Source organism: Argiope bruennichi, chromosome 2 (genome assembly GCF_947563725.1).
Source record: "Argiope bruennichi chromosome 2, qqArgBrue1.1, whole genome shotgun sequence".
In the NCBI taxonomy this organism is placed as follows: Eukaryota; Metazoa; Arthropoda; class Arachnida; order Araneae; family Araneidae; genus Argiope; species Argiope bruennichi.
Window position 1 is genome coordinate 74,449,852 of NC_079152.1, and position 60,948 is coordinate 74,510,799.

Consider the following 60,948-nt stretch of genomic DNA (forward strand, 5'->3'; position numbering starts at 1 on the left):
AAAAATAGTACAGTACAGTAAATTTAAGAACATGATATTTTTTTTAAAATTTCGAATCGAACAATATGCAAAATTTGTAATGTCATTTTGTAAATGATGCATTGCAACCATTAATTTGATATTTTTAAAAGGTCTTCAAAGCACTGAGCCGATAAATGGAGGAGTGAAAGTAATTTTGTAAAAAATGAAAGCAGAAATGAGATAGTTATTATTTCTAAAAGGTGAGATAAAAGTGATTTATTACATATATTTTAATATTGTGTATTTATTTACTTTAAAGTAGTATCAAAGTCTTTATCACAGGTTTACTTTCCTCAAAGTTATTGCAAGCAAATGTCTAATGATGACTTGGAAAAACAGTAAAAAAAAAAACTAGGAATTAATAAAAATGAAAATCTATTCTAAATCTTTCAAATAAAAACTGTTTAATTACATTTCCTCAGGCAAAAATTATTTTAACAATCACATCTTTAGGTGGAAGTCTGAGGTTGAACTTGAGCTGGTTAATTTTTTTTCTTTACTCCATGAACTCTTGAGTTTAATATTGTTGTGGACAACTCATTTCTCGTCCCCAATGCGCTTCAAAAATGGATCATTTTCTTGACGGTTGAGAAGCAAATCACAGGCGTCAACGTGGTGGCACACGTTTCTTTTAGTAAGAACACGAGGAGCCCATATTTCTCGATTTGAGTTTAAACCTAGTCGTTTCAAATGATTATGAACTGTTGAATAACAGTTTGCATTTGCATTAATTAATGCCTTTATTGAGTCTCCGTTAGCTTTAACTAGCCTTTCAAAACGTGGTGCATCTTCAACATCAAAATTGCCGGATAGTATTTTGCAAACCAGTTTTGGTAGTGGCGCTCCGTCAATACATCTTCTCCATACACATCGGATATTTTTTTTTTCAGACTTGAACTGCATTTTTACCGTTAAGATAGTAAAAAAGTAAAATATGACGAAAATGCTGTCTTATACTTTCCATAGTTGAAAGGGTGCTAACCAAAAACTACTGCATAGAACCAATCGAACTTTTTCCCAAGCAAGCCTTGTTATATCAGCTGTCGAAATATATAATATTTATGTGGCTTAAGTGTGAGGCTGGGTGTGAAAAAATACAATGAAGACCTCCGTTGAGGAAAAACGAAATTACTTTCCGAAAAACTGCTAAATACAACAACAAAAGAATATCTTGCAATGAAAACTTATTAAATACAACAATGAAAGCGTGCCTGGCACTAACAACGTACTAAATAAAACAAATTTTTAATAAAAGCTTTTCTTGCACTGATATCTACTCAACATAATATATTATTATATCATGTTTAACAGATATGAACCGAATCTTTATAGCTTGATAATCAACAATGGAAAAAAAATCCCGAAGATGAAATATTAGTGTCAACAAAAGAAATGATTAGAGCTCACTTCATGAATGAAATATATTTTATTAAAATATGCTGAAAATATTATTAAAATTAATTAAAAGCAAAAATACTAAATGTCAAAAATTGGGATCACTGAAAAGATAATTCCTTGAATTTCTAGATGAGATAAAAATTCTTTTTGTGTTGTAATATTTGCAGTAACTATGGTGAAAAAAACACGAAAATTTCGCCTAATTTTTAATTCATTTAAATTCTAATTAAAATTTCATAAAAAAATTGCACAGATGTGACATTGGTCTTTGCATCGCAGAAAGCTAAGTTAAATTTAGGTTATAGGTAAAAGCAATGAAATAAGAAAAATCTGTATACAAGGTGATTCAAATTAAAGTATCCCTGTTTGGAACGCCCCGATGAAGGAACCAATCAACGTAATGACTTCATATTTGGAGGATATATATTTCAAACAAGGGGAAATTGATGGGTGCAATAAAAAATTAGTTCTAAAAAAGGTCGCTAGATGAAATGTGGCGTCGCAATCAGTTTAAGGTAATGAATATGAAACATGACACCAGCAATAACGGATAGAATACGAAGTACCTGTAATAAACTCCATTATTGTATTACTAACGCACGAATTTCGCTAGATAGATGAAAATCAGAAATTGAGAGCTGCACTGGAGAACAAAATTTGCATAATTGTCGAAAAAAATGACGTTCGTAATAGATAACAAGCTGGGCCTACAGGTTCCGAACATTCTTAGGTTACGACGATGGTTCTCTCTTTGCCAGAGCATGTATTACTACTAAAGTTGTTTTACCAAATCAGCAGTAACGCTGCCAAAGCACTTCACTTATACTGAGGGCAGAAATCTTTGGGTACGGGTCCAATAACTCCTTGCGCATAACTGTCAAACGTTTCGAAAAAACAGGTAGCCTTGCTGTTAAAGCAGGCCGTGAATGTAAAATGTGAATACTGCAGGTGATTGAAGTTTTTGAGCAAGCCTCTGTTTTTGAGCAAGCCAATTCGAACACAGCAGGGACATCTAGAGCTGGCGCCATATCGAGTCAACTGAAGTTTCCATACATTACAGTTTGGATATACATGTGGATAGCATTCAAAGCCTATCCGAGTGCTATCCACATGCACCACAGTATGAGAACCATCGCTTGCAAGAATTTAAACTAGCTAATAGCAATGCGTGTGAAATGTTCGCCTAAACTTTCTTGACAGGCATGGAGGTGGAACAGAATTGGACTTGGAACCTCCCATAGACCGATTGAGCTCATTTTCATATGTGTGGAACAATGAATACCCAAAACTGCCCTATCTGGTCCATTGCTGATCCTCACCAGATTCAACAAATGCCCTTGCATTCACTGCATGTTAATGTTTGCTTTTGATTCGATCATTTTTCTTCAAGAAAATCACTCCGTGGGGAGCAACAACCTTTTTCGTAACCACAGCACGTTATAGGGATATGTTACAAACGTTTTTCATTTCAGAATTCATCCAGCGTAGATGCCTCACTACAATATATTCCAACTGCTCCACACATAGCACGTGGGGTTCAACAATTTCTGAGACATCATTTTACTGAGTATCGCATTATCAGTCTGCATTTCCTACAAGATGGCATCCACGCTCACCTGACTAAACCCCTTGAATTTTTTGACTTGGGGTTACCTCAAAGATATAGTTTATCGAAGAAACATAGGAAATCTGACATATTTGAAAAACCAGATCCTCTTTCATTTTTGCCACATCTGATCCGATCTATTACATACCGCTGTGAAACGTATTGTAGCGTGGCGTAACATGTTAGCCCTGAAATAAGTTGGGAACATTGACTACCATCTGTGAAATTTTTGTTTGCTGTGTTTGCTATATTTTCTTTGTTGCTATCATTGAAATTTCTATACTAACAAAAGTTTATAATGTGTAGTAGAATTTATTACATTTTTACCTCATATTCCGTCCTTTATTATTGGTGTTATGTTTCATATTCATCACTTTAAACCATCGCAGAGCCACATTTCACCTATCGGACTTTTTTGAACTATTTTTTATTGCACCAATCAGTTTCCCATTGCCTGAAATGTATATCCTCCAAATATGAAGGCGTTACATTGACTGGTTCTTTCTCCAGGGCATCCCAAACAAGGATACTTTATTTCAATCACCCTGTACTTAGTATCAACTCCAAATGTTTCATGTAAAAAACATTTTGTTGAGGTAATGGAAAGCTTTCAAGACGAAAAATGCGAATATTATATTTCTCTTCTTTGTGTAATTTCTCACATTTTTGGGTAACAAAGATTTATTCGCTTTGCAATAACAATAAGTTTTCGCATAAGCATGAAATAGACGCAACTACTCTAGAATTTTCTGAGAAATTTTTCATAACAGTCTTACAGACTTCGAGCTGTGCTTTTTTATGTCAGAATTTCGGGTTTTTTTCTGTAAATTTTACCTTTTCAAATATATTTTATATGATTTTCTTTATATCAAAATTTCTTAGAAATAACATCAAAGTGAAGCACTTTAAATTCATTTCATTATATTGAAGCAATCTAACTAACAAATTTAGTCCTAAATAATAATGTATTTTGTATACAATACTAGAAAAAATATTCTGTTCTGTTTCTCTGCAAAATAACCTCTGCTGTAAATATAATATAATTTTATTTAAAAGAAATACACTTTGTTAGCTAAATATTCTTGAATTCAAATTTAGCACGGATAATACATAAATGTGAACAAATTATGGCTCACTTTTTCTGTTTTTAGCTGAACACAAAATATTCATATTCTCACAGCATCTATTTTCTCAATTCTAGGTTACTGCCTTCATTTAACATCTCTCGCTAACGATTTTGAGAAATTTTAAAACGCCGTTTATTGCAGATTTGATTATTTAAATTTTATTTTTAATACTGGATTGAAAATGCGTAAATCAAATGATATTTCAAAATTATCGTAAAAGACTTAAGCTAATATTTATAAAGGAAAAAACCAAATAATTAAAAAAAACACTCTAAAATTTTTTAATTAAAAAATTTTATTGATAAACAACTAAATTAATTTATACAAAGGCTTTTATTAAACGTTTTTGTTTATATGAAATCCATTTTCAAAACACTGCATCTTTTTTTTTTCAAATGCCAGGGATTTAATTCAATTTTCTACAGTTAGCTAACTCAAAGAAGAAATGTAAAAAGACAACGAAAATTTTAAATTTCATGGCATCAAAACAAATGAAACTGGAAAAGTTTTCTGATACAAACGAAACTGTTTAGATATGTCAGAACGGAGAAAATTCCTGCTATGACTCGATGCTTCAACATAAAGCAAAGGAAATTGCAGAGGTTTTGGCCTCGAAATGCCAGTATTAAATAGCTTGATAGATTTCTGTTTCGAAACAATACTAAGTTTAAATCACTATGCGATGGAATGGCATATGTCGACTAAATTCCCGAAAATACGAAAAATTGATACTATTGCCCAAGAAAAGTGATTTTCGAAAGAAATTTATATATTCAGACAAACACAAATTGCATCACTTTAAAAAATATTTTAAATATACGCGTCACATGTATCGTATATTTACTTAGTGAACATTAAAAAAGTAATGGGGAGGGAAGGAAATTATAGAAGGTTGGATACTCTGTCTTTACTATGTGACAATTCTGGCAAATTTAATCCCAGGCAATCAATTTTGGAGTGAAATTACTGCATTGGCGTAGACTAATTGAATATCCGGTTTTTGTTGTAGGGAGTGACATTTTATTTGTTTAAAGTGCTATTAAATTCGAGATATTTAATTAAACATATCATGATAAAAAAGTACATGATAAAAACGATTGGAGGAAATAAATTGAGATATTGCATTTTTTTTTCAACAATACATCTTATGATTCAAACAATATATAATAAATTTTTTTCATCAATTAAAGTATTCTTTCAACTTGAAGTACATACCTGTTAAAATCGCGTAGAAATTAGCAATTAAATGGACATCCTATCAATGTATATCCAAAATCAATATTACATCGTAAAATAGGAATTGTATTAAATTTAATATTTTTCGTTTTATCTTTTATTTGAGTTCTCAAAGAAAATAAGATTTGACTAAAATTTTATTTCTTGTGTGAAGGCGATATATGTCTAATAACTCATTTTTCACGAAATATAAATTTTTATGACAAAAAAAGTTCATCTATCAAAAGAGCGGAAAATAATTAGTCCAATGTAGGATTAATTACTTTAATCTACTTATTAATTATACAATGTATACAGTTTCAACGCCTATAGGAATAAGGGAAAATTAAAGCGTTAAAAAGCACCCAGACGGTTTCTGTCACGCATATTAATTGCTACGATAGCTCTAATTACAGCTTTTAATACCAAAATTATATAACTGGATAAGGAAAAATAGGAAAGTAAGAGCCCCCAGATGTCTGGTATGCATAATATAAAAGTTCATGAAAAAATACGATGTAGTTAAAGAAGAGAAATTCAAATTTAACTATTCAGCAATTTTTTTTTCTTATCTAGTCTGCAATAAAGACGTATATAAAAATTATTTTGTGAATATTTTATATATATATATACTGACCATATAATGAATCAATGGAATGAATTCAATCATAATTTATTTTATTCATTTTGTCTTACAATGTAATATTCTTTTTCAGTCGTAGTTGAAAAATTGATTGTGAAATACGAAGAGAAGTAATTGAAAAATAAGCTTACACTATTCAAAAACCATACAAAATGATGAAAAATTTTAATAGCTAAACAAAGACTTCTTTATTAAAAACGTTTATATTTCCACTCAAATTATAAAATTATTCAAAATTTATTGAAAAGGATTAAAAAATCAATATGATACAAATATGCGTAAAGACTCAAAAATCAGTCAAGACAAAGCAAGTTTTTTTTTTTTTTTTTTTTGCAAGTTTTACATTAAGAAAGACATACAAAAATTTAATTTTAAAAAAAAATCGCTATCTACCTCAACAAAAATGATGGTAAATAAATAATCATACAATTTACTTAATGAAATTTTATGATTGGACGTATATAAGCAAGTACAATATTTAGGGAAATAAAAGTTTGTTCCACTTATTTGGCAACACCTTGCATGTGTGTGAGAGAGAGAGTGAGTTTGGAAATTTTAGCTTCCATTTATTTCATCACGGGTGCCATAACTTATACATAGAAAAAGTGATAAAAGACGCGCCAGTCTACATCGCGTCACAAGGGCAAAGATGAAAGAAATTTTTCCCTTCAGTGATTTTACTATGAGATTTTGATACGAATTTCTTTTGCACGTATCCACTTAGGAAAGAGAATCTTAGATAACTTTAAAAGAGTTTTGTAAGCATTAGACATTTTTATCCCTTCACTAGGAGCGTGAGAACCTACTGAATTCACAAGCTTTCTAGAGCTCGTGTTAAAAATAATTAAATAAAAAGTGAGAATTGGATTAGGAAATAAGAGAACATTTTAGAAGGAAGCTAACCATATTGGACAATGCCAATATGATATTCTTTCCTTTTTGTTTGTGTTTGTTAGAACAAGGCTCAATGTACGAGTAAATTAAAGTACTGACGACAAAAACATCTTAAATATAAGAGACTTCATGAAACATCATGTATCTGTAGTCTGTAATTGCCATAACTAAGTTATAAATCATCCTTATACAGAAATATCACAATCTAAAAATTTGAATCTTTGAGGTACATTATTATCATTCATTATAACATTAGTTGCGAAATGTTTCAAATTATTTAAACAAAATATTACTTTCAATTATGCTTCTTTTAAACCTAACATATTTTTCATCCCATGACTTACACAACTAATCGAAACGCAACTGTTAAATTTTGTCTCGTGGCGCCATCTTTTGATTAAAATAAATAAATAAAAATAAATTACTAAACAAGAAAACAATCAATCCTTGTCTTATTATATAAAATTATAGTAGGTATTATATTTTTGGTTAAAATAATTAACGAAACCAGTCTCCTTGTTCAACTTCACAGTATTATACCAACTTTGTCAATTTTTTTTTAATATGAAAGCTCAATACTTGGCCTAACTTAACTCTAAGCTTTAGAGACGCCATATCTCAGAGCCATATTTTGAACGCTTATGTCCCAATGAAAATATTTATCCAAAGATAAAATATCTGAAAGAAAAAAAAATCTGCTGTCTTGCAATACCTTATAATTTCTCAAAATGACACTTTTTTTTAATTGCCCGCTCAATTCCTCTAACTTTGTATAAATGATAAATTTTAATGACCTTAGTATAAAATGGAAATGTTCGTTCTTATTCTTATTATTTATCTGTTTAATACAAGAATAATCCCAATGTTTTAACTTATTTAGTAAACTATTATAGTGAAATTCTGTAGATAATTTTACATTTTATTTCATATTTAAAAAGTTATTTTTTAATTGATGTAAAATTGTGCAATTTATTTGTGTATAAGAAAAGCAAAATTCATGTAAACATACAAATATTTATAAAATATAAATTGATCTTGCTATACGTTTGGCAATTATTTATTTGATTTATATAAATATGTTTATTTATACATTTTACATTATTTATTTCTAGCAAATCAATCGATAATATTCGTTTGATCAATCTTTTCAAAAATGCTATATTCTGTAATAAAACGCATAAGTCATATTTTCGACCCACCAGAAGGCACACGGATAAAGAATACTGAATGACCGGACTTCCACAACAGCAACATTGGCGGGAACTGTGGTTGAGACCTAAGGGCCTTCACCGGCCACTGTATAACCGTTCCCGAAGGAAGTACGTCCGTCATCGATGGGAGGAGCCAGATCCCCAACCTATTTATGTACCCACCAGGGTGGCGAGATCCAACCTCCATACCGGAAGCATCTCATTCTCATTTCGAGGTGCACCCCGGGAGTTTAATAAAATGCATAAAGCATTCGACCTAGATTGTCCAAATATTGATTTTGAATGAATTGGTATCCTCGTTAATGTCGAAATCCTTGTTTTTGTCTAATTATAAACACTATTCAAATTTTTACTTTCAATAACATCATAATTAGAATTTTATGGACTTTTTAGCCGGCGTCCTGGCATAGGGGTAGCGCGTCTTCCCCGTGATCTGGGCGTCCCGGGTTCGAGTCCCGGTTTGGGCATGGTTGTTCTTCTGTTGTTCTATCTGTGAGATGTGTGAATGTGCCCTCCTGTAAAAAGGGGTTGTGCAAGCGAATGAGTGATGCGTGAGTAGCAAAGTCGTACTCTTGGCCCTAGTTGGCGCTGCTATAAAAAATAAGAGACGTCCCCCTCAGGCTTAAATCGCTGTCTTCATAACAGCGGGCTTGTCAGTGGCAAGTGCCATAAGAAACAAACAAACAATGGATTTTTTAAATTCAAAATTAAAATAAAGCAACAGAGTAAAGTCAGCGATGTCTATTGAATTAGAGATACTCCTGCACTACACCCAATTAAGACATCTCTATCAACCCAAGATACCTATGATCTTCACGATATTATACGACTTTCTGAATGTCAGACAACATCGTGAAGATATGTAACAATGCTGCTTCTAATAGAGATTAGACAAGACGACTTGTCCATGATCCTAAATATATTAACAATCATTCCGTGCTCTGTTTACGGAAGGAATATTTTAAAGAAAATTTTTTCTCTATGCATTTTCCATAGCGACAAACCTTCATAAAGTCTATCTATTTAACCACTGCATATTACATAAGAAAAGTAGTAATACCTAAACACGTTATCAAAGGACATCTAATCTTACAGTCCCGATTTCCTTGAGATATCGTAAAATAAAATTAGTAATGCTCTGAACCTCAATAATGGATCGAATTTACCAATTTACAAACATTGCTAAACTTTGTTTATTAAATTCTTTAAATTTACTTTGCAAGTACAATTTAAAATACAATTGTCTTTTATTTTATTAGATTATCTATTATTTAACTTTCATTGTTTACACAAGATATTTTATATCTTTACTCTGTTGTTCAATATTCTGAATGCCATACAATAACATGAAGATATTGTAACAGCAAAGCATGGCATTTTGTGCTGTTAGAGATATTTCCTCAAAACTGTTTGATGTGGGCAAGTTAATGCAATTAATATGGTCGGTGAATAGCCATTTTCAGAAGATGGCTTATTTTTAAATTCCTTTTGATAAAAAGACCTCGGTAAAAATCAATGACTAGGCAGCTAATACATTATTGTGAAAAATAACTCATTTATATATACTTTATCAATATCACGACAATGTATGATTGATTCACAATAATTATTAAAAATTTATCATGGTCATTGATAGTATGGCTAAGTTATTAAATATGTTATTCAAAATATTTTCATTTACCAGCTTACTTTTGTTACTTATGTCGTGTTGGCTTTTCTGTTATATTTCAGTAAAAATAACATCAAAACGGTATCATTATATCTCGTTTAATTATCTAGAAAAATTATCTGAAATGGAATCAAAAATTTAATTGAATCAAAAATTTTGAGAGAAGTTTCAAATTATTGACATATAAAGTGATCAAATCGAGTGATGATGATGATGATGTCGTGTCCGCGTTACCACGGAAAGGGGTTGCAGAAGCTTCTGAGGGTAAAGACCCCTGAGCACCCGAGGGCAAAAGTCTGACTTCTAGCTCATATGAAGATGAAACTCACACATTCGCTTGCACAACCCCTTTTTACAGGGGGCACATTCACACACCTCACAGATAGAACACAGATGAAGAGCAACCGTGCCCGAACCGGGGAGCCCATGCACGGGGAAGGATCAAATCGAATGTTTCAAAGAATTACTTTCTAGTAAAAAAAAAAACAAAAAAAAAAAAAACACTTAGAATTTTCTGAGAAAAAAACCCACTAAGAATATATATAATAAATGGTAATGGTAATAATAAATGGTAATGGATATTAAAAAAAAAAAAAAACTCAGTCGTGCAAAACAGAATTTTGAGTATCACTTCTAGGAAATTTTATATTTTATGTAATACCTATTCTTCAAACAGAACAAAATCCTATTTGGAACTCGAAACCTTCTTTGGCATTTTACAGCAAATATACAATTCATTTGTATTTTTATCATTGGAGAGACTTGAAGAAACATGTACTCAGTCTAATGATCAAATTTAGTGGAAAAACTGTATTGAAATTGCCATTGCAATTAGACATCAAATTGCCGAAGCACATGCCTTCTGCTGAATTTAAAGCATGATGAACAAATTGGTGCACAAATTAAGAATCATGCCTTGGGTGTGAAGAAGAAAATAAAAAGTAATTTTTGTTGAGAGAATTGCCATTTGGAGCCTATTTCTCATCAGAGTCAGCGAAAATAGCAAGATGTTACAGAGTGAAAAATATAAGTGTGTCAAGTGCATTAGAAATGAAGGGCAAAACAAAACATGTTACATGGTAGAAAGTTTCTATGAGATCGTGCAAGAAGTTTAAGAGATTTTGATTGATAAACGTTATCTCAAAGATTGTCTCACAGTTGAAGCCAAATTTTCTCAAAAATCAAACATCCAACCACGAACAATAGAAAACAGTTTGACTGGAAATCTCAAAATGAAGATCCGTTGAGTCCGGAAACTATTTTCAAGCAAGTCTTCTATTAAGTAGATTCCAATGGAAAACTACCTACTGTTTTTATATTCTAGTCGTAATTCATTGCAGAACCCTACGTACAATAAAATAGTGTAAATACAAATTTCAGTTTATATCTATCAAGAAAGTGAAATAGAAGGAAATATCAGATATGTACAAGGACTTGCATTTGACCTTGAATGACTGTAATCAAATGATATAGATGGATTCCAACATCACCATAGTTATGTTAACTTCTACGTTACTAAAAATTCAAATTCTAGTTACTTATTTCTTCATTACTGGGTACTTCATTATTTACGTACTCCACTGGGAATGCTAACTTACGTCAATTTGAATTACAGCTAAAGATTTTTACAATGCTGACATTTTACGAAACGTATCTGCCATCCACTATGTCTCAAGATTGATTATTTACCTTAGCAACTATAGCATTTAAAAGTTTACTAACCAGAACTATGAAACTGAAGAAATAATGAAAGATTTTGCAGATAAAAAAAATGAGAATGAATTTTTGTATTGTAATAATTTCACGACAAGAAGTATAACACTGTGTTATATTAATGTGCTATATCGTTTTAATAAATTTGTTAGATACATTATTTTGGTCTGAAAAAGAACATATGTATTCATAAATATATTTGGAATTTAGAAATTCTTACCATAATTCTCATTAAGCATAATTCTCATTACAGTCAATCCATGAGACTACAGTCTGTAGATTTAACAAGAATTTTTTTTTCTATTATGTAATTAATTTATCTGTTTCTACCTATGCAAGTAATCTAAAAATAAATCATCGTCTGAACATGTAGTAAAATGATAGTCATTTTGAAATTTTTTTTACTTGATAGGTTAAAGCATCATTGCTTGCCATTTCAATAAAAAATTATTGTATAAAAACGGGATGAATAAAAAATCGAAACAAAAAAATCCTCACTTTCAAAATTTGTGACACATTTCTTGAACAAAATCTTCACGAGATATTATTGTTTTTAAGGCCATGGAAAACATTCAAAAAGTCATTTCATTCTCCTCACGATCTTTCAACTAAATTTATTACTCCAAAAAGAAATTCTTCAAGGAAAGCAGCTACCTTGATTTGAAGCACTTCTTAAAACTGTTTTATCTGAACACTTTATTACACTGTAGGGAATCACTGCGTCCTATGCTTCATTTGACTCCCTACGTGACTCAGGTGTTCTTCGATGGCATTTCAATCAATGTACGTCTCCCGAGGATGTGTAGCCAAAAGTCTTGAATTCTTTCGTTCAAAAGTAATAAATGAGATAAGGATGTAACAAACTTTACAAGAAACTTCTTAAGTTGAAAGAAAAGTGTATAGATTTCATTGTTCCAAAAGCACTCAGAGGTAAACAAGAAAGTGGACCTTTCAGAGTCTTTTTGAAAGTTTAAACACGGAAATTTTTTAATATATGTATTGCACACACGTAAAAGGGCTTTTTTTTAAATAATAAGGTTTTTATGCTTGTCTATTATCTGTATATTGCAGTAGAAAATTCTTTTTGTTGATAGTGTGGTATAATCAGCTGGAGAGGTATCCAAGAACTTCCCGCATATTTCCAAATAAATGTATTCTTCTTCTTCCCCAACATAAAAATTGTAGACCATGAATGTCACAATTGCTTAGACTTTTATTTTCAGATTCCCGCATTAGAGCGCTTTATTGTTCGTCAGAATAAAGAAAAGCTAGAATCAATTTCGGATACATTTTTGTTGATCCATTTTGGCTAAAATTTGACGCTGAATTTCAATTTTCGAAACAAGATCATATATCAAATTTCATTCACCTAAATATTTGTATTTTTAAAAATACTTATATTTGTATTTATAAATTTTTTTCCGTTTATTATTTTTTTTTTCTATTTCAGATTAATATTTTAAAAAATAATTTAAGCTAATTTTATGACAATATATTTTATGTTGAAGTGAAACTCGGACCGTTTTCATTGTTGCTACTCGTATGCGAGATAATATATACGAGAAACCAAAATAAGTAACTTAAACAAACTTGTACCAGTAAAATGATAGTTTTTTTTTTTTTTTTTTTGTATTTTAAAATGCCGAAGATTTTAATATGCCATCATTAGAATTATCTTCAGGTGATTACGAAATACAATTTTTTTTTTCAAAACTATCACCGAAAAATATCAAATGAAATTAAAAAAAGGCAAGAGAGAAATGTCGAAGAAGTGTTCATAATGAAAAATTTGTTGGAATTGTTTTAAGAGATTTTTATTGTGATATATTTAGATATTTAGTTCACTTCTACTAACAATAAAGTGTGCATATGCAAGTCTAATTGTGACTGTATTGGTGCTATTCTGCCTGTATGATCTGCAACTATCAAATTAGGCATATATATATATGTATATATATATATATATATATATATATATATATATATATATATATATATATATATATATATATATATATATATATATATATATATATATATCTTGAAGGGTGAAAATGTGCATTTCGGAGCAAGTTTTTTGAAATTTCGATTAGAAGTTGAATTATTTAAAAATTAAGCTAAAGTTTGGCTTTTCTTCGAGATAATTTACGAAAATATTAATGCACAAAACTGCATTTTATACTGTTTCAAAAAATTTTAAAAATTATCTTTATAATTATACTAATTTAACAATCAGGTGAATTTTTCATTCATTCTGGCATTTTTAAAAAATATTTTTTGCCTAATTTCCAACAATAGATTACATTATTTATTTATTTATTTTTTTTTTTTTTTTTAAAATTCGTACCATTTTCAATGTTTCATGAAATATTTAATCGCGTGGTTTTATTTCTATTGTTGAAAGCTAAAAATGAGGAATTCTGTTTAATGTCTGAATAATTTGCATTGCGAATAAAAAAAAAATGAAGTTGTAGTATCCTCAAATTTTAAAGAGAAATGAACCGGATATTTTCGTTTTTAATAGAACTATGGTGTTTTGGGACTAGTTTCCATTAGAAGGCTCTTATATATATAAAAAAGAAGTTAAATGCGAAAAATAAAATTACATGGTTTTAACGGCAGACAACTTGGTGGACATGAAGTTATGTCTAAATCATTTATCTGAAAGTAAACATAATCATTACTCCTAGTGAAGCAGCTGGTCGCCCAAGGCGACTAGTAATTCATAGGTACAATTTATCGTTATTATAATGGCAAAATAAAAATAAATATAAATAAAAAAATGAGATCTAGGTTTGAATGACTACTATGCCAAAATGATGAAAGAAAATTCAGCTATCTGATAATTAGGGTAAAAGAATACAAAAAATATATATGCTGCTGAATTCAGATGAATCATTTTGTTTCCTTTAAAACAGGAATCTTTTATCTAAAGAGCATCCGTTTCATTTATCGAAAACCTTTGTACTTCATCCACCAAATTGATGCAACATCCTGACATGTATTTTCCTTCGCGAATTTCCTCATTATCCAGGAAAAAAGAAAAATGCATTTTTGCTTGAAATAAATGGTAAGTAACGACAGGTGTTACAACTGCGTTTGATGGAATGATTTGTTTTTGAAAAATATGTTCTGAAAGATTCAAGACATTATCATGAGAAATTCAATAACGTCTATCAAAAAAAATAGTCTTATATTTGGGAGAGATAACGATATTGCTTAAAGGAATTCTGAGGTTTTTAGAAACAAATTAAAATCAAAACCTATATCATAAAAAAATATTGGGAAAAATCAAGCATGGTATCATTACAAACAAACAAATCGTCCAGAATATAACCTAAAATATTTAAAAATAATTTATATTTTTTAATTTAACTTAGTTTTGAAGTTTATTTATCAATATTCTATGTAATGAAATCCTCAATTTTATATGAAAACAAATTTTGGATCGATAAAGTTTGATTATATTTTTTAAATTTAAGCAAATTTATAGTAAATTTATTGAAATACACAAATTTTAATAATAGTAATAAATTTTTATAGTTCTAAGAAGTTAAAAAGACATATTTTGTCATTCAATATTTATGCATTCAATTGTAGCTTTCTGCTCTTCATCGATATAAGTTTTCAGTGATCAAGTAAGTTATAAAAATGGTTTATGAAAAGAAAATTGTTTAATTCTCTTTTAAGTTATATATTTTATAGCATGAGACATTTAAAGATTAACCAAAACAGATCCTCGAAAAATTTAAAGCTTCTTATTTAATGATTTATTTAAACTGATTTAAGTTGCCTTTAAACCTTTTGGGCCCCACCGGGAGATATATGCCCCGCTGATATTTTTAAATCATCCAAAAGGATATGTTATTGTAATTTTTAATTACATCTTAGTAATAAAGAAACCTGAACGAAAACTGTATGTGCCACGAGTAAAGTTGCACTCGGAAAAAACTATTTTGTAATGTATCATACATAAAAATGCCATGAATAATGCTGTATATGTAAAGTTGGCAAGAGTTTTTATTCTAAAATTGTTTTAAAATATTGTAAAAACTAGAAACTCAACTTTTTACTATATTTTATATGGTCACTTCAATCCCAATGGGACACTTGTGTCCTATCTAAAACGACCACTCGGAAACATATGACCGACCTCGAAAATTGCTAATTCCTATGATTAATTTTTGTTTTTATTTTAGCAAAATATAGCTATTTATGCTTTATTTAAACTATTAGAGCCCTAAATTTTCTTAATTTTGGAAAAGAAAAAACTGGTATTGAAAGGGTTAAAAGAATCTTAAAACTATGGTTATGTTATACAAAATACTTAAATTTTATTATGAATTTTATTACGATGATAGAAAATATGCTTTAGATATTTAAATTATTTATCTTCATAAGATCTTCACTCCCTTAAAATAATTGTGAGAAACAGACGCTTTCTGAACACAACGGCATCAAACTTATAATCGATTCCTCGTTAAGAATCTTTCCATTTAATGAGACGTTCATCTTTGAACATTCTAACCTTTCAGATTCCTAATCTTTTTCCTGCTAGCAAGGTTTTCTAATTATATATCGGATAAAGGCAAAATCAATTTTTCAGCTGTTTCATGTAATTTTTCCCCCTTTTTAACATATATATATATATATATATATATATATATATATATATATATATATATATATATATATATATATATATATAAGCAGCAATGTATTTAATTTTTTAATATTAATATTAATATTAAAATATATAAGACCATCTAAAATTTCTGAAAAATAAAAATAGCTGTACAGAATAATACAGTATGAATTATAAAATATTTTATCAGTTTTGTACATACACGAAAACAGTTATGTTTTTTTTTATTTTGGTAGTAGAGCTGCAGCATTACTTTGCGATCTTTTTTATTTGATCATTATATGACATTTATCAACTTTCTTTCTAGCAATTTAAGAGATTGGACGAATGCATTTTAAACATGTTAATCGCGTTCTGTATTTGCAGTTATGATAAAAAGTGTTGGCTCCCTAAGCTTCGCGGCGTGTAATCTGTAAGAATACAACTGAGTTCTTTATCTATGTTCAATGTCACTAATCTGGAGAAAAACGTAGGGGAAACAGGATATCAAGAACTTCTGCTTGACCAGTTCTTCCCCATTCAAACGGTTAAGTCACAAACTGGTCATCTTAATTTCTCCTTTTCCTACTATTAAACGCCCGTTTTACAAAGAGTTGAATTAAAAGATTTTATTTTTCTTATTCTTCTTTAAATATTATAAAATTGTTTTAGTATAAACATAACTTGTATTGGAAGTGGGTAAGGGAGTGTTAATTAAGAATATTAATAGTAATTTACAAATACTGTCATTTGGTGCATTTGCTTAAAAACATTTTTTTTTCATTCAATTAGTTTAAAATACATTAAATATTGCACATTTAACTATATTAAAAGGCAAAAATTCAATATCTTGCACTGAATTGAAGATTTTTTTTTTTATTAAAAGTTAATAATATTTTTTTCTTATTTACAAAGAGAATATATTGTAATGGTTAAAAAAAATTCTAGAAAAACTACATCAAATATTTTATATTCCATTACAAATTTAACTTTCTCGATTTCGAAAAAAGAAAAATATCTTAGAAGAAGGAAAACAATTCATAAATCATCACTTTCACATAACCATCGCCAAGATTACTTAAATATTTCAGTTTTAATTAACTATCTTATAACAATTAATTTCTGGAAACTATAGCCCTTTTAACCTTCAAAAAGAAAAAGATATAAAATTCTTCAAAGTAAAAGTAAGATAAATGTCTGTTGTATTTTGCTGAAAAATCATGAATACATTATTACAAATTTATTTGTATGAATTAAGATTTCATGTTTGTTTTCAAAACTAATTTCCAAAAAATTTCTTTGCAGAATAGAGCATCTTAAACAAAAGTTTTCAGAATTCTACGAAAGTAAAGACAGAAAATTATCAAAATATTCATTTCAACTGACAAATAAAACAATTGAAAAAGAAATTTAAACAGTTTCATTCTTTTTAAATATCTAATGGAAAAGCATTACAAACATCATAATAAAATTAAATTGAAAAAATAATCATAGAAAATGACAAGCAAACATCGGAATAATCTCTGGAAATTTTTAGAATAAAACAAAATGGAATGTTAACTTTTTGCTTAATTTTATCAAGATTCTAATTGGGGTCAAATCATATTCATGCCACACAAAATCAAATAATACATATGTGTAAAAGCTAAATCATGATAGCAATAGAACGAAATGAAAAGAGATAAATTCCAATTTTGATGCGATGAATTATTGTATTCAAGTTATTAATTATCCTTTTAAAGATTCTAGCATTGCAGTCCAATTTAAATGAATATTATTGGATAATAAAATCTTTATCTTCGATTTTCTAAAACCTACTATTGCACAAATCATGAGAGTTTCCTAGAACAGGAATCATTACGTAGCTAAAAAATGCTCGATTAAACATAACTTCCGCGCACAGATCCGTTGCTTCTCAGTAGCCTTTAACGTAAGTGAGGTTGTACCATAGGAAGAAACAAAAGCTACTGGGAAAGTAAGTATGCAAAAGTCATATATATTTTTATCCTGAACGTATTAATATCAGAGGACAAGTTAAAAAAAAATTTAATCAGTGTATTGATAATAATAATATATAATTTCATTAATAATATCATCCATAATGGAAAAAGGTTTAGAATAAGCTTGCATTAATCAGTTATATTCTTTTAACTCGGGCATCGTGTGCAGTGGCGGATTTTCCACTAAGAAAATTAGGTATTGGCTTAAGGCTGCTAGACTGAGAAGAGGCCATAGAAGGTCAATTAGAAAATGTAATCTGCCAAGTTATAATTTGATAAAAAATGCTATGAATTATACAATATTGGAACTAAAATGCTTGATTTGAATAAGCAATTAATTATTAAATTGAAGATAATTGCATACTTATTTATAGTATATCGGGATATTAATTATTCCTTTAATTAGTTTTACATTTAAGTATGTAATTTTCCACTTGATGTTTTCTTTGTTTATTTTTTTCTTTCTAATTTATCATAATAATTAACATTTATCTGTGTGTAAGGCAATCATTAACTGATAGATGATTAATGATTTTTAAGACATTAATTCATAGAATAAATAATAATTGAAATAAATTTTTCAAAAATCCATTTAAAATAAATCCTTAACATAGCGATTAAATTAAAAAAATCTTTAAAGAAAAGTATAGAAAAAAGAACCTCATAAAGTGCTCTGTTTAAGGCTGCAAAATGCCTAAAGCCGCTATTAATCCAGAATAAGGCACACCAGTATCCTTGAAATTTTATGCACTGAATGCTTATTATTATATGCTATGTATGCTTTATTTGTAACAATATGTTAAACGCTGTATTGTATAATAAAATTATAATGCTGAGGATATATAAATAATACAAATAATATAAGAAATAAAATAATATTCGTTGTTAATTATTCTAACCGGCTTGATGGAAAAGTCTCGATTTGAGGTCTAAAGCTCCTAAATTCATGGCTTGATTTCATATAATATCCTCCATACATGCGAGCCTGGATTTTAAATCTTTAGAAGTCAAACATCTTTGATTTAATTTGGTGTTAAAATCTGGAGAGGGAGATGCACAATTAGATGTCTTCCCTTTAATTAAACATTGCGAAAACTTAGAAGACCGTCCCAAATTAACCTTCGGGCAGCTTTAGATAACAGCATTTAAACTTGAATAAGCTGCCCATTGATATAAATATGTTAAGGAGGAGGTTCCAAACCTTTCAATACTCGAAATCCAATTTTTATTAGAAGGGATTAAACTTGATTAATTTTAAGATTAGATATTGTTTGTTGCTTCTATGCATTGAATTATTTATGACTGCTTCTTATTTTAACAATCGAATGTACTTTTCCTTGTTTTGATTCCAATAATATGCTATTAAATTTCATTTTTGTCTTTAAAAAATTTTTACGTTTTTGTCTTCAAGCGATTTTTTTCTAACTTTTTTTTTTTATATCACCGCAAAAATCGATATTTAAAAGTCTCCCTCAATTTTTTTTAATACTTTTCCTTGAAAACTATTCATTTAATTTTAATTCTTCCCGGAAAAAAAATTCCTGAATATATTTATAGCACGTTTCTATAATTCATTCGATTTCTGAAAAATACTTTAATACAGATATCTGATTTGTAATAACTGAATAGAATCGGATAAAAAAAGCGAAAAAATGTTTCATAGCAATTATTCTAATTAAAGGTGTTTTTTTAAAAAATTCTTTTCTCCATAAATGAATCTTGAAATGGGGGGGGGGAATCTTTGAAAGAACTTCTTATTAAAAATATATAATGAGGACGGACACACAAAGTAGCTGAATAGGATTTCTTTCTTTATTATTACACCACGCAGGTGTTTTAATTGGAGTAGCATAGTCATATCTGGCTCTTGCGCCATTAAATCAAAATTCTTAACTCCACCAATTAATTAACCAGCGCAGGAATTTTAAAAATGTAGTGTTTAATGGCTGGCATATTATTTCTAAATTGCGATATGCATGATGAAATATCCAGCGGAAGCGACCTCCTTGGTTTTTATCTCTTATACTCCTTGCATAAGTTATTGATTCCCCTCCTCCTGCATAAAATTGTAAACTTTGTGTAATGTCGCGAATGCCTTTACACAAAGGGATTACAAACAAGTTACAAGGGATTGACAAACAATGGTTACAAAATATAGCTATTTGGTGTGAATCTAGCCTTCTGATTAAAATCTTTAATGAGAATATGTGCTTTGGAAACCTTTCTACCGACTTTTTGGAACCAGAATTTGACACAAAACTACAGTTTTAGTCACAAGTTAATATACAGAATTTCATTGTTTTAAGGCATTGCAATTATGAGTTTGTTGGGATTGGAATGTTCATGTTGGAATCCAATCACAATACTTTCTTATTAAAAAAATAAATTTATTATTTTAGCATTAAAATACAACATATTTACATTCTACGCGATAAGACTTTGGACGGATGCATCAGACTTTTCTATAGGTTGCAATAGGTCCATTTATCATTGGACATTGATGCAATTGTCCAATGATAAATGGGAACCAATTGCTCGTGTAGCGTAGCTGTTAACTGGCTTATGAGCTTTCACCACAGACTCCCCTGAAGTGAGACAGAGGTGAGACGAACGATATGGCTGTTGAGTGGTGATGTATTAGCTGTTGATACTGATGCATTCATTGTTACTTTTTAAAATGTCTGATTTTTACTAGAATCGTCTGCTTTTAAAATTTTAACCACATACTATTTAGGATGGAATTAAACCATACGTTTGGCGCAGTATGGCCAAGATTGGCTCTTGTGCCAATAAACCCAACAACAACATAATGCGCCTGTACCCATTTGAGTTGCGGCGAGCGTGTGTGGGTGAGTGGTTGCTGTTGTTGCGTCAAGTGAGTCTGACGACTTTGTTTTGCTGCGTCAAGTGAATCTGACAACTTTGGTTTGCTGTGGGTAGATGGCACCATAACAGCTGTACGAAGGTTGAAGGATCACGTCTGGGTCACCAAGTTGGGATTGGAATGTTCATGTTGGACTCCAGTCACAATACCTTCTTATTACAAAAATAAATTTATTATTTTAGCATTAAAATACAACATATTTACATCCTACGAGCTGAGCCTGACCGCTTGTCGACAATTAAAGTGTCGAGAGTATCGTACGAATCGTTTTCGATTAATATTACGATGCAAGTGATTAGTTTCCTGTTACGTCGCACTAGATCAGGATCGCTCATAGGTTACAATTATTTGTATTCACTACAAGTTACTGCATTTATAGTTTAGTCTGGCAGATGTTTTATACTTGGATATATTTCATTCAAATTTTGATATTTTAGATGCTAAATCTGTGTACTGAATCTTATCTGCCCAGCTCTTTGTGTTTTGTAATTATTGAGTTCACTTCTACCCAAGCAACCAAATTGACAGACATCCTATGACTGGATTTCCCTCTAATTTGATAGAAAGCAGAAATTTAGTGTTAAGTCCAAATACTAAATTTCATTCTTCTAGATCAAAGCGTTTTTGTGTTATCGTGTTCACAGATAGACAATCATAATGAGAAAATGTACTTTCCGAACTCAGGGAAGATTTGTTAAAATCTCAAGTTGAAATTCTTTGACGATTACAATACTTCGTATATGAAAAAGTAAAAAAAAAAAATAATTCAAAACACTCTACATGGTAGATAATCGGGCCAAGAATTTAACGCATTTACTTATTTCTTGGGTAATAGTGTTCATAAAGAAAAACTAAATTTTATAAAAATTTTAATTTTCTTAATAACTTTGAAGCGTAAAGGTGTGAAAACCATATTTACATCACTTTCAAATTTTAAAAAATAACTTTTCTGTGACACCAATTTTTATTTTCATATAATTTGCCTACAAATTTTTTGAATAAAATTGTATAACTAATTTTAAATATATTTTACAATAGCTTTAATTGTTTCAGTTACTGGGTACAGAACTGGATTCGATAACTGGGTATTCACTCACCCTGGGACGATATTTAATACAATTTTTGCGTGCACAAAATTGTTGATATACAATCAAGAGATGATTTGAAAACAGTATGAAGGTAGATGAATCAAGTTTAAAATATTATCATGACACGGAGCAACGGTTCAGTGTTCTTGTATTTTTTTAATCACAGCTCTCTCCTAAGATTTGTATTAAATTCTTGCCAATTTCCAGTGCATAAACAAATCTTTAATTGTTACTCTGTCATATTTTTCATATATATTTCTACTAATAGTAGCACTATAATGACAAATATTTCTTTATTTTATCATTAATAATTACTTTTCTAGTATAAAGTATCATTTTCTTCCTTTTTTTTTTTTATGGATCATCTACAGGATGTACTCATAGGTTCAGAATCGTTGTAGTAAGAAATGGTTTATTTCATTATTTTAAATTCCCCCGTGCCTATTTTAAGGTAGATAAATCTTTGGATTTGTCCTCTACTGATAAAAAGCTTTTCTTCTGAAATTTCACCGAAAAGTTCCTATGCAAAAAGCAATAATTCAAAGTATAAAATCAAAGCTAGAAATCAAACTTTCATCCGTATTATTGTACGTTTTTAAAGTATTTCTTTCATACTCATAATGAAAAAAATATATTGTAACTTATTTTTCACGCACTTCTTACTGTGCTGGAGCTCCTAAATTCAATGCAATTGTACATTTTTTAAACAGCATAACGCTGTAATATCGTCATAATTTAACTATCAATTAGACGATATATTTTAATTAAAATCGGATTTCATACGAGTGAGCGCCATATAATAGAGAATTTTACAAGAAAACGAATATTAGATTTTAAAACAGATATAAAATAGATGAAATATATCAAAGATTAAAAGTAAGTAATTAAAAATAAGTAATACCCATTATTAGTAAAATGTTTTTAAGAATGAACTTAAAGGGGGATGCATATCTTTTATCACAAATTTGAAAATGAGAAAAAAAAAAAAATCAAACTAGAGATGCGCTGAAAAAACAGCAATAAAAAACTGTAAATCAAAAGAAAAAAAATTCCTAATCCTTTATTAAATGGATTCCTCCAATGGATTCATGATGCCATTATAAACGTATAGGGTCATTTATCTCTTAATTGCACGTTGTCTTTCGAGTAACTGCAATTTTACTTTCTTATCTCTCATGTAATATGCTCAAATAATAAATTTAATCTTCAATTTTTCGGTTTCAGCGATGGAAGAAAAACCACGCAACTAAATATTTGATGAAAAAAATGAAAATGATTTGAATATTTTATTGTAACAACAAAAAATATTACTGAAATCCCAAAATTTATAACATAATATACTAACTAAACTGCTATTGATAATTAATGTCTTTATTATTAGAATTATTTAAAATTTTAGAACGGCTAAAAAAAAAATTGTTTTGGAAGTTACTTCGGATAAACTTTCTCGTTTCAAGGGCAAAATGCCAAAACCTCTCTCAGGGTGAGAAACGAAATTGAACGGTTGCGTGGGAGGTTGTATAAAAATAGTTGTAAAAAAGTATTACGTCAAAATATCTTTTTTTTTTAAATTTAAAAGTATATTTCTTTTTATCTAGATATTGAAATCATGAAATAATACGATATCAACAATAAAATCTTGTATATTTTGTAGTTGTTATCATAAATTTTATTTTCAATCTAAAAATTAATCACACGCATACTGTAATTAAAAATATGAATACAATGATTATAAAATATTAAAAATTAATTTTCAAAAGTAATTTCAAATTATATTAATACTAATAATGTTAGCCTATAATCATGAGATGGGGAAATATATCAAGCCTTGTCGGGTTGACAGCTGACCTTTCACCTCAAACAGACAAGTGCATTTGCAGAAAGGAATAAAAATATAAAATGGGATGCCGACCGCTATGAAATAATAAAGTTGTAATATGTAGATATGTGTTGAAAATCGTGTATTTTCTTCCTGCTTTTTAGAGCATTGTTGGCAAATTTGGTGTAATGATAGAGCGAAAACACAAATAGATCTGGCAAACCTCGACTCACATCCGTTTCCTAACTTGAGAGAGTAGATTCATCTGGTATCAAGCGTTTCTTAACAGCACACACGCGAACTCGTCAGAGGCAATTATACTATAGAAACCAATACTTTTCGGAATCGAAACATCAAATGTATTTAAATGTTTGCAACTCTAGATTTTTTTTAAACTCCTTCCAGATTTTATTTGAAATTCATGCTTCATCTCTCACCTGACAACCTTTTATTTAGAAATTTTAGTTTGATATGAAATAATGAATTCACACACACAGAGAGACACACAGACACACACACACACACACACACACAAGAAAAAAAAACTTTGACTTTTTTTTTATTTATGAGGTTTTGTATTACATATCACCCACGATTAACTGCATTTTACGTTGCAGCATCAACGGAAGTTGATCTTTTTTTCTGTTCCAATATTGTGCCCTGATATGGAAGAACTTCACGATACTCAAGATTCATAGAGAAATCCCTGCCTGGTTAAGTTAAGTTTAGTTTAGTTATATTAATTCCCCGTTTTAAGGCAACACTAGGGCTATTTTGGGACGTACCTCATAATCTTGGACTTGGACTGTGGTCAAATGATGAGGACGATACCTGAGCTGGCAACCCTCTGTCCAAACTTCCACGCGTATTAAACGACGTATTTAACGTGCACCAGGCTAGATTACACGAAGGTTCTTTTGGTGGAATCGGTTCTCGAACCTGAAATCCTCCGCTTTCGAAGCAGCGGCCTTAGCACCAGGCATCTGTGGCTCGAATCCTCTGCTTGAGAATGTTCCATTATAAATCTGACGTTGGCTCTTTTCCTCAGCCCATCATCTCAACAATGCGAAATTTAATTTTCATTAAATTTAATCAACATTGTGACATTCCCCCTCCACCCAAAAATAAACGTTTTACTTATTTTTAAAAACTATGGACAGTCGGCTGTTTAACGAATTCATTCGTATTTAGCAAATAAACTTACTATAGACTGCTTATTTTTTTCTCGCTAATTTAGATTTCCTGTATTATGTAGATTAGGTTTAAATGCTTTTACTTAACTTCACATATTCCATGTTTGTAAAAATTGAACATTGAAAGAAACTTTTTATTCGTTTCTTCATGCCTGGAGTTCTGCAATTTCATACAGTTATTGTTTCTGATGATAATAGAATTTTTTTTCAATAATTTTAAAGTAATCACACAATTAATAACTTAATTGAGTTTTAAAAAGTCGTTTCATGGAGGTTGTGTCATCTGGAAATTAATTTCAGAAATATGAGATGAGACTTGGATTTTTTTTCTTCAGGTGTTTCCCATCTTTTTCACCTTTTAGGTTGCAGTAAATATCTTTAATAAAAAAAATTTAAAATTTAAAAAAATAATAAATATGTAAACTTTTATAATAAAACGCTTTATCAATGTATTTAGGATTAAAAAATATTTGATGGTTAAAACAAAAATCGTAACATTTTCAGAATTAGAAAACTGTAAGAAAAAGTTATAAAATAACAATTAAATAACAAAAGAGTAAAAAATCTTAAATATTCATTATAGAAAAATTAAAATGGATTACGAACTAGATTATGATTCCAATTTTCTTAAAGCTTTTCTATCTGGATATCATACTCTTATTTAGATTATCCACCATAGTTAGTAATTGTGATCTTTGTAAAGATCCATTCGCATTGTTTGAATAACAAATATTATTGAATAATATGTGTTTTAAACTTAAAATATACATACAACCCAATGTCGCCACAACGGTGCTAATGGACTGCTAAGTGTTAAATTTCTGCTAAACGTATTTTTAAGTTTTAATTTTGCGACCAAAATATCATAACCACACAAACATGTCAGAAAGGTGTTTTAAAATCAAAGGTTTAAAATTTTTAAATTCCTAATGTTTTTTCTAAAAGTAATTGAACTTTTATGCTTCTAATTGGACGTTTTATAAAAAATATTTTTATCTTTGATTATATTCGGCTCTTGAAGTTTTAATACCTGTAAAATGGTTTATATTTACTTTATAAATCCATGATTCGTTTTTTTAAAATGTTTTGACATAGAACATATTTAACTTTTAACCTCTTTGTCGTCCGTAACGCGTCTAGCACGTTCAAGTGAAACTTCTGAAGGGTGGCCGTAACGCGCTTCAAGCGTTCTACATTTTAAAACTTTTAAACGCTTTGTAAATGTTTACTTGTTTGAGTTTTTATTTTTGTTCTAATGCAGTGAAAAACAGAGGACCGCTATGGAGAAATTTTCGCGAACAGGAGAGGACGGCGAAAGGGTTATACATTTAATATTTGCACATTTTTAACACTTTTAACACTTGAACACTTTCTCGATTATCTTCGTTTTTTAAAAAAATATTTTTAGATTGATTGCATACTAATTATAGAAAAAGGATATGTTTTATAATGAGCTTTATATTTACTAATAATAGCTTTTATTTTGCGTGTATTATTCAACATGTATGCACTCTTCAATTAGGGGAAGTTTCCCCTTCTGTTACATGCATTTTTTTAATAAATAAATACCAACCTTTACCATTAATTCTCTGGATTTTGTATTTACAAAAAGATTTTCTTCTTCAGACAAAACATGAAGACAGCAATACTTCTCGGCTTGTGCCTCCTTTTGATTCTTCAACAAAGCACAGTAGAAGCGCAATGGAATCGTCGACAAAGCAATTCTAGAGATGTCAGAGGGGGGAGAAGAACACAAGGTTCTGGTGGACCATCAGGTACTGGTGGAGCAATTAGTTTTCCATCTCAGGACGACAGAAGGAGAGGCGGCGGCGGAGGAGGAGGAGGCTCGGACAGAAATCTTCATGCTGGAAAATTTCCTGGAGGATTCTATACTGGTTCCAAGTCTTCATAGGTAAGAAGAGCAATTTAAATTCATTTTCATTCAATTTTTAATTTAAATGAAAGAAAAACCAGAAAACGCTCCTAGCTAGAATTGCTTATTTTCATACAACAATATTCAAAACAATTTATAATCGAAGCTAATATATTTGTTGTCTCATTTATATTCTTTAAACAACCTCCTTTAGCGATCTATTGGTGCGCCATGGATCTTGGTAGCATTTAATTTCAATTAAAATTCTTTCACATAACTTCAGGTTTATGATTCAGGCTATTATCTATTTTTAAGCATCAAATTGTCACTGATGTTAAAGCTATATTCTTTTAATAGTCATACTTGCAAATATAGAAACTACTTATTGTGCACAATCGTAGCGGTGTCAATACCTATAACCTATTAAATACGTAACTATCTGGTCAATATGTATCTTAACTTTTGAGATATTATAACTTTTCTATATATTGCATATTCTTTTTTTTTTTCAACTATATAATAAAGCAGGATGATTGAATATTTAATGAAATAACGAAAATGGTCTGAACTTCAATTCAACAAATAAATCTGTAGATAAAAAATAGGTTTAAAAACAAGTCAAAGTTCAGGAAAAATTTGCACTACAAATAAATAAGTATCAATAAAAAGCAATTTTTTAAAATTTTAATATGTTATATATTATCGCTGAAAAATCCGAACCTTTATTTAATTTCTAATTGATTGATGATGATGATGATGTCGTTTCCGCGTTACCACGGAAAGGGGGTGCAGTAGCTTCTGAGGTAAAGACCCCTGAGCACAAAAGGGCAGAAGTCTGACTTTTAGCTCATATGAAGGTGAAACTCACACATTCGCTTGCACAACCCCTTTTTACAGGGGGGCACATTCACATATAGAACATAGATAAAGAACAACCACGCCCAAACAGGGATTCGAACGCGGGACGCCCAGATCACGGGGAAGATACGCTACCCCTATGTAAGGACATCGGCTTCTAATTGATTAAAACTCTAATTAAAATTTCGAAAAAATTCTCCGAGATTTACATTTTTACACTCTAAAGTACATCTATACCATATGTGGTAACTCTCGGTCTAACTGATGGCCTGCAGAGCGCCAACATACGCACACACAAATCTCTACACTTAGAAAGAGAGAGAGAGAGAAAACGGTTACGTATACATTTATCTTTATTATTAGAAGAGACAGAGATTAAAGAATAATATGCAAAACACAATTTTCTTGTTATGCGGATGAAATGAACGACGTTATTAAGAAAGGGAAAAAACATTTGCCAAAATGAGAGGTTCATGATTGATAGATTCATTTTCTGTCATCTCAAAAATTAATATTACTGATTTACCGTAGAGTCCAATACTTAAAAGCATACGAAAAAATAGTTGAATATATCTGCTTCAACATTAAATGAAGTAATTAATTAAGATTTTTATTTAATTCTAGCAAAAAAAAATTATTCACGGACATATCATTGGAAGAAAGATTGTTAACATAATATTGTTCGCTAAAGATCAATGTAAGGAATTTTGTTTTAAGTTAGCAAAACGTAGGTACATTAAATTTGCAGCAATAAAAAAAGGATTTTGTAGAAAAAAGAAATTACATTTGCATTTAATGAGTATAATCCTACTTTTTTTGTGTGTCTTTTGCCGTACAAGAATGATATTAAACTCAAATGCTAATAATACATGAATTTTTATGTTACCACATGACCATTTCAAAACTGATTTGAGGTGAATGTAAGTTATAATTGAACTTACAGAAGACTTTCATCAGTAAAAATAACGATTGTCACCCGATAAGTACTTCTAAATATGAAAATAATTTCATCAAATTTTGCTAAAAAATATTTCTGAAATATTTTTTTTTTTTAATTTGGCTGATTAATATGTATGAAATTAAGGCCTCGAACTTCAATGAATTTTGCCTTCACATTTGGATAGTTCAGGATCTCGATTACCTCTGTGTGCCTATGATTAGGAATTGTTCTTAAAATATTTGCTGTTATTGGTGAAGAATGTTGTTCGTGGTTTTAACAACACTATGGTTATATTGAGAAATGTTGCAGTTCATTATTAATAATTATAACTAGAAATTTAAAGCATTCATTTTCGAATTTTTATTAAACAATTTATTCATATTGTTGTGGTGAAAGCTTATAATTGGCTTTGATATACTGGCAATTGCTTTTGTATTGTGGTCATATTACTCGGCTGGGAACCACAAGATCCCAGGTTCTATCCTCGCTCATTCCAATTCGATACTTTGGTGACCTCGGACAATGAACCTTCAACTTTTGTACGGCTGTTGTGGCGTCATCTACCAGCAGCAACCCAAAGTCGTCAGACTCACTTGAAACTGCAACACAAAAAGGCCGCACAGTGTTATATTTAACTGGCTGTAAAGGTATTCGTTGCAGGCTACAGGTTATCGAAAAAAAAAAAAAAAAGAGTTTGGCATTGAGTTTGATACTTTCCTCTAAAATACTGCTGCAATATTTTACAATATTGCATACTATTCAGAATATTAATGTGATACGAGTTAATAGATACAGGAATGAATTAAATACAATTATTACGCCATTTCATTTTAGCAGTAAGTTATTTTCTTTTTGGGATATTTGTGGTTTGGTTTTCCATTAAAAAAAAAACCAACTCACAATTCAAGATTAAGTACATTATCCGAGATGGTTTTCAATCAGGAAATATATTCGAATTAGATTTCTTCTATTTCAAAGAATTCGTGAATCGATATCTGTCGTACTTTTTGAAAATCAATGAAATTCTTATTTCTCTTCAAACTGCAAAGTACATCCCAACTAGGGATTGCAATACCGGACCAAAATTTCAATACCGGTATTCGGTATTTTTTAGATCTTAATACCGGGATACCGGTTTTAATACCGGTATTAGAAATTTTAGAAAAAGAAAGAAAACACAGGTGTTTCTTTGTTTTATTTGCCAGTTTTATAAGAGAGTGTAAATATCAAAAATAATATGAAACTTATAAATTATAACATTAAATAAAGAATCACAAAAAAGTAAAGGAACAACTTATTTATTTAAATCACAAAAAAAGTGTAAATATCACTATTCAGTCTGTGGTACTATCACAAATTTTTGAAATGTGATCTTAAAAAACATTATGCATTAATTGTACTGTCATTAAGCCTGAAAAGTAATTTTGTGTAAAAATTATCAGCTGTCGAAAACGCTCTTTCGGCATCTACGCTAGTTGGTGGTACTGTTAGCAATGCACGATATACTTTTTCCAAGTATTTACCTCTAAATTCCTCATCTTCAAATAAATCGATTTCTCGTCCTATGGTTTTGGATATAGCTGATTTCGGAATTGTATTTTGGTTCGTTGAAATTTTTTTATCTATCGCTAATTCTAATTTTTGTTCAAGAGACAATTCCTTTTCACTATCGACATTCAATTATCGAAGATTATCATAATCTTCGATAACTGAACCGAATTTTTCTGAGTGTTGATAGGTTTATGGGTAAAAAAATTTAAGAAAATTTACTATAAACTTAATCATATTTGAATTATTTTCTTTTCTTCTTTTTCATTTTTAAAATCCTTATAATTATGTAAATACCATAAGACATTTTCTATTTTAGTATGCCTTTCTTCTGTGCGATTTTTCAATGTAACATATAATTCTTCAGATAGTGATGTGTGTTCTTTCATAACTGCAACATGAAATTTATTGTTGCAGTAGCTGTTAATAAATTAAAACCTCTCCAACATAATGCCTCTATAGTCAGTTTTATTGGAAGTAGAGCTGATATAGTTCTGGATATTAAGTCGAATTCACTATCTGAAAAATTAATTTACAGGTTTAAGTCGATTATTGCTTTTTGGATTGGATTTCTAAATTTCAAAAATCATTCCCTCATTAGGAGTAAACTGTTGCAACATGTCTTAGAATCTATTATTAACATATACTCTGTTTTATTTTCAGTAAGTATATATTTTAGTAATATATACTTACATTTAACTCATTTTTTATAGGGGAACGTTTAAATATATTAACAATTTTTCGAACTTTATAAATTATAGGAAGCAATTCTTGATGGGTTAATATTTCATCCTCATTAGCAATATCTTCTTCAACAATTACATTGTCATTATCTTCATTGTCAATATCACTCTCACTCTCTTTAAAGTTGGAATCCGAAGTTTCTATATCCACAGTATTTGGATTCTTCTGTTCTTTACTTTTTTAGTATAATACATCTGTTACTCCTAATTGAATACCATGAGCATAGCACAATTGCTGATTTGCACCAATCAACTTTCCAACTTTTTTCATAACTGTTGCTCCATTAGTCGTTATGGATACTATATCTTCTTTCAGGGATAATCCATGTTTCGCTAATTTAGATTTAAGCAACTAATTAAGCCATTAATTAGCTAATTAATTTCGCCCGTTAGGGAGACATAAAAACAAAAACGTATACTATTTTGCTATGTTGGCGATCCCTGAACATATAGTAGAGACAATTTAAAAAATTTCTATACTCTGTTTCACCCTAACTTGGCAGTATTGTAAAAGGTAGAAAATGTGACGCTCCGCGTTGGGAAAGAGTTTCCCATCAATTCCGACTTTAAAATAGTTAAAATGCGCGGAAATTTATCAAATAATGTCATAAATTACAGAAATCCTTTTTTAATCAGTATGTATTTAAGTATGTATTATTCTCAAGTTAGAAGTGCTTATCTGTTAAGTATTTTGTAAATAAAGCGAACGAATAAAACTAAAAGATTGACATAATGAACTCCACTTTGGCTAGAACCGGTCTTCAAGGTCAAATAATTGGCGCGCTTTTCTTTTACTTCTTCGCCAACTCAGCTTCATTCAGGTCGCAACCGTTATTATCTTTCGCACTTTTTTACCAGCTGATATTTTTGATACTATTAATGACATTAGTAGTTATTAGTTTAGATTGTTGAATATTTATTCGATTCGTCATTTTTATTCACTTCTAAAATGTCTGAAAAATAGAAAGTGTTATCACCGACTACGCTGTGCACACCTTCAAGACGAGTGAAACAACAAAAAGTGCAGCATACAGAAACATATTAAATATTTATTCTCGACTCCGAGAAAACCCTCAAGATTCTATCAATCAAATCGTCGATAAAGTGTCGCACCTTACAGATGTTTCGCAATGAACAGTTTTCCTTTTGAAAAAAGAAATAAAGGCATCCAGTCTTTTAAGTACCCCTGGAAAGAAGCGACCTGGCTCAGTAGGTAAACATTCAGGTCTTGTAAAATAGGATGATTTTACATTATCCTATATTTGACGAAAAATCCATGCATTTTTTCGTAGAAATGAAATCCCAACATTAGATAAAGTTTTAAAAGATGTTTAAAGTTTTAAGAGTTTTCAAAGATTTAGGATTTTCTTTTGAGAAACGATGAAACGAAATGAAATAACATTAATGATTCAATAATATTGAAAAAATAATGAAAATAAGGAAACAATTAATTCTCCGAAAAAGTGATAATATAACAAAGTAAATAAATATTTACTATTTGGCGAAAAATTTGCGAGATAAAGTTTCGCCAGCGATTTGCATTTCTAGTAACTTTGTACTTTAAAGTAACCCAGTTCCCCTGACAACGACTGCGATTCGGCTTGCCTAGAATATACACTACTGCCAAGTTAGGGTGAAACAGAGTATAGTAAATACCGAAAAACCGGTATTTAAACTTGTGAATACCGGTATTACAAAATTGTACAAATGGCTCAAAATACCGGTATTCGGTATCCCGGTATACCGGTATTGCAATCCCTAATCCCAACGATACGTTACATTAATACAGCAAATTATAACAAAATATGTTTTTAAAATTATTTATTTTCAATGCATTTAATTTCTGTCTGTTTGTATTTAGATAAGGCATGTTTCAAACCACTACTCGACTAGGAAAGAAGAAAAAAATGTATTGAGACAACCTTCAAAGAAGGAAGAAGCTTTTCAAAAACCAATAATGTTGTATTTAAATTAAACACTCTGTAAATAAAAAGAGTATTTTTCACCTTTCAAATGTAGCTTCTTTTTTTTCATATGAAGTATCAAATACTTCTTATTTCTTAAAAAAAAACATCTAAATAACTAAAATGGCAATTTTTTTTTTATTGCAAGATTCCGATTCTAAAGGAATTTTTGACATTTTCTTTTGAAAATTCAGAATTTTAATATAGACATGAAATACCGGGAAACTTTTTCTTGAATTGTTTCTTATCCTTTATTGCATTCTTGCCTTAATTTACATATAAACCATTACAAGCAATTTCATTTGTTTGTTTTTTCAGTCTTGAAATATTATTATTTTGTTTGTCTGTAATTTTAAAGATTTAAATCAGAAATCGTGGATTTGAAATGTGATAGTTTACTATGATCTAAAATTCCCTTACATTATAAACAAATACAAATATAAATATGCAAATGTATCATATTCCAATAAACACGTAAGAAACTTTCAATTATTTAATCTCCCCTCAGGGCCGAATTAAAAATTACAGGAAGCCTTAGGCAATGCAAATCATAGAAACCCTTTTCCCCTTCAAAATTTCAAAAATCAAATATTTTTTTTAAAATTTAATTTATTTAAGCTGTTTCAAATAACATATTTTGACAAAATGAAATAGAAAATTCTCAATTGCAAATCAGTTTCTAAAAATTTTGTTTCAGTACCTCTCTTACAAAAAAAAAAAAAAAAAAAAAAAAAACGGGCAAAAACGGAATGTTATAAGTAATTTTAAACAAAAGACTAAAAAAAGAAATAACTTTTAAATCTTAATCTAAATTTATATAAAACATATCTTATGCAAAATGTACTTATACTAAAGTGAAATATAGCAGTGTTGTTAAAAGTTACGATGTTGACGAATTTGAATCTTGACGCTGATTAGTAATATTAACTAACACTCATTATAAGCCTTGAATACAGGATTGCGTTTGCAAGTTTTGATGAAATTCGATACCATATCTATTCAAGATCTCAAATGTAAACATATCTTTTTGTTTGCATTTTTTTTCCCTCCCTTCCTTCCTTTCTGCGGTATACCAACACACTGTGAGGAGACTATTCCTCTTACCGGTCAAACCACTTGTTGCAGAGTGGCATTTGGGGGTTCCCTAAAACAAGAATAATGACGTAGCCAAAATTACACTGGTAACCTTGACTTCTGCACCCAGATCCAGCGATTCTCGTCACAGTCAGCGAAAGTGAGGTTACCTAGTCGGAGCACACCGTAGCAGTTCAGTAGGTAAGTGCATAACTGAATTTCTGTGCAAAAATATACGTCATTATTTCTGTCAGTGAATTTTGATCGATGTAATGCTGTAATCATTTTCATAATAATTATCTTTCATATTTTAAATGTGTAGTTAAAATAATAAATATGATGGCTTTCACTTCAGAAGTTAATTTTGAGACTTGAAACCACGCACCCATTCATTTCGATGCAATATTCTTTTCAGCATTAACGAGGCACATCTGGAAAATAAATAGTTATGTGCGTGAATTGAAATTTTAATAATGCAGCCAGAATGAGTGGCGTGGCGGATGTAAGTGACGCGGTGTTTTCGCTTTTAATCGCTATCAGTGGCTTTGCCAATGTAAAATGTGCCAGGAAACATGATATTATTTTTTCGTCCAATCAATATAGTTCTCTTAAAAAATGGGATATGAGCATTAACATTTTATCTTCATGGCACCCTTTCAGACCCCTTCAGCAAGAAACATCTGTTTCCTTGTTTCCCTACGCTTCTGGAAAGAACGAAGAGCATTATGGGTCTGTCTAGAGTGGAAGCTACGAAAAAAACTAAATGTTTAATTAAGCATTTTTTTTTTTTTTAACTAATCGAAACACACTCCAAACATAATGTAGAATGAATCGGAACAAGGTTAATCTAAATTTTTCAAAAATAGCAAAAAATAAAATTGCAAATGAATTTTGTACATAAAAGGATGACAAATGAAGAAAATAAAATATTTCTGTTACCCTAAACATACAAATAAAAAAATTATGTCTAGACAGGAAATTTTGTTGTTATTATTATGTCCAGAAAATGTAAATACTTGATATCAAACAAATTTTCCAGCTTAATTTTATTCAAAACATTTTTACTTAGTAATATAGTATTTTATAGGTATAAATCTCATTTTTGTATCCTTTTAATGTTGGGGGGGGGGATTAAAAAGTTTCAATAAGAGATCTCCATACCATGAAAGTTTAGATCTATAGTCTTCATGAATAAAAATTATTATTTGAATAAATATTAAATTTTGATTCTATTTCTTTACTTAAATTCTTACTTATTCGCTACACAGTATATATATGAAAAGAGAGAGAGTGTTTCTAAATTTTAGAACAAACTTTAAAAGTAGGTCAAGAATACAAAACAACAGAAATGCTAACACAAATAGCATCCGTTACAAGGGACCCATTGTTAGTAAATTGTAGTATGATTATTAAAAACCTTTGTAGAATGTATTATTTAATGAATTCCTTTTAACGTAGGCATAAATTTATAACTGATAATGTCATTAGTAGGGACAAATACTCCTAAAGAATGTCCATATATATAACGAAAATTTTTGCTTTTTTTACTGTTTCTCTAATTAGCTATTTTCTTCCTTTTTCTTAATTTCTATCAACCACAACATTTTTCATGTCTTAGGATAATGACTCAACTCTATTAATTTTTTTTTTTTTTTATCAATGCCGGATTTAGAACTGAGGCCATGAGCTATTTGAGTTTTAAGGCCTTTTATAGGTTCATTTAAGTAGTATTATTCGGACAATATTAGGGGAGGGAGGGAGCAAAAAAGAAACGAGGGTCCTAAGCTATAGTTTTTATAGCTTGTATCCTATCGGTTTTTTTTTTTTTTCTTTTTCTCTTTTATTCTGAAGATTGCATTCTAATAAAAATAGAAAGGCTTTGTTTTATATGATATTTTCTAAATTTTATCACTGTAGTTGTAAATGTGAGAATAGAAATGCATTCGCATTATTCTTGAGGGCGTATCTTAAAATAACGGTATCTAAAATTTCATTTCGTTTTCTTTCGATCATAATCCTGCAAAGTCTTATGGTTAATGCAAGCTCAACATCTTCTTTCGTTCTTCCTAAATTCCACATCATATATTTTATATTTATTTTAATTTGATCCCAATATAAATAGTATTTATTAACAAATATAATGCATGGCAATCTGACATGAAAAAAAAAAAAAAAAGATAAATAATACAAAACTTGAAAAGACCGTGAATTTGTGAGTTATCAGCGCAACAAATATAAGCCACGCTAATCAGCAAGAGAATTTGAAAATACGAAACAAATTCTGAAAATATTGCTCTGGAATTTTGAACGATACTTGATTTTAATTTAAATAAGTTCACGGCTTTTGTAAATTGATTTAAAATATGTTAGAAAATTATCTTAACGATAAAGAAAAATATATATTATATCCAAACTCTGATGATCTTTTCTGCAGTTATCTTCTTTACGTACTTTATAAAACGGCCTTGTTTCAACGGTTAAATCACTATAATATACCGAGATAGACTTTCCCGTATACCTAGATAATAAGCATCTTATCTGTCCTTCTTTTATATTCCTCGGCATGCTGCGCTGCATAGCGCAGGGATATGGCAAACCCTCGAAAGTCATGGCAATCCATAAGCGTGAAGAGCCTCTCCAGATTTCAGCGTATTGTGTAGTATATGGCTTGTTTTGTAGATCCTAATATAATGAAGAAAACGAAGTGCGCATTTTAAACGTCGATCTTTCCATTGATTGCAACCATAATCTGAAATAAATTTACAATTTGGATTACAAGACCACTTACCAAATCTCATTTACCTTACTCGTTGTATTTTTGAGCTATCTCGTTCTCATGCTCGCGGATATGCAAACTAATAATACATTCTCTTCGGCGAAAGATTTGATCCAAAATTTAATAAAGGCTTACAATTCTGATTTTAAATCTATATGCCAAATCTAATCCACATGACTCTTTACATTTGAGTCACCTTGTTCGCATATATACGGAAGTGTCTACAAAGTTGGTGTAAAAACTGCATTCTGAATTTTATTGTTTTAGCTAAATGAACGTTTGAATTATTGTGTTCACAGACAGATATAATTACAGAAATGAATTTTTCGAACACAAGGAGGTTTGAAATATGGGGATCAAAATCTCGAGTTCGAATTTTTTTTAACAGTTACAATAATCTCTCACTTTATATACGAGGAAATGAAATGTTAAGAAGTGTGTTATTTAATAGAATATAAATGAATACATCTGAATTATCATGCGTTATCGTTTGTGAAAGCTTTTTCCTTGATTATAATAATTAATTTTTAAACTTATTAATTTTTTTCTTATTTTAGATAAATATGAAGACAGCAGTCGTTCTAGTCTTGTGCGTTCTTTTGATTATTCACCAGAACTCTGTAAATGCACAGAGGAATCGTCAATCGGGTGGTTCGAGAAGAGGAGATACGGGTGGACCGAGTGGCGTGCGATTTCCAACCGACGATGATGACGATAGAAGAGTTCGCTATCCACCCACGAATGAAAGAGGAACTTCTTCAGGAGGTCTCCATGCTGGCAAGTGGCCTGGTGGATTCTACAGTGGTTCTAAATATTAATGCATGCAAAAAAAGTAAGTTCTGAAATTTTTTTCTAAGATTGTAGTAATTTTTAGGAAAGCTGAAATCTTTACAGCAGGGATTTTACACCTCACCTAATGTATGTTTTGTATAGACTGAAAAAATGTATTAACATATTTTTTTTAATGCACTATGCTGCAAAATGCTTTTATTTCAATTATTTTCTACCTTTAGTTTTAAAATCTAGCGCGTTTCACAGTCACTACCAGATGCCGCCACTAGTACGGAATCAAAATATAATTTAATTATTGATTAAATTATATCTTGATTCTAAAATTTTATTGTATTTTGATTATTAAATTCTAAAAATAATGAAATAGTGTACTATCGCCGACAAGACACTGATGTACAAAATGTCCATCCTTTAATAAATACATCAGGAAGTAAGTGAAAAATCAATATTTCATCATGTTTAATCAAGTCAAGGTACCGAAAAGTTTTTAAAAACATTTAACCGATGTTTTCCCTTAATGGGTGATCTGAATGAAACAATATTTATACATAAACAATCAAATGAAGACCTCACGTGACACAATGTCAATAAACTCCACTCATTAAGAAAGGAGGAATAGGAAAATCTGAATTTTTTATTACTCGGCGAAACATTCATTTAATTGTTTCGAAGAAATACTAGTTTTTTTTTTTTTTTTTTTTGTTTTTTTGTTGTTGTTTTTTTCCTTCATGTGCTTTGCTATGAAAATTTTTGCTTCCCTATTGTAACAATGAATAAATGTATTTGACATGGCTTGAACTTATGCAGAAATTTAAAATAACAGTTAATATCGTTTTCCTTCTTTATTTAGCGTTTTTGAAATGGCAACGAAAAAAAAAGTTTCTGTTTTTGTTGTTCTAAAAACATAATGCGTATGGTTATAAGAGCTGGAATAATCTTTTGAAGTGAAATGTGGATTAAATTGTTTAAAACAGCGGAGTAGTTCTAATTATTAAAATTAATATGAATCAAAACCAATATATTTACCAATTATTTCTTTTATTTAAGATATTTAATTCTCGATATTAATATTAGACATTTCACTGCAAAATTCAACTCCAATGAAGACCAAGAAAGGTATAGTCTTTCATTAAAAAGATAAATAAATAATTTATTTATTACTGTTAATGTTTATAGCAAGAGAAATAGATGTCATAAATACAAAAATTATGGAATATAAATTTAAATAGTAATAATAAATAAAGTAATGAAGTAGTTTTAAAATAAAAAGTATAATTGAGTAAACAATAAAATTAATAGTAAATAAACATTAAAATTTCACTGAACCTGTCTGTCAACTATTTTTTTTCTCCTAGAAAAATATTGAAATTGAAGCAGCATTCGATCATTATTCAACATTGATGTAGCGTCGTTAACAGATATCGTCTAATCGTAAAATTTTAACGATCTTAAAATTATTATCTTTCTCGATTCTATTATTTTACTCTCTTATTATCTCGCATCTAAACTGCGCGATTAATAAATAAAATGTTTCTTTCTGATCTTTAGATAAAAGAATAAAAGCAAACAATTAAATATTTGGTAAAATAATAAAAACGAAATTTCTTTTCGAAAATGAAATGTATAGTTAAATTAAACGATTTTATTTGTCTGTTTAATCTCAAGATCCAAGAAAAAATTGTACTACAATAAATTGGTTAATATCATTAAAAAGATATCTTTTTTTCAATACTAAAAATATTTGAAATTTCATTTTTCTACAGTAATATATTCAAAAAGAAAAATATCAAAATCTCGCTTAGTTCTTAATGAATAAGATTTTAATTAAATTTTATTTAATTCGTTTTAATTAAAATTTTATTCAATTTATTTTAATCAAAATTTTATTACTTAAATAAAAATTTAAAAAAATCATTGCCTTTTCTCAAAGTACATTAGCATTAAATTCGATAGCTTCAGGTCAACCAATTTAACTACAAAGGTGCAACATTGAGGAAAACATGTACACTTTAAGCCTCTATCAGAAATTATCGGTTTCAACTGGAAGACGAATTCGTCTATTGACGTACGATTAATTGGTCTGCCTATTTGTACAGTCGTCAACAAAAATAATGGATACGTCTGTAACTTTGCGATTTATTATAGCAAAATAAATTAATTGGAAATGGCTTAAGAGGATAAATTTGCTTAGATAGACACACTGATTCAATGGATTAATTAACATAGTTAATTAACGTGTATCCCAAAACTTTCTCAATGCATTTGCCAAATTTTTTCATTTAATCGATTGCATAAAAATAACCATTAAAAAACTTTTCGTAAGCTTTTGATGAAAATTTCAAGAAATATAAAGTTTTGAAAATTGGCGCATTCAGTGTTAAATGAAACATAAACACTTTTGGTGGTATCTCGGAAACAATAATATATTTCTCAAATTTTCAATTCATTTAAAGAATAAAATTTTACTACACAAATGGATGAAAAAATATTCAAATTAAAAAATACTTATTATCAAAATAGTAATACTTTTGGCAAATTTTTAATGACGGCTGTAATAAAAAAGTGAATTGTAGCATAATAAAATTTTTGCATGGCAGCAAAACTGAAATACTAAAGCATCGGAATCCTAAAAAATTTTTGCGTGTGTAATAGTTTCAAAAATATGTCAAAAAAAATTGCAAAATTTCCACTGTCTAATGGGATGCTTCCACATGTCTACTTGTTGAAGGACTTTATATTATTTCTAATTGTTTTTATCGATCCACTTCTCGGGATCAGATAATTACTTTTCTTATCGAAAATAAATGTATTTAATCATATAAAGAATGTAGAATATAAAAAAGTATTTGTTATTAAAAATGGATGATGATGGAATCGATTTTTAATGAATCATTTATATTTTATTGTCTTTTTTTTTCTCAGATTTAATGATCAATGACTAGATATGAAAGCAATGAATATTTATAAACTTTTAAGTAAAATTTGACGATTACTGTAAGTTGTCTACTGTAGTAAATTACTTGTAAGTAAATTTGTGTACTTTGTATGCTAAAAAATAAAAAATTTAATTCATGTGAAATAAATAAAAATAAATATTAGTTCCGAGGAGGAATTTTTTAACCAGCATAAATATTATTCGTAAACAGTTATTTTAACCAGATGATACAGCAAATAGTTATTTTAATCCTGTGAATCAACCTTTATTTCTGTAATTTAAAATCCTAAACTTACTCTGTTGTCTGATTAAAATATTTTTGAAATCTGTTTGTAACCAAAGTGCATTATTTTTAGTAAAAAAAATATATATATATTACTTATCATTTTAACGAATTACCTACTCATTAACAATGACCTCGACATAAAAATAGAATTTCCTCTTTCATAAAAGGAAATGATATAAAAGAGAATAAAGTTAATGAATTCATTTTCTTAAAATACCATTATGCGAATTAGTTTTTACCAATGAAATAAGATTCACTTAAACCAATGTATTTTATTAGCAATGAGAATTTTTAGTTGGTATTGAAATATTTAGGGCCGGAGCAACTATAGAGACATATTTGAAAATATTTTAAAAGTTAATAGAATGCTTAAATTTTCAAAAGTTAAAGTTAATTTCAGTAAAACAATCATATATTAGTTGAAATTTGAAAATGAATGTTCATGCTGAGAACAATCAGTGTAACGTTTGTTTAATTTTTTGGAATCTCAGTGAAATAAAATTAAAATAATGCACTTCTTGCTTTCAGCCATCTGAAATTTTTTTTTATTGTATGGGCCTTATAGTGTTGGCTCTTTTCAAGTGAAGTTTTAAGCAAGTAAAATTAATTATGTATCAAGAATTACTGCGAATTTTGTTGTTCTGTTGTGACTTATGGCACTTTAAAAGCCCGCTGACAGCTATCTGTCAGCAATTTAAGCCGAATGAACGCCTCTTGCTTTTTCAGTAGCGCCAACTAGCACCAAGAGAACGTCTTGCTATTTCATGCGTCACATTCGCTTGCACAACCCCTTTTTACAAGGGGGGGGGGGCACATTCACTCACCTCACAGATAGAACACAGAAGAAGAACTACTCTGCCCGAACCCGGGACACCCAGATAACGGGGAAGATGCGCTACCCTATGCCAGGACGCTGGCGTAACGAAATTTGATACACATATATAAAAAGGCATATTGGATCAAATTATTGAAAAATATCGATTGTTGTAATGGGAAAATTCCGAAATACGAGGGCAATTCAGAAACTAACCTCCGATTGATCACAGTGCGGGTAGTGGGGGGAGTAGCGCGCCATCTGTGCATTCACACGCTCAGCAGGTCAGTCGGCATCAAGCCGTAGTCGAGTGAACATCGTACCTGCGCTAGTTTAGTTTTTGTGGCAGTTTGAAATGTGTGCTGCAATAGAAAATCCCGCCAAATGTGAAGTGCGTGCTATTATAAGGTTTTTTACAGCCAAAGGATACTCTGCAACAGCTATTCATCGTGAGCTTTGTGCCGTGTACGGACCAAAAGTTATGAGTGAAGGAGTTGTCCGTGAATGGGTACGTTTATTTAAAAGTGGACGAGAAAACGTTCATGATGAAGAGAGGAGTGGTAGACCATCCTTGGTGACTGACGAACTCGTTCAGACAGTTGATGCAAAAGTTCGTGAAAATCGACGTTTCACAATGGCGGAGTTGTCTACTGATTTTCCACAGATTTCTAAGACTCTTTTGTACGAGATAGTGACAGCAAGATTGGGTTACCGTAAGTTCTGTGCACGATGAATGCCCAAAATTCTTACCGACCACCACAAAAGTCAAAGAATGGCCTCTGCATTAGACTTTCTGTCACGTTATGAGGACGAAGGAGAACCATTGTTAAACAGAATTGTGACCGGTGACGAAACCTGGATTAAGTACGTGAACCCTGAGACAAAAGAACAATCAAAGATGTGGGCACATTCAGATTCGCCTACCAAACCAAAAAAAGCCCGGCAAGATTTTTCTGCCAGAAAACTGATGGCAACGGTGTTTTGGGATGCCAAAGGGGTGTTGTTGGTTGAATTCATGGAACGTGGGACGACCATTAATCAAGACGTGTACTGTGAAACACTAAAAACATTACGACGGGCTATACAGAACAAACTCCGTGGTATGCTGACTTCCGGTATCGTTTTTTTGCACGATAACGCCCGTCCTCACTCTGCTAGCAGAACAACAGCCCTTCTTGAGTCCTTCAAGTGGGACGTTTTCAACCATCCACCTTACAACCCAGATCTGGCGCCAAGCGATTATCACCTCTTCATGCGTATGAAGAAATGGCTCGGGTCCCAGCGGTTTGATGACGACGAAGAGCTCAAAGATGCGGTCACAGGCTGGCTCAAGGCACAAGCGGGTGATTTTTATGCAGAAGGAATTTCAAAGCTTGTGAAGAGATACGATAAGTGCCTCAATCGTTATGGAGACTATGTCGAAAAATAGTGCCAAGATGTAGTTGTAAGATGTATATATTAAAATATTTTTACTTAACTTGGTGTATTTTTTTCAATCAACCGGAGGTTAGTTTCTGAATTGCCCTCGTACTAATGAATTAATTATGCTAATTTACTTTGTAAATCAGTTTTCCAATCTAAATACATCTCTCTAAATAATCTCTGACTGGAGTCTTCCTTAGAGACTAATGTCACGAAGATGCGATAATAAATAGCAAAATTACAGTTCCCATTACTTTTGATGACGACTGTACGTCTGTAAACATGATAAATTTCAAAGGACAATTAAGTAGAGCTGTAATTCTCCAACTATGCATTGCTGGTTGATTTTTGGACGGATAAGATCTTGAATACATGTGCATTTTTTCCAAAAATATGACGAGGGTTTGAAATGTGGCTTGAAAATTCATCAAGTCATATACTAGCAACAACAATGCAGGAAAGGGACTTATTTCGAATGATAAGAAATGAAAAAACAAAACCAGTGTGTTTTCAACTTACGGATGACATAAATTAACCAGTTTTTTGTACACGATATATCTTTTACTCCAATCTGTGACTTAACTCACATTTCCGCAGACCCTTATCACCTAATAAAGTAGTTAGCTAGAGTTCGGTTTATAAAAAGCCATTATGCTAAAAATTTTTGGAATCTCTCATCAAGAAAAATAAAATTCGGTGCATTTATGTTATTTTGAATCAAAATTGTAAATTTCAGTCAGGTTTCAGATTGAAACAGTTAAGATAAGTACAGTTCATTCTGAGATATGGAAACCCCCGCATTCACTAGGAGAAATTTATTCTCCAAAATATGGGGTGAGATGAAAGAAAATGAGTCTAACAGGACCGAAGCAAAATTCACACTCTGATAAAGATTTCTGAAAAATGCCCATCTTATTGCATATCACCCCTTTTCGAAATTAAATAGTCCGAAAGTGATTATCTCTGAGTCTTGAAATGAAAAATAGACCGAAATAATCATCCGATTATTTTCAATTTAAATTAGAACTGAATATAAAATGCGGCATATTGTGGAAATATATATAAAAAAAATCTAAATGATAAATTCTCGATTTTAAAATGAGGTTGTAGAGGACATAATCTGCAAGTTGAATTATGCACAAGTTATTCAAATAGCTATCTAAAACGTCTTTAGGATAGTAAACGGTCTTTATGATAGTTATCAAATATTAATTATCCAAAAGACCGTTGGACATAGTTACCAAATTTCGCACATAGTTATTTCTTAGGTAGTAGATGTTCTTTAAGAAATAGTTTTGAAAAAAATTTCAATTAATTAAAAATTAAGCGAGGTTTTTTGTATTTTTACTCATTAATTTCGAAACATACAATTGCACGGAAGCCTTTACAACAATTAATTTTTTTAAAAAATCAATTCTGCTAATTTTATTTTTTACATTTTTTTTCTAACTTTAATAAATTAAAAAAAATGTTTATAGTATATTTTATAATTTTTTTTATTGTTTTAATTACTGCATTTACATATATATTAAAATTCTTTAGTTATAGCATTATTGTTTTAGTTATAACATTTATATTTATTACTGCATTACAATCATACTTAGTATATTATTTTTTGAGCATTATCATTACTATAACAAAGAGTAAATTTTTGTGACATGACTCAAGCTTAAATCAATAACATGCTTCAAACAATAGATTCAAATCTCTTTCAGATTTTATTTATTTATTATGTTTTAAATGTTTCTGAATGCATTTTTATTTTAAGATATATCACTGACTATAACAACAACCGTTGAATATATTGGAGCTTTCATTCATATTACATTATTATTATTATTTTCATATTTAATTTAGCTTAAATATCTAGGAATCTATCTCATTTTAACATTCTCTACCCAGGAAGTTTCTGTTGCATATTATTGCTCAATGGAGAAGCAAATAAAACTGCACTTGGTTTTTAACGAGTTCGCTGAAGAAGTCCTTAGAGAAGAAAGAAGTTTTAATGATAAAGGAAAAAAAGTAATAATAGATTTATTATGTAAATAAAAATGTATTTTTGAGCTTTCCAATGCAGCTAATGAGTTTTCTAATTTATTACTGATATTCTATATTTTTTTCTACTTTTTATTACTCTAATAGTCAAAACAAGTACACATACACACAAATAATAATAATAATAAAATAAAAATATATAAATAAACGATGATCTGACTACTCCAACAATTATGAAAAATGCCTTTAATTTTATATTTTTCGATATCAAAGACAAATTTAAAGCATGCACGAAAAAAAAAAAAAAAAAAAAAGACCTAGAGCAGATATCTAACCTGCAATTTCTAATCAATGTTTTACTTAAGAGTGAACCGGATATGGTAAATTAGATTATATCGTTGATATAAATTAATAAGCTTTAACAGAAGGGCAAAGAGAAGCTGTCTTTGGCTACCAATTAGCTCGAAGAAAATATTGGATATAAGGAAGTTAATTGAAGAAATTAAAACAAACAAACAAAAATACACTTCCAATTTCACTGCAAGCTGTTGCTAAAAATTCTGCAAAAAAATATTTTTTAAAAAAATTGTAAACATTTAGAGAAATTTACTGAGCCAACTATTAATATAAAAGTTTTTAAAATGTAAAATAGTTTAAAAATCAGTTTTGCGTAATATTATAGGGAGTAATTACATGGAATTGGCTAACCCTCGCGTAGTTTCCAATCAATTAAAATTTCAAAGAAAAATTTCTCTTGTGTTGCACTTTTCCCTTCTCTCGCGTATATTTGTGCCAATTATGATAGTCAAATAGTGTGACAACAAACAGATATATTGCTTTATTATTAGTAAAAATGTAATATGGAATAGTAAGATAATAGAAGTTCTGATGCATTAAGTTTAAATCAGTAAGATTCAATTTCATTAACTACAAGAAAACTATGTGCGCACTAAAATTTCATATGGCTCAACAGAAGAAAATATATATATTAGCGGATATATATTTCTACTTTAAAAATAATTAGTATTTTTCATAAAGAACCTTTTCCGCATCTAACCTAATAATGGTTCCATGAATGAGATTCTGATAACTGCAAACTTTTCTATACATTTTGCTAACCACAGTTGATTTATGATCGCTGAATTTTCGCAAGTGATTTTCAGAATTTTAAAAAAATTCAATATCACGATTTGCATTTATAGAAATAAACAAAACAAAAAATGTATAACTGTTATTACGCATAAAAAAACATAGCTAGAAATCATACAATTATTTATTTTTGGAACCTTTACAACCAAATTCTTATAAAAAACTGATAAATTGAAGGCCGGTTAACGAATAACGCTACTGCACAAGTTATGTTTGTTAACGTTTAGCAGTGTAGATATATTACAGAACAGAAAAGTTTATTTTTTTAAAAGCAGAAGACAGTAAACTGTGTAGCTTGAAATACGTGCAATGCAGGATTTATCATTTGCAAAAGTGTGTAAAACTAGTAAACTGTGTAGCTTAAAATATGTGTAAAACTGGATTTATCATTTCCAAAAGATTATAAAACTGTGCCATCTTGCAAACTGTTGACCAATCGATCTTTATTCACTCAAAATTAAAATTATTTTATTACAAAATTTAAATTATCAGGAAAAAATTAACATCTTCTCTCTCTCTTTTTTTACTAATTTCAGAGCATCCAGTTTAATTTTTAAAGTTATTAATATATGTTTAAATTTATAGACATAAAAGAAGAGTTACAAATAAGTTTTTTTTTTCTTTTATTCAAGTATTAACACCAAAATAGTACAAATGTACTATAGCTTCATATCAACATTATTTATGTAATAACTACAAGATATGTAGCAATAAGGAAGTACTCAGAAAATAATAAGTATTTCATTTACAAGCATTATATACAAACTAAACTAATGAAATCCTATAAAAATATAAGCACAAACAAATGTGGAAATAAATAAAAAATATATATATTTATCGGATTTCTGGTGCCCGAAAAAAATTGAAAATTGCTCTTCTTTTTCTCAGCAGAATGGAACTTTTTACATTTTTTTTTTTTTCAGTTGAATTCACTTTTAAAATGGGTCGAAGGGGGGATTCTCACAAATTTATTTATTTTTGAGACATTTGGTCACTCTCCTTCCAAATATATATATATATTGCAATATATATATATATATATATCTTTTAACATATATATATATATATATATATATAAACCCTAATAAATAGAAACCCAATTGATGTCATTACCCATAATTTAAGAAGTTGTTTTAAAAGAGATCATACATTTAAGAATAGTAGTCCTTTATTTTTTTAAGTACATTTTGCAACAAAAGAAGGCAAACACTTTTTAAAACTTTTTATAGTGAACTTTGGATATACTAAACTTTCTTAGAGGTCCAAAATTTAGAAATTAATGTTACCCTGTATGTCCACAATATATGGTAATTTTAATGTTAACAGAAATAAGTGAGTATGGGATGAATTAAAATTGAAAAAATAAATAAATAAATAAAAATCATTAGTTGATGTGCATTATTTTTAAAAATGTTTCTACTTGAACGCAAAAGTTATTTTTGAATAAAAGCCTAAATTAATCTTCTGAAAAATACACATTTGATTCTAGATTGATTCTGTTTCAAAAATTTAAGGCAATATGAAATAATATTTAATTTGAATATATTTATGAATGTAATAAAAAACGTGACTATATAACTGCATTTATACAAAAACTAATGAAATTTAATACTTAAATATTTCACTAAATTTAATTCTTTTAACATTTTTTAGACAAAAATTTTGCAACAAATAATAATTTGAAAAACCTTAGACATTTAAAATAGTATATTAAATTAAATACAATTGCTATTTTATAAAATTTTTTAATACTAAAACAGAATTTATCTCACTAGTTTTTGTATTACTTGAACATGAAATTGAAAAAAGAAATACTTTAAAATACTTTCTTCTTAAGTATATTTTTAAATATTTTTGCAAAATCCAAATGAAAAATTTCCAATAGATATTTATGGGTTTACACTATAAAAAGCATTAAATTAATTACAATTTGTACACATTAACACAGCATTCCATCTTAATAAATATTGTAAGAAAATATATTTTTAATATATTCACATAAATATGTAATGTAAATGTAATCAAAATAATCTGCATTGAAACTAATAAATCTTTACCAACTACTGAAAATATAAAGAATTTATTATAACAATGTTTACTTGAAAATTAATATTAAAAAAATAAAGCTAATTAAAATCATTATTTAATAATTCAACTTGTACTAAATTTTGAGAAAAAATATTAACTTTTTCAAAAATGTTACTTCATAAATATTTTGTTACTTCCTACCACTTTTCTCAATAACACTAAAATTTAAAATTAAGAAATTTTCTTTCAGAAACAGTTTATTTCATAAAATTGTTCTGTATAATGTAATTTTAAACTAGTTTTTCCCCCCCTTTTCTTTTGAATTAAAAGTTTGGAATAGTCTTAAAAGATTACATAAAAATAGTTTGAATACTATAAAACACATATTTTTCTAAAAACAAATGTTATACATTGGAATATATTAGCCTTATTTTCTTGCAGTCAATTTCAAATATAAAGCAAAATAATTTGAAAAAAAATTATGAAAAAAATAATAATTTAAAATTATTTTCATTTATTTTCTGCAGCTTTATATTAAGTCAAACAATGTGTATAGAACACAGAAGTAAGAATGACAAGCAATTATAAATGAAACTTTATTAAAAGTTTAATTGCTGCAAATAGGATAAAGAAAAGAAAGCTAATATAATAATAAAAAAATGAGAATTTTGAGATAAAACAAAATAATTATAATAAATAAATTCATCACAAAGGGAGAATTATTGAAAATGTATTTTAAATGGATATGTGTAATCTAATAATCTTGTGAAATAAAATACAACTAAAAAATGAAAAATATTAGCTCTGATCTACCTATTTTAGATAGCTATTCTACAAAATAATTTGATTTTGTAGAAACTTGATAAAGTACTGAGAAAAAAAAAAAAAAGAAAAAAAGGTCAAGCAGATAAACTGAATAGATAAAATGCAGCTGAATAAGTCAACAGGAAGAAGAAATAATTCTTCTACAAACATAGATATCTTATTTTACAACACTATAATTACATACTCAGTCTTATCGTGTAAAGGAGATATTTCAAAAAATATCAAATTCAGGGAGATCTAGAAAAATGACACACAAAATAAGCACCATTTATTAAACTGCAGGAAACTATATTTTCAAGTAATAAATAGTTTAAAAAATATATTATAATGTTCACTATTTCTATATAAAAGAAATTTTTTTATAACCTCAACTTATGAGACATTTATTACTGGCTTGAATCAAAATAGGAAAACTATGAGTTACCTTACCAATATTCAAATATTAATACCATTTCAACTAGTTAATATCCAATATTCAAAGGGAAAAAAAATTCCTAAAAACAAGAAATGTTTTGTGTACAATTAATTATTTAAGTTTGTGCAAAACTGGCCAAATGTAGATAGATGTGACATGAAAAAAGTACAACATTAAAATGTAAAAATAGAGATTAAGACTTTGGTTTGCCCCATGATGAGCCACCTACCCTAAAGGGTGTAAGACCTTGAAGGTTGCCGGAGGTTAAGACCTTCAAAAATAATTGAACAAGCATGAATAAAATGAAAGTTATTTAGTTTTAAGTAGAAGAGTTTTTCATTTCACACACTTCCAATCCAAGCCAGCAATATAAATATTCATAACAAAATAACAGAAAATTATAAATGCAAAAAAGTAAGTAATAGCCAAATGTAAAAACATTGTTCCATATAAAATGGAATGAAAAACGTACCAAAAATAAATCCTAATTATACAAAAAGAAAGAAGAAAAACATAAAAAAATATTATGCCTTTCAAATCTATGGCACTACAGTGGAGGGACAGGAGGTGATTAACACAGAATTGAGAAATGCACCTTCAAAGAAAGAATAGGCACAGAACTGGATGAAATATTGAACACATACATCTGTATTATTACATGGGAGCTGTACATAAGTATCACATAGTTATACAAATTTTAAAATCTAAATATTTTGAAAATATAACATTGCACAACACTGTTTTGTAGCCATTTTTCATAGCGCCTATTAGTTTAAATGAGTATTTTGATTTCAAGACAACTTCAACATTATTTAGATACTATTAAATTTACCAAGAATATTGAGACTCAAAATATAAAATAGACTCTTCAACAATAAATTTCACTAGTTCTCAAGAGATCAAATAATACTTTTGTTAACATATTTCAACTATCTGAATAATAATAATGTCCATTGATCCATAATTTATTTATTTTATTTTAATTCAAATGATGTTAAATACTCATAAAATCACTTTCATTTATTCCAACTGGCTAAATGAAAGTTACAAATATTAAAATTATTTATTAAACCAGAACTGACAGAGTTAAAAAAAATGTACATATCTGAAAATAATAAGCTTGATAAGTTGATTTTACTAAAAAAATTGACAAATTTAGTTTCATTTCAATATATTGAAATGAAATATACTTCAATATATAGATTAATAATGATATGAAATTAGCAATCTAATAATAAAGAATTTAATAACTAAAAACTCTATAATCATTAAAATTACAACAACATATTATATATATATTGTTTTCATTAGATAGGTAAAACCCCTTTATTTAATGCACTAAAAAGTTTTATTCTAAAAACATTTTTGTTTCTGCTGTGGTATAAAACAATAAAATTAAAAATAGAAATGAAGGTATAAGAATATAAAGTTTAAATAACTGAAGGAGAAGTAAAGTATTTTTTAAAATTTGAGATTTTATTGAATATTTACAAGTTGGACCTTGATACTTTTCAAAATACAAGAAAACAAGATTAGATATATGTATACATAACTATATCAGCACTGTGTGAAAACTAAGTCCACATATAAGAATGTATAATAATTGTGCAAATACATCAAAGTACAGGAAGTTTTTTAGCAATAACTATCAGAGGTCTAGCAATTGACCTTGAAAGCAATATTGTTGCCTGGAGTTTATGGATCACAATGAATAATTCAAGAATCAAGCTGAAGTTCTTCAAATGACTCTGTGCTAGCTTCAGAGCCATTGCTAGCTTTGTTCTTCTCCTCTAAACTATCAAGAACCTCTTCATTTGAAGGCAGATCTTCGACCTTGGAGCCACCTTCTACAAGAGACTCAACAGAGCTTATGGTGTCTGGCAATTCCTCCACATCTTTGGATGATATTTCTTCTCCATCATCAACTGTTTTTTCTGAAGTGATTTCTTCTTCACTTTCAGCAAGTGCTTCATACACAAAGAACTCACTTTGTTTAGATAAAGGAGCAACATATACTATTTTTTGTCCATCACATATTTCAATCAAAGGATATGCTTGAAGTTTCTTCTCCTATATAACAAAAACAGATTTTTAATGTATATAAAATTTAAATTTCAACAAGACAAAAATAAACTTAAATGCTAAGATCTTAAATTAAGCAAGCTGAAATTAATGTATCAAACTTCATCAATTATTAGCCTTTAATATGGTAGATATATGATTGTTTCTGTTGTTTCCTTTTATTCACAAACCTAACTTATATAACTATATTAGCAAAACTTTAAGCCAAGACAAAATATAAACAGTTAAACAAGAAAGTATATATGTGTGTATGAAATGAGATTTCTTAATCTAATTTAAATCCTAATTAATTTCTTAATTTTTATTTTAATTTAGCCCATAATAAGTTCATGCTAAAATGTTCTCCTATTTCCTGAACTGATTCTATTTTTTATTTAATTAAGTAAATAATTAAAATTAATTAATTATTTATTTGATTATTTTTTTATTTAATTAAACTACATGCAGTCTATAAAACTGGAAATCTCATCAGGTTTTAATGCTCTGTGTGAAGGAATAAAATTCCTTAATGCTTACCACATTCTTTTAAAGATACCTAAATTTCCCTCTCCTAAATCTACACATGTCAAATAAATCCCTATCCAAATTTCATTGTTAAAACCACTGAAGGGAAAATTCAACCTCTTTTGCTCTTCTGCTTTTGCATTGCAATGTAGATTGATGCATCTCTTATGAACATTTCTAGTACAAATTATGCCTCCCGGGATGGAATAACATAAAGTTTTAAAATTTCAAAAGTTCTTTTATTTGGCCACGCATTTGCTAAAATATGTTTACATATATTACTATCTCCCTTTGGCTTTAATGGCTGATAAAAATTTATATTATAAATAAATAAATATAATATACTAAAATTTTATGGATTCCTGAACAAAATAATTTTCATCTCCAAATTTTGATAGACAAATAATGTCTACTATATTAGAAATCTTTAGTCATTATATTCATTATTCCCTAATTTTTTTAAAATTATATTCTTATGCATTCAAATATACCACACAAAAGACAGCAGCATATAAAAATACACATGTTTCATAAAACTTTTTTGAGATTTTATGGAATAGGCAACTTTTAGTTCTGAAGTTAAAATAAACAAAATTCCAAACTTTAAAGATGCGGGGGGGGGGGGGGGTTGAAATATTTTCATCAACAATGGAAACAAATTGAACCTTCTCTTTAGCGATAAAATATATTGACATAAAATACATTTAAAATATTTTTTGAAAATTAATTAAAATTTTAAAAAAGTAATATATATATATACATATATATATATATATAAAAGGCATTGTTGAAAAGACAATTTTTTTTAAAGATGAAATAAAAGATATTGTATACATGTCTTGTCTTCAAATATGTGCTACAATATTTTTAAAAGGATTGCAAAGAAAATATAAAAATATCAAACAAAATGGGTCTATATTATATATATACACACTTCTATTAAAAAGAAACACTATCTCAATTTGAATTTTTCAATAGATATATACACCATTTTTTTATTTTACATAAATATACTTTTTCATCTGCAAAAATTTGAGAAAAAAGCTTACATAATTGTTATTTAATCACAATAAATATCCATTAATCATATAATGACTTAGATCTCCATTTTTACAGAAGTAACTTTTTTTAGTGCAAGTTAAAAATATTTTAATTTATACTTGTAATAATGATTTCTAGGTTGTTTTTTTTTCCTTTCCTTATAAATATTTTCACTGATTTTGATGAAAAGACTGATATCTACATGATTTCATATACATGATTCCCAATATGAAAAATATCCAATTTAAATTATATGATGAAATACGAGGTAAATTAATAAGTAAATGATCATTATAATTATATACAAATATACATCTCAATTTTATTCTTTAGTTCAATTTCATAGACACTGCATGTAAAATGCAGGTATTAGAAATAATAAAATTCTTTTTCAAAAAATAAAAAAAAAATTGAATTTTTTTTTTGAAAAAAAACCTAATTTTTAACTACATCCAAATATACATATAGAGTCAGACATAAATGCTCAATTAAAACTGATAGAAAAATAAATTTTTCTCAATAATAAAAGCATTATCAATACATCCACCAAATAATGTCTTAAATTACTTATAAATGGATTTGCCTGTTAAGTACTTACCTGAATATATGATCTAAAGCTTGGCACAATTTTGTGGACAGCAACAAGTACAGAGAGAAAACTGTTATGGGGAAAGTCAGCATAAACCACATGATCCACAGCAGGGAACTTGGTGATTTGGAAACCTTTAACAAGCATCCTTTGTTTCTCTTCTTCGGTAACAGTGAAATCAGTGTCATTTATGATCAGGCCAACAATGGATCGCATATAAGACTCACCAACCTAAAAAATTTAATCAAGACTTAAAAAATGCAAATCATAAAAAGAAACTGCCATTAAAAATTTGATGGAAATTACTGTGGAACAGGCATAAACAGGCATTAATTTTATTAACTTATTCAATGAACAACTGAATAAATTAATAAAATAAAATTACAAATAAACAAAAAAAAAATTACAATGAGGTAAAAGACAAGAGGTAAATATATATAAATTAACAGAATGAAGAGAAAGTTGACAAAGAATTTATCATTAAAAGAATGTATTCAGACTGAAATGTGGAAATCACTACACAGGTCCCTTAAAAGTTTGCTTACAATTTTTAGAGCTAAGAAATGCACATTCATAGAAATATTTCTTACAATCGAGTATGGGTTTTGAAACACAAAAAATAAAAGTTAAGAGTTTCTTTGCCAGTTATGTAAATAAAAGAAAAAGATATACCAGATAAAATGTGCTACACAGGTTTAATGGGTTATAAATTTACCATAGTATAGCATAACAGTAATAGCATCATTATAAGTAATAAAGATAATGTTAGATACAGCAGCAGCAAGGAAGCAGTATCAACAGAAAGCATTTGTTGTACTGAAAATAAGCATTCAAAGGTCTTGCCATCCAAAGTTATATGTGCTCTCCAAGCTGTGAATTAAGCAAGTAGGGTTTTATGTTACAATAATTTTATATTCCATTAAATCTGTGTAGTGCATTTTAATGAACTTTACTTATCTTTAACTTAATTATTTGCTCTCTCAAATTATCATCCTTTAGTTCCATGTTTTATTGTAAAAATAATTTGTTTTTCTATATTTGATCTATTCTGAAATTTGTAAATTATCTTATGGGACACATAACAGTACGAAAATAAGAAATTTCCCAATAAATATGTATTATAATTGTTTAAAATTTAAATACTAAAAAAAAGTTTAGTAATACAGATTAGTATGCTAATTTAAAATATTATCTTATGGGAAACAAAAATTATTTCTAATTCTTTATTCACCTGAAAAATCAAATGATTCTTCATTCTTCATATCCAAAATTGTAATACCAAAAAATATGCATATACATAAAAAAAAAATTATGTAGAGGAATATAAGCCTATAAAATCATTTTCTAAATATAAAAAAAAAAATTTAGGAAAAATCAAATTATTGAGATAAAAGCAAATAATTTTATTATTATCATGGCCCATACAATAGCTTCCAAGTTCTTCATAAAATAACCTTTACTTTAAATTACTGCATATTAAAAGTTGTCGATAAAATATTTAGTTTGAAAAGTGTCATTCAAAATCTGAAGTATAAACAAATATTCTTAACAGCAAATATATAATTAAAAAAAGATTAGAAAAAAAAAAAACTACCGTCTCAAAAATTACTAGAGGAAAATAAAACCTACATTCATTTGATTACTTCAAATCAGTTTTAGGTAAATTACTAATGACAAACTTGTTTCATACAAAATAAAAACAATGATAAAGAGTAAAAGGAGAAATACTAATAGTATAGTCTTAACTATTTCATAGTTGCTATTTTAAATACTGAAATGAAAATATAAAATTATCATAGTAATAAACTAATCCCTTAAATCATATAATGCAAAGGATTCTTAAAATATTGTTGTTCAAGTACATTATTTAAACATTCACAAATTTACAAAATAACTCTAAATCAAATTTAAAAAGAAAAAAAAGTTTACTTTACATTTATAATTTGTCAATAATTCATTCAATATGTTATGTAAATTATCAATTACACAACTGTCATGAACTTATGAAACTGCAGTTAAAAATAATATTAAAATGTAATATAAATACTGTCATTAAAAATAATAGAATGATTAAACACAAAATATCTCCATCAAATAGTTTTACAGATTGTATATTTCAATAAAAACAAAAATTCCAAATGTTTTACTTACTGAATCCGAGGGGGAAAAAATCAAATCTAGTAACAGATTTTGTAATTATAATGAAAAATGTTGATGCCAAAATGTAATGAAGGCAACATTTTAGCTAGCTTACAACTGACTTAACATTAATGGTAAAAATTTTTTAAAAAAGATCAATTATTTTTAAACTGATTAACATAAGATCTCTTTTATTTTACTACACATTATTACAACTAAAAAAAAAAAGGATGAACGTACAGAAAAAAATGCTTTAAAGATAAATATATATATATATATATATTATTTAAAACTTTCAAGTGGAAATTGAAAGTTTCTATTTAAATCAACAACAGTTTTAATCTGAAAAAGCCTTTCGTCCTTTCATTACGTAATTAAAAATAAGGGTTATTATCCAGTATTAAAGAAAGTTCACCAAAAATTTGATGGATTAGAAAAACATTTTTAATGCGAAAAAATCACACAGAAAAAAAAGGGTGGGGGCGGGAAGAGAGAGAAATTAACAACAGGATAAATAAGGTGAAGACTATTTTCCTAGAACCATTCTGTTAAGTATCAGAAACACTTACTTAAAAAAGCTAATAAAACAAACCATCATTTTTTTGGGTGGGAGAGTTAATCATCATGAAGCTTACATGTTGGTGCTATTTCATATGTGATGAATCATCAAGATATTGTAGGTTCTATCTGGAATCTCATTAACAAAAGTAAACCCATTTCCAGTTAGGACATTCATTATTTACAGTATTAAATATGATAAGGTATTTAACAACCTATTAACTTTGAGCACTTAACATAAAGAGTATAAACATTAACAAAAAGTACAAAAGTGTTGTTACAACTTTTATATTTCCGAGAACAAATAAAATAATCTAGAACTTACTATTATTCTTTTTCAGAGTATCTCAGTTATGTGAATTTAAATGCAGAAAACTTAGCTTACATATCAATACCTAGTTTTGAACTCAAAACTGGAAATTATGCATATGAATATGCATTCTACTACTAATTAAGACTAATAAAGATGACTTTCTTCATGTTAAAAATTTTCTCACATAAATATACATTTTGTAAGATGTATTTTTCAACTGATATGAAATGCAAAGTATGAATCTATTATAAAATTCATTTTAGATAAAAGTATTTTTAAAAGTGATCAAATTTATATTTTAAAAAGTAATTAATCATGCATAAGCTCAATGATGTAAAACTCAATTTCATGCAACAGTAGAAAACATTTATTGTCTAGTCTTTAAAATTTTCTTTTATCATTATTTAAGATAGAAATTTAAAAAATTACAGAAGATCTAGATGCAAAAATATGTATTTCTGAACATGTAATTTTTAATAAACTATAGAAAATCAGTCTTTTAAAAAATAAAATAAATTCCAACTCCGTTTTAATGCAGAAGGAACAAATGAGCTACATTATAAAAAAATTACAAAGTACAACAAATTATTTACTAAAATTTTTTGGTTGTTAAATGTGTAAAATAAAAAAATCAATAATAGCTATTTTTGAAATGATTAACCGATATTTGCTTGTACAGCCATCAATTAAAAATAGGAAAAAAAGAAAAAAAATTAAAATTAAAAATGATTAAGTATCTCACAAAACAATGAAGTTATTATGTTAAGTAACAATAATAGTTCAGATATTCAATATAGTATGAGTAACCATAGAAGGTAACCATATGTTATTCAAATGACCACTCCAATATAAAAACAAATCTCAAATGTTCCTATTTTTAAAAGGATGAAACAGAGCAATATAAAAATAATTTTCACAGAATATTAATTTACAAAAAGCAGCCAATCTTCAAGGCTAAACCCAGGGAACAAGAACTTAAAAAAATATCCTATTCAAACAGAACAACTATTCATAGAAAGAATCTTTATTTCAATAATCACGTTTTTTTTTTCCCCCTTCTTTTTTTTCAAAATTTTTTAATGAATATTAAATTCTGAAACAATTTTCATTTGGGTATCTAACCTTAAAGATCCAAAACTTCATAATAATACCAAAAAAATCATAATATCATTCACTAAAATACGTAAACCATTCTAAATCAATTTTTTGATGCGTAAAAATATTTAGAGAAAAACAAAGGAAAAAACAAACCTCTTTTGGATTATCATAATATATGCCGATACATCTTAAATGGGGAGCTAAGCAATGTGCTTCTGCATAGGCCATACTACAGTCTTTTTGAGATCCCCGAACAAATTTATATGCGACTTCAAGCTCATCAAAAGGTGGCTTGCAGGTTTTAACATTGGGAGGAACAAATACACCGGAATACCATAATAAAGCAGATACCGTAAGAAAAAGAATTATCAACAGAGCAACTATTAAAACAAGGATTATATCAGGAGCATCCATATTCACATCAGGAATATCAGAATTCATGATGATACTAAAAATTAGTAATATTGTCCAATTTTATCTGTTATAAACAGGTAAACAATGGGAATCTAATGCAGTAATTTTTAATTAGCATTTCATAACAATCACAATGGGCGATTACCACTTAATGCAGTCGCAGTTAATACTGCGTTGTATCAAAAAGAAAATATTTACGTATATACAATGAGATTATATGCATTCGTTTTGTAGATTTGACATGCCAAATGTTAAATTTTAAGAAACTTCATAAAACAAGTTAGGATTTACGATAGAAGGAAACGAGAATTTTTTTTTATACATTATTGATTATTATTGTAAGGTCAACTCCCATCTGGTGATTAAAAAAAAAAAAAAAAAGGAGAGAGAATTGCAGAACTTGATTTTTCGATATTCATCTGCATTCACAATATGGTTCAAATTTTCTCAAATATTATACAATATTGTAGTATTTCTAGTTAATTAAATGTTTCTTTATTTCTGTTCACTTTTACTTAAATTTTTTTTTATATAAATACTATATTAGAATTAAGAAGAACCAACAGGTTTACGAAGGATACCACGACATTTTAAAATTTGAAAAAATATATCAGAGATTCTAATTTTTAAAAATAAAAATATTAAAGTTAGAAATAAAATATTAATTTTAATTCAGGATATCATGTAACTCGGATTATTATTTTTAAAAATCCCTCGGGGAAATTTTTGCCAAGATACAATTCTATGTCATACTGTGCAAAACAATAAAAACGATGCTATAAATTCTTTATTTCGGAATCATAATATTGTATTGTAAAATACATATGCTGCTGTCTGTTGATGTCAAGAATACGCTCCCTTTCAGAAAGAATTTTTCATTTTGATTTCGAAAGGTTTCTTTTTCTTTTAAAAATATTTATTTAAAAAATTCTCAAAAACTGAATGTGATTTTCATTACAGCAAAATTATTATAAATAGACACCCCGCAAGCGTGATAATAAAAAATTGACCCTTGCCTCAAATAATTCTGTTATTCAATTCGAAAGTTATTAAACCTTCACAAAAAAATTTTCTGCTTAGAAAGATTTTCAAACGATATAATGAGTAAACAGTGTCTTACAAAAAACTGTTTCACATTTTAATTAATGTTGAAATTCCCTTTTCCCCAAAATGAATAGAACTCCAATAACTGTAAATAATTTCGAAAAAATCAGTGTTGTTTTTAAAAACATTTACTTTTGTGTCTACTTCCTTAATTTACTTAGTCAGCACATCATTGTTTCGAACGAAAAATATCTCTTATAAGTTACATTACCACTCAGGAACTGTAAAGAATCAATTTAACCAAAACTAAAAGGGTTCTGAAGTAGACTTAGTAATTGCATATTAATTGGTACGGAATATAACTCCTTAAATGATGTCCGATTTTCGAAATCTACCTATATCACTTCTCGTTAAGTCTCATATCAAAGTAGAGATGCATAATGCACGATTTTTTGAATAACAAATAATTTTGCTATTGTTATTTTCAAATATTTGTTCCAAATATCTGTTATATCAATTATATTATTAATTTAAAATTATTATTTAATATTAAATATAAAATTTATAAATTGTAATTAATACTTAATTTACTAATTTAAGTAACGTGCGATTGAATTAATTTATCTACTTCAGCTTACTTCTTAAATTTGATTTTTTTCAAAACTATTTATTTAATTTCTGTGTTGGAGTAAACCATTTTCTGAAAAATTTGAATTAAATATAAATGTCATTTCTTTAAATTGTTTTCTTTAGTTTTATATTCAACCAATAGATGGCGCCAGCAGTAAATGGAATATATGCAAAGTATATGGAATATATGCAAAGTATATCGGGGACAATAAATTGTAAAACACAGCACTGAATCGATGGCAGCGGGAAAAGAACAATTCTGTACCAACACCAAGGAAACATGAAGTCATATCGTTAAAAATTACTCACCTTAGTATAATAAAATAATGATTCACAGATAACATCAAAATATTCTTTATCTGTTCTTTGTTTATGCATTAAGTATCGAAAAATTAGAAGTTAAATTTGAAAAATTAGTGAAAGAATAACTCGTACATACAATCAGGAAAGATACCAGCACTGTATCATTTCTTTGATAAAAATTCCTTAATGTATTATGTATTAAATACACCATAAGGCAGTAGAAAAGTAATTCGCAAGTAGTAGGCATAAGAAATAAGACAGTTTGTGATATTATTTTTTTTAACTTAGGATGATAGTGCTGAAAGGAAGCAACATTTTGCGCATAGTATCAGGTTTTATGTTTTAAAAGGTATAAATATTTAAATGTTATTTAGACTTCTCAAAATTTGCTCACATTTTAAAAAATCGATTTAATTTATATTTAAAACATAATTTGGTTTCATAATATTTCATTTTCTTATTTTCCCCTTTATAAAAAATTGCGATTTTTTTACTTTAAGAAGAAATAAAAAGCTTACAACGCTTGCAAAAAGTTTGGAAGGAATTTGCAGTGGGAGTTAATATCATTGTAAAGAATGTCGAGTAGGAAAAAAAAGCGAGAGAGCGAAAGCACGTATATAAAATACATGTATTTCATCAATAAAATTAGGTACATTTTCAAACTCCATATAAGATATAATCGAAATTGTAC

At 28.5% G+C, this 60,948-nt stretch overlaps 1 protein-coding gene and 2 long non-coding RNA genes across 3 annotated transcripts; 2 read left to right on the forward strand and 1 right to left on the reverse strand.

The window, feature by feature from the left end:
* The first annotated feature begins 17,990 nt into the window (after positions 1-17,990).
* On the forward strand, positions 17,991-33,081 carry LOC129961657 (uncharacterized). The gene is made up of 3 exons (XR_008783810.1): positions 17,991-18,096; positions 26,732-27,017; positions 32,929-33,081. It is a non-coding gene; the product is annotated as an uncharacterized LOC129961657 (long non-coding RNA).
* Positions 33,082-34,143: 1,062 nt separating this feature from the next.
* Positions 34,144-45,206, forward strand: LOC129962080 (uncharacterized). The gene is made up of 3 exons (XR_008783880.1): positions 34,144-34,306; positions 37,439-37,713; positions 45,033-45,206. It is a non-coding gene; the product is annotated as an uncharacterized LOC129962080 (long non-coding RNA).
* Positions 45,207-50,997: 5,791 nt separating this feature from the next.
* Positions 50,998-58,437, reverse strand: LOC129960552 (testis-expressed protein 264 homolog). The gene is made up of 3 exons (XM_056074043.1): positions 58,020-58,437; positions 53,768-53,989; positions 50,998-51,612 (listed from the first exon to the last, which is right to left on the reverse strand). Exons 1-3 carry the CDS (start codon positions 58,305-58,307, stop codon positions 51,259-51,261), a joined length of 864 nt encoding a protein of 287 aa, XP_055930018.1. The 5' UTR covers positions 58,308-58,437; the 3' UTR covers positions 50,998-51,258.
* Between the last annotated feature and the right edge of the window lie 2,511 nt (positions 58,438-60,948).

Coding starts and splice junctions, on each gene's coding strand:
- LOC129960552 (XM_056074043.1), bottom strand. CDS start 58,307: ATGAATTCTGATATTCCTGATGTGAATATGGATGCTCCTGATATAATC. Junction 53,990..58,019: donor ATTATGATAATCCAAAAGAG/GTTTGTTTTTTC, acceptor TAAATTTTTTAG/GTTGGTGAGTCTTATATGCG. Junction 51,613..53,767: donor GCTTTAGATCATATATTCAG/GTAAGTACTTAA, acceptor TTTGTTATATAG/GAGAAGAAACTTCAAGCATA.